The sequence below is a fragment of the Lynx canadensis genome, chromosome E2 (assembly GCF_007474595.2).
Source record: "Lynx canadensis isolate LIC74 chromosome E2, mLynCan4.pri.v2, whole genome shotgun sequence".
Taxonomy (NCBI): domain Eukaryota; kingdom Metazoa; phylum Chordata; class Mammalia; order Carnivora; family Felidae; genus Lynx; species Lynx canadensis.
Window position 1 is genome coordinate 61390596 of NC_044317.1, and position 68007 is coordinate 61458602.

The 68007-nt window shown below is 52.2% G+C and overlaps 5 protein-coding genes across 11 annotated transcripts; 2 read left to right on the top strand and 3 right to left on the bottom strand.

Annotated features, from left to right (window-relative positions):
- The first annotated feature begins 9541 nt into the window (after positions 1–9541).
- On the top strand, positions 9542–15616 carry TRIM28 (tripartite motif containing 28). The gene is made up of 17 exons (XM_030297464.1): positions 9542–9875; positions 10213–10325; positions 10522–10654; positions 12369–12504; positions 12582–12698; positions 12782–12896; positions 13050–13196; positions 13301–13415; positions 13498–13604; positions 13698–13734; positions 13811–13856; positions 13931–14183; positions 14263–14582; positions 14667–14790; positions 14874–14960; positions 15039–15176; positions 15269–15616. The coding sequence occupies exons 1-17, from the start codon at positions 9542–9544 to the stop codon at positions 15443–15445; spliced, it is 2499 nt and encodes an 832-aa protein (XP_030153324.1). The 3' UTR covers positions 15446–15616.
- Positions 15617–16318: 702 nt separating this feature from the next.
- CHMP2A (charged multivesicular body protein 2A) lies at positions 16319–19417 on the bottom strand. The gene is made up of 6 exons (XM_030297577.1): positions 19275–19417; positions 18281–18494; positions 17020–17199; positions 16802–16932; positions 16650–16711; positions 16319–16533 (listed from the first exon to the last, which is right to left on the bottom strand). Exons 2-6 carry the CDS (start codon positions 18446–18448, stop codon positions 16406–16408), a joined length of 669 nt encoding a protein of 222 aa, XP_030153437.1. The 5' UTR covers positions 18449–18494; positions 19275–19417; the 3' UTR covers positions 16319–16405.
- A 648-nt stretch (positions 19418–20065) lies between these two features.
- Positions 20066–22647, bottom strand: UBE2M (ubiquitin conjugating enzyme E2 M). Its single transcript, XM_030297580.1, has 6 exons — positions 22477–22647; positions 21319–21413; positions 21153–21191; positions 20939–21042; positions 20681–20744; positions 20066–20582 (listed from the first exon to the last, which is right to left on the bottom strand). Exons 1-6 carry the CDS (start codon positions 22583–22585, stop codon positions 20442–20444), a joined length of 552 nt encoding a protein of 183 aa, XP_030153440.1. The 5' UTR covers positions 22586–22647; the 3' UTR covers positions 20066–20441.
- A 29-nt stretch (positions 22648–22676) lies between these two features.
- LOC115502273 (tigger transposable element-derived protein 1-like) lies at positions 22677–44405 on the top strand. Of its 2 annotated transcripts, none has more exons than XM_030297500.2 (2): positions 22677–23493; positions 41003–44405. In XM_030297500.2, exon 2 carries the CDS (start codon positions 41121–41123, stop codon positions 42981–42983), a length of 1863 nt encoding a protein of 620 aa, XP_030153360.1. In that variant the 5' UTR covers positions 22677–23493; positions 41003–41120; the 3' UTR covers positions 42984–44405. The 2 variants fall into 2 exon arrangements, with proteins under 2 accessions (XP_030153360.1, XP_030153359.1); XM_030297499.1 differs by lacking the exon at positions 22677–23493 and adding an exon at positions 38163–38790.
- MZF1 (myeloid zinc finger 1) lies at positions 26497–37112 on the bottom strand. 6 transcript variants are annotated; one of them, XM_030297468.2, is made up of 6 exons: positions 36510–37112; positions 34779–35215; positions 34146–34344; positions 33381–33451; positions 33140–33260; positions 26497–28999 (listed from the first exon to the last, which is right to left on the bottom strand). In XM_030297468.2, exons 1-6 carry the CDS (start codon positions 36544–36546, stop codon positions 27567–27569), a joined length of 2298 nt encoding a protein of 765 aa, XP_030153328.1. In that variant the 5' UTR covers positions 36547–37112; the 3' UTR covers positions 26497–27566. The 6 variants fall into 6 exon arrangements, with proteins under 6 accessions (XP_030153328.1, XP_030153331.1, XP_032447139.1 ...); XM_030297471.2 differs by having other exon boundaries at positions 36916–37111; XM_032591248.1 differs by lacking the exon at positions 36510–37112 and adding an exon at positions 36226–36497 and having other exon boundaries at positions 34161–34344.
- Positions 44406–68007: the final 23602 nt, after the last annotated feature.

Sequence of the window (68007 nt, forward strand, 5' to 3'; positions counted from 1 at the left end):
ATGTGAACTGGTTCAATTTGCACTTCCCTTATGATGAATAATGTAGAATTTCTTTTCATGTTATTATTGTCCATGCCATTTGTATGAAAGTTGTATTAATGTATAGTTTAAACTATTTTTTAATAATTTTTTAATGTTTATTTATTTTTGAGAGAGAGAAAGAGACAGAGCACCAGCAGGGGAGAGGCAGAGAGAGAGAGAGAGAGAGAGAGAGAGACAGAATCTGAAGCAGGCTCTAGGCTCTGAGCCGTTTGTCAGCACAGAGCCCGGACATGGGGCTCAAACTCACAAACCGTGAGATCATGACCCAAGCCAAAGTCAGATGCTTAACCGATTGACCCACCCAGGAGCACCTAGTTTAAACTATTTTTTTTTATTAATTAATTCATTTTTTTTTTTAAGTAATCTCTACATCCAATGTGGGGCTTGAACTCACAACCCTAAGATCAAGAGTTGGATGCTTTTCTGACTGAGCCAGCCAGATGCCCATAAAGTATAGTTTATATGCCATAAAATACACCCATTGCAGGTAGCCTTCAAAGCTTCTGAGCAAATTAATATTCATCATGGTGCAGCTATCACCACAATCCAGTTTAATTTATTTTTATTTAAAAAGTTTTTTAAAAAATATTTTATCTTTATTTATTTTGAGAGAGAGAGTGTGTGCCTGCATGCACAAGCAGGGGAGGGGCACAGAGAGAGGGAGAGACAATCTCAAGTAGGCTCTGTGCTGCCGACACAGAGCTTGGTGTAAGGCTTGATCCCACGAACAGTGAGATCATGACCTGAGCCAAAATCAAGAGTTCAATGCTTAACCAACTGAGCCACCCAGGTGCCCCACACCAAAGTTATTTATTTATTTATTTATTTATTTATTTATTTATTTATATTTATTTGCTTATTTATTTATATAATTTATTTATTTTGAAAGAGAGAGAGCAGGAAAAGGGCAGAGAGAGAGAGAGGGAGAGAGAGAGAACCTCAAGCAGGCTCTGCACTGTCAGTATAGAGCCCGATGAGGGGCTCAAACTCACAAACTGTAAAATCATGAACCTACCTAAAACCAAGAGCCAGACGCCCAACGAACTGAGCCACTCAAGCACTCCAAGATTTTTCTTTTTAAGTAATCTGTACACCCACCGTGCAGCGTGAACTCAGAACCCTGAGATCAAGAGTCACATTCTCCACCAAGTGAGCCAGCCAGGCACACCACCACAGTCAGGTTTAGAACGTTATCCTTCACCTTAAAACTTCCTTTGTACAGTCTGCATCCATTTCTGTTCCACCCTGGAAGCCATTGATCTGGTGTCTGGCTAGAGATTTACAGCTCCCTCTGTGAAAACAAATAGAGGACAGTGGACCTCAGTTTCTGGTAGGACATCTCTTGCTTCTGGATGGGCCCACTGGCTACTTCTCTCCCTTCTTCCAGCATTTCATAGATGAGAAACTAGATCTAGAGATTTGGGTTTCAGGCCAAACATTACTGGCTACAACCTGTCAGAGCATGTTGGATGGGTCCCATTGCATCTCATGAAGGATCTTAGTGTTTCTGACCCTAATGTGGGGGTAGTGACAGCCTGACTGTCTACTTCCACTCATGTGTCCCCTCCCAGATGATCATATTCATACCACACCCTCTAGTCACCTCATATTGTATACAATTGATAATCTTGACCTGCTCAGGAATCTCACAATGGGTTGGAAAATGATATTTTATGAATTCCAGAATTTAATTATCTAAGCAAGAACTGGGGCCACGTGTTACCATCAAATACAGTTCCCCTTGGAAAGGCAGGATCAGTGTGGATTTCCCAGAGCAAGGGGCCAGTCAAAAGTGATATCATATGGTGACAGATGGGCTTACTTTCCTGGCTCTCTCCTTTTTGAGAACACTTAAGGACTCGTGTAGGGTGGATTCATTGTATGTCAGCCAAAGACCATCAGTATTTTTCTGATACTTGAGTTGTGACATCAGGTTTAGGTTTCTGTGTCCTTTTAATATATTCCTGTTATTCTTTGGGTGTTTATTTTGTGGCATAACAAGATGTTGCAGGCTCACCTGGGACTTTCTCTGTTTAGTTTTGGAATCAATCATTTCTCCCAGGAGCCGTGGTTCCTTTCTGCAGGAAAAGGGATGAAATTCTGGGCTGTGGAAGTCTCCTGTCCTTTCCCTCCTTGCCCTGCTTGGGAGTCGCAGATTCCCTTGGGAAGGAAGCAGATGGAAAGGGTGAGGGCACCCTGAGACCAAAGTGGGTTGGACTCCTGCAGCCCGTGGGGCTATGGACAGCTCCTATTCTCTGAAGATTGGTTTTCCCATCTGTGAAATGTGGACTGCAGGAGGCAGAAAAATGGTCCCTAAAAATATATACATCCTAATCCCTGGCCCCTTGAAGTGTTATATATTAAGAAAAGGAATCTTTGCAATTGTTGTGTTTTTTCCCCCAATTATTTCAAGATACTTTATTTTTATTTATTATTATTTATTATTAAAAAAAATTTAATGTTTATTTTTGAGAGCGAGAGACGGCGGGCGGGCGGGGGGGGGGCAGAGAGAGAGGGAGACAGAGAATCCAAAGCAGGCTCCAGGCTCTGAGCTGTCAGCACAGAGCCTCATGTGGGGCTCAAACCCACAAACCGTGAGATCATGACCTGAGCCATAGTTGGACGCTTAACCGACTGAGTCACTCAGGTGCCCCCAAGATACTTTATTTTTAAAACAAGTCACAGCACTAAGCTTTCGCCCATTCTGCTGACGCACAAGCTACAAATGCTTGCCCAGCAGCTGAGGGGCATTCTTTAGTGAAGTGAATAAAAATCCATATAAAACAAATATTCAAATAGTTTCCATAGGAACACAGGTAAGTGACCCCTCTCCTTCCGTATTGGTGCATCCGTGCCAACCCTACTCACAAAGACATTTCAAAACTAGTGGTAATTAAGTGAAACGGTCCCCCCAAATCCCATAATTCAAGCTAGACTCGAAGTTAACAGCTCCAGGAGCGGCACCTACACGTTAAATCCAGGCGGCCGGGGGCGCTTCATCTGCTCTCCCCAGCGCAGGACACCGGCAGCGAGCTGACGTCCTGCTCCTCCACTTCGGGCGGAAGTCGTGGTTCTGGATCTGCTGCATCCGTTGCCATGGAATCTTTGCAATTGTAATTAAAGATCTTGAAATGGGGAAATTATCCTGAGGTATTCGGGTGGGCTGTTAATGTAAAATCACACGCATCCTTATCAGAGTGAGGCAGAGGGAAATTTGACAACCAGTTTGCTCAAGCTACCATTACAAAGTACCATAGCTGGGTGGCTTAAACAACCCAAACTTACTTCTCACAGTTCTGGAGGCTGGGAAGTCCAAGATAAAGGTGCTGGCAAAGTAGATGTCATTCTTAGGCTTCTTCTCTTGGCTGGTAGGAGGCTGCTATATCACTGTGTGCTCACATAAGCTCTTCTTTGTCACCACAGCAAGCTCTCTAGTGTCTCATTTAAAAACATCAAAAAAAATTTTTTTTAATAGGCTCCATTCCCAATATGGGGCTTGAACTTACAACCCTGAGATCAAGAGTTGCATGCTCTACCAACTGAGCTACCCAGTTACCCCTCATTTAAAATTGGGCCTGGGGGGCTCAGTCGGTTAAGTATCCGACTTCAGCTCAGGTCATGATCTCATGGTTAGTGAGTTCTAGCCCCATGTCAGGTTCTGTGCTGAAAGCTCAGAGCCTGCTTCCGATTCTGTGTCTCCTTCTCTCTCTGCCCCTCCCCCACTTGTGCTCTCTGTCTCTCTCTCTCTCTCTCTCAAATAAATAAACATTAAAAAAAGTTACTTGTGTCATTGGCATACAATATTATATTTGTTTCAGGTATACAACATAGTGATTCAACAATTATATACGTGATGAAATGCTCACCATAGGGTGCCTGGGTGGCTCAGTCCATTAAGTAAACTTCAGCTCAGGTCATGATCTCATGGTTTGTGAGTTTGAGCCTCACATTGGGCTCTGCGCTGAAGAGCTCAGATTCTCTGTCTCTCTCTCTCTGTCCCTCCCCTGCTGCACTCTCAAAAATAAACCTTTTCTCTCCATATTATAAGCCTTTATCAAAAGATTAAAGAGTTCATAGAGACAGTGGATTAGTGGTTGCTAGGGTCTGATGGGAGAGGGAATGGGGAGTGAGTGCTGATGGATACAAGGTTTTCTTTTGAAGTGATGAACATATTTTAGAACTAGATAGAAGTAGTGATTGTACAACATTGTGAATGTATGAAATGCCATCGAATGTATACTTTAAAAGAGCTGAAATGAGGGGCACCCGCGTGGCTCAGTCGGTTAAGCATCTGACTTGGGCTCAGGTCATGATCTCGCAGTCTGTGGGTTTGAGCCTGGCATCGGGCCCTGTGCTGTCAGCTGAGAGCCTGGAGCCTGCTTGGGATTCTGTGTCTCCCTCTCTGCCCCTCCCCCGATTACACTCTGTCTGTCTCTCTCTCTCAAAAGTGAATAAGCATTAAAAAAAAAAGAAGCTAAAATGATAAATTTGATGTTATGTGAATTGTAACTCAATTAAAAAAAAAAAAGATTAAAAAGTAAGATAGCCCAGGGGTGACCGACTGGCTCAGTCAGTAGAGCATGTGACTCTTGATGTTGGTGTCATGAGTTCAAGCCTCACATAGGGCATAGAGCCTACTTAAAAAAACAAAAACAAAAACAAACAGTAAACCCTAACCTCATCTTGTAGCTCACAAAACTGGCAGGGTCAAGACAGTCATCATCTTCATGCATTAATTTGTCCTTTTTTTTTTTTTTTTTTTTTGTTCTTTTACACATTTACTGAGTGTCTACTATGGGGCAGGCCCTGGGTTCAGCATGGTAGATGCAGCAGTTTGATTTGCTCTAGTTGAAATGTGAAGGGAGAGAAGGAATCAGTGAGAAAGAGGTATGGAGGAATATTCTAGGTAGAATAAACAGAACCTGCAAAGGCACTGAGATGGGAACAACAGGTTGGCTAGTGTGGCTGGGGTCAAGTGGTGAGGTTGGAGATCAGCAGGGACAGTCTAGGGTTCTCACCAAAAAATGATTAAAAAATTTTTTTTTTAATGTTTATTTTTGAAGGAGAGAGAGAGAGACAGAGCATGAGTGGAGGAGGGGCGGAGAGAGGGAGACACAGAATCTGAAGCAGGTTTCAGGCTCTGAGCTGTCAGCACAGAGCCCGATGAGGGGTTTGAACCCACGAACCGTGAGATCTTGACCTGAGCCAAAGTCGGACACTTGACTGACTGAACTACACAGGTGCGCCCAAAAATGATTTTTATGTGTGTGGTAAAATACTGTGTGGGTAGGCCCATTTACATGTGATTTTTTTTTTTTATAAATACAGTATAGTACTGTAACTGTATTTTTTCTTGTTAAAAATTTTTAAAAAATATTTGTCCATTTTTGAGAGAGAGAGAGAGAGAGAGAGAGAGAGAGAGCACAAGCAGGGGAGGGGCAGAGAGAGAGAGAGAGGGAGACACAGAATCTGAAGCAGGTTCTAGGCTCTGAGCTGTCAGCACAGAGTCTGATGTGGGATTAGAACCCACAGACTGAGATCACGTCCTGAGCCGAAGTCGGATGCCCAATAGACTGAGCCACCCAGGCTCCCCTTTAAGATTTTATTTTTAAGTAATTTCTATATCCAATGTGGGGCTTGAACTCACAATCCCAAGATAAAGAATAGCATGCTCTATGGACAGCCAGCCAGGTGTCCCAAGGTTCAATTGCATTTTATTATTCATTTATTTATTTAAAAAAAAGTTTATTTATTTTGTGAGAGAGAGAGCGCGAGTGCACAAGTGAGCAGGGGGAGGGGCAGAGAGAGGAAAGAGAGAACCCTAAGCAGGCTCTGCGCTGTCAGTGTGGAGCCTGATGCGGGGCTTGATCCCATGACCATGGGCTGGTATCAAGAGTCGGAAGCTCAACCAACAGAGCCACCCAGGTGCTGTATTTTATGTATACAATTGTATTTTAAAGTATACAATTCAGGGGCGCCTGGGTGACTCAGTCGGTTGAGCGTTGGACTCTTGATTTCAGCTCTGGACATGATCCCAGGATCGTGGTATCGAGCCCTGCGTCAGGCTCCGTGTTGGGTGTGAAGCCTGCTTAAGATTCTCTCTCTTTCCCTCTGCCCCTGTCCCCTGCTCACACTTTCACATGTTCTGTTTCTTTCAAAAAAAGAAAAGAAAAGAAAAGAAAAGAATTCCAGTGGCATTAAGTACATTCATGATGTTGTACAACTGTCACAACTACCTAGTTCCCAGATGAGATCTGTAAGATGGAGAAAGAGATTGGAATGATGCAGCCAGAAGACCTCCCCAGGAAGTGGCTTTGGCAGTGACACCTGAAGTTTACAGGGCAAGCCAGGTGTAGGTGTGTAATTTGGGTAAGACAGAGAGTGGCTGTCTGCAAGTAGGTGCCCCAAAGAAGCAGTGGGCAGGCCATGTCTGGCATGGGTGCAGTCTGACTCTTACGCATTGTTTTATCCCTTGAGCTCTGTCTGCAAGGCCAGAATATAGACAGTTTCCAGTGGTCCAGGACTGGGAAGTGTGAAATGCTATAAAGGGTGAACAAACACAGAGGATGAGAGTATAAGGTGCCACTGACTACTTGATCTGGCCTACTGAGGGGTACGGAGCCAAGATGTACCCATGTCATGCCATGTACTTCTGGACTTCTGAGCAAAGGTTCTGTCTTGGCCTGGGGTGTCCCCTGGTGCTTCTCTCAGTCTGTCTGAGCCTAGTTTCCCGTTGATTTCCCCCTCCCCCAGTATGGTCCCAGCACTTACAGAAGACTTGGTTTATGCATTTGGACAATGGAGCTGGCAGTGGCCCAGTACCTGATATGGTGGTTATACTCTGATTGTGTGGCTGCCATGTATTGGGAAGGAAAGTACTAGGCCCAGGAGGAAGGAGGTACTGTTTAGAGAGAAAAGCAGGAATCACTGAAAGCACAGGGTCAGTTGCCATAGTCTATTGCAGGACCCAATCTAAACCTATCCCTAGGCAGCTGTTCAGCAACCTCTTGGATCCCCCAGAAATCTCCTACCATTCCTGACTTCACTGATCTCTCAGTGCCTGGTCAGCCTCAGGACCTCTGCACTTGTTTCTGCCCAGAATTGTCCTTCCCACAGGTGTTTGGGGTAGCGCTTAGGAAAGTCCACTCCTACACTCTTTACCATCACTTTCCTTTTTTCAATGTTTTTTATTGTTGGGAGAGAGAGAGCAATAGGGGGTTGGGGGCAGAGAGAGAGGGACACAGATCCAAAGGGGCTTTGTGCTGACAGCAGAGAGCTCGGTGCAGGGCTGGAACTCACAAACCGTGATATGATTACCTGAGCCAAAGTCAGACACACAACCAACTGAGCCACACAGGCGCTCCTACCATCACCTTTTTATTTTGACTGTCTGGCCCTGACACCCTGGTGTCTGCCCCAGAGGTTAGGGTAGGTATGAGTCACCCCCTCCCAGTGATTTTGGGGCACAGTGAGGGGTGGGGTTATGGAAAATGCTCAGCACGTATCACTATTCGCACCTCACCCAGCGTGCTAGTCAACTTTCCTTCCCTGTTATCTAAGTAAGTAAGAGTCTGAGGCAAGGGCCTTGGGTTAGCTGCATGGAGAGGGCGGGCCACTCAATCGTGGGGCGTGGCCCGCGGATACATCTAAGGGGGAGGGGCGGGGCCTGGATTTGGGGGCTGCGGCGAGGCTGGAACAAAGGCAGGCACAGAGACAAAGCCCCGCGGTCCCCCAACCCCCCCGGGAACAAAGGGTACACCCCTCCCGGTAGGGCCAGACTTGCCTGCACCGCCACCACGCGTGGGCGCCCGGTTCAGCCCGCAGCTTTTGCATTTGAACTCGGTGACGCCTAGTAGGGTCTTAGGGCTGGACTCACGGCCATCCGGCATGCTCTCTCCATCCTCTCAAAAGCTGAACCCCGCCCCCCCCCCCCCCCCCCCCTTTAGCCTCGTCCTGAAACTAGAGATCTCAGCACCAAGGAGCCCTGCAAAAGGGGTCAAGGGCCACCCCAAGGACCATCTCGGAGGCATCCATCCCTCGAGTTTTCTTCGTGCGTAATGTCCTCAGACAGGATCCCCTCCCAGACTCTGCTCCCACCTCAAACTGGATCAAACTGGAGCTCTCTGCCTCCGCCATAGGCCCAGCTTGGACAGGACTTCTTTCTCCCCAGGAGACCCTGCCTAGCTCCAGGATTCTCCACAGAATTTGCTTCCTCCTCAGGATCCACAGAAAGGCCGTGTTTCTCTCCAACAGGATTCCGCCCCCCCACCCCCGCCCCCAGGCCTTGTTCTCTCCATCTGATAGAATTCCCCCCAGACATTGTTTCCTCTCTCGGACAGGACTCCTCCACCCCTCCACCCCCACCCCCGCACAGATCCTGCTCCCAACTGAGGCAGGATTCCTTCCCCGATGAATCTTGCTTCCTCCCTTAGGTAGGATTCTCCCTAAACAGACTCTGTTTTCTTCTCAGACAGGATTCACCGTCCCCCCGCCCCGACCGTGCTTCCGTCCTTAGAATTCTCCCACTGTTGAGGTTCATTCAGTTCTCCCACCTGGAAAAGCATCCAAGTCAGCGCAGCGGCTGGCTAAAAGATGCGAAGGGGACGCTTGGGGGCTCAGGCGGGATTTCACAAGACTCGTTGCTCTGTAGCCCCTTGGAATCTATTTGCTTTAGGCAGGTTTCAGTGTTTGTCACGTTAAACAATAAAACAGTTAAAACGCAAAAGTCAGCCACTTGGCTCAGAAGGGGACTTCCTCCTGGCATGGGACCCACCGCCCCGCTCCCTGGACCCAATGTCTCCCTTCGCTTTTGGCCCCGCCTCTTTCCCCAACGCTTGTGGACGCAGCGACTGGAGACTTCTCCGCCCTGGCCTAAGGGGCGGGGATTGAGGTGGTGGCCTGGACTGCCAAATCTCCTGCGCAGTTTCGCGGCCAGGGGATAGAGCTAGAGGGGGAGCACCATCTAGTTAAAGGTGCGCGCGCCCCGCCCGCGTACTCTGTTGCGGCGGTGATGTCAATCGCCCCGCCCCCGCCGCGCAGGCGGCGCCGGGATAGTGTAGGCGGAGGTAGGAAGACCCGGCTCAGGCGCGTGCGTACTCGCGGCCTCGCCTCAGGCGGCCGACCCGGGCCCCGCCCCCGGGCGCAAGGCACCCAGCGCGCTTGCGCGACGGCGTCGGCGCCAGTTATTTCTGTCCCGCCCCCCGGCCGCGGCTCTTTCTGCGAGCGGGCGCGCGGGCGAGCGGTTGTTCGCGTGGCGTGTGGCTCGGTTTCTGGGCGGCCTGTGAAGAGGAAGCGCGGTCTTCGTCGGCGGAAGGCTAGCGGGCGGCGGCCGGTCGGGCTTCGGCAGCGCCCCGCGCGCAGCGGGCAGTAGCCCAGGCGGCGCGTGGCGGCGCTCGGCCTCGCGGCGGCGGCGGCCCAGCCGTTGGTGGCGAGCGCGTTTGCGCCTGCGCGGCGGGCCCCGCGCCCCTCCTCCCCCCTGGGCGCCCCCGGCGGCGTGTGAATGGCGGCCTCGGCGGCGGCGGCCTCGGCCGCGGCGGCGGCGGCGGCCTCGGCCAGCCCGGGTCCGGGCGAGGGTTCGGCGGGCGGCGAAAAGCGCGCCGCCGCCTCCTCGGCCGCGGCTGCGGCCTCGGCCTCGGCGTCGTCGCCCGCGGGGGGCGGTGGCGAGGCGCTGGAGCTCCTGGAGCATTGCGGTGTGTGCCGGGAGCGCCTGCGCCCCGAGAGGGAGCCGCGCCTGCTGCCCTGCCTGCACTCGGCCTGCAGTGCCTGCCTCGGGCCTCCGGCGCCCGCCGCCGCCAACAGTTCGGGGGATGGCGGTGCGGCGGGCGACGGCGCCGGTGAGTACGGTCCGACCGAAGTAGCCCATCCCCCACCGCATTCCCGACTCGGTGTGGGGATTGGGTTCTCAGCGTGGTGATGGCGGGGGATCATTTGGGTGAGAGGATAGGGACCTGGATAGTGCGTGTCGGAATTGGGTATGGGCATTGGAGTCTGGGCTGGGCGCTCACATGGGGTGTCTGCTTCAAGTTCGATGAAGGAAGGGTTTGGCCTCCTTCCTGAGGAGAGGATCCGGCCCTCCTTGGGATGGAGGTTGAGGCTCAGTGGGACCATGGGGTTATAGCTTGGAGGTGAATTTGCAGCAGTCTCAAAAAGGAATTTTTTTTTTCCCCCCAGTGGTTGACTGTCCTGTGTGCAAGCAGCAATGCTTCTCCAAAGACATTGTGGAGAATTATTTTATGCGTGACAGTGGCAGCAAGGCTGCCACAGACTCCCAGGATGCAAATCAGGTATGTCCTGCTCCAGCAAACCCTAGGAGGCCTGGGGACATGGTACTAGTTCCAGACTTTATTTTTCTCACACTGCAAGGCTCTAGGCAGACTGCATAGGCTAGGTAAAGACACTATTTCAGGTTGTATTACCTGGGGTGTATGTAAGGACCTATTTGGTGGTTCTGTCTCTGCTTACTTTGCCTTTGCCCAGCAGTGCTGCACTAGCTGTGAGGATAACGCCCCTGCCACCAGCTACTGTGTGGAGTGCTCTGAGCCGCTGTGTGAGACGTGTGTGGAGGCACACCAGCGGGTGAAGTACACCAAGGACCACACTGTACGCTCCACTGGTATGCAAGGCAGAGGGGAAAAGCCTTGGTTACCTTACATCTGTTCTCAGCTGTTTGTGGTGCTGGTTACAGATGGCGGATGGGTCCCAAGGAGCTTTTTGTTTTTTTCTTCTCTTTTCTTTTTTTTTTAGGGGGTACGACCTGAAGGGTTTTAGGGCACCAGTCAAAAATGGGGAGGCTGGGGCTCAGGTGTGCCAGTCTCTACCTGCTGGTCCAGGTGGGAGGGAAAAGGCCACAGGCAGGGAGTGGGCAGAGTCCCGGACAGCAGGGGGTTTGGAGGGGGGTGCTCTGTATGCCAGGGGGCCTTTTGCACTGAGGGTTCAAGGAAGCTCATCAGGGACCCACCCCCACCCCCTCCTCAGGGGAAAAGCTCCAGTGGGAGGGGCCAGCTTATTCGACCAGGGAAGCCCAGGGAGTTTGGAGAAAGGGTATGAGGCCTTTTGAAGAATCCACTGGCAACATGGTTAAGTCTCTGGGAAAGTGAGGCCTCTGAGCCACAGTGTGTTGATAAACTGCAAGAACCTTCAAGACCATTATGGACGGAGAGTGAGTTTTAGAAATCTTTCATCTTCGGATCATACGCATTTGAAAGTTCAGCTAAAGTATTTGTAGGCTTTTCTGTAAATGTTGGTAGTGGCACATAAAAGGACTTTTGGAGTCTAGCCTGGTTTTTGGTTCAGAACTCACTATGTGTGGCCTTCTGGTAGTTACACTGTGACTTCTCAGTCACAGGATAGCATAGCATTGGCCAGAAGATAAGGATGGAGGTGGTGGCTGTGGGGCATGAGGAATCAGGAGCAAAGGGCTCCTGGGTTTAGTCAGGCAGGGTGCAGGAGGGGGCAATATTGGAGGAACTGTGGTCTGTCTGGTTGACTTGTATCCCAGTGTTGTATGTCTTAGGCTGGAATAGTGTAGCCAAGATGTAATTGAGATTGGGTAGATGGTCTCAAGCAGCTTGCTGGTGGTGACAGGTTGGGAGTGGGGTAGCGGTGTATTGGCCTTTTTGCAGTATTACTTTAGTCACCAAGATTCTTCTCAGAGAGAGGAGACTTGATCTCTCAGTGAGGGGTTTGGTCTGGCATTTTCACTTTTTCTATCCTGACAAGGCTTTGTGAGGCCAGAACCATCCGTAGGCCTATGGGTTGTAAAAGGTTTGTGGACTTCTTAATTACTGAAGAGAGATCAACCAAGACATGACTTCTGAGGAAGCTGCACCTGAGCCGTGTCTCTAGTCCCTGATTGGCTTCTGTGTGTGCCAGCAAGCAAACATTCTGTGTGCTTGGATGCCACGGTAGCCATAATCTCTCCTCTGCTGGACAGAACCTGCTGTGAGAGAGGAGAAATGGAGCCCAGTGGAGGTTTTCAAGGTGGAGGGGCTCTCCTGAGTGTCTACCCAGGGAAGGTTCTAGTAAAGGGAATAGCAGATGGGAGGTCTCTCTCAAAGTCTTTAGAGTTTGTTGTCAGTGTCAGAAGCTGGAAGGAGCAGGGGTAGTTCTCTGGGTCAGGGTTGGGGCAGAGGGTTTTGAGAGGAAGGATCTAGGCTTACAGGCCTGTGCTTTTTTCCTGGCCACTGATGCAGGGCCTTTGGGTTTTCCCAGCAGACAGCCCATGGTTGCAGGACAGGCAGGAAGTGAGGCCTTAAGTTCTGTCTACCACTTGAGTTGGAGATAGCTAAAGGATGAGCTTCAGCCTCATGGTTTCTTCTGTTCCCCAGGGCCAGCCAAGTCCAGGGACGGTGAGCGCACAGTGTACTGCAACGTGCACAAGCACGAGCCCCTTGTGCTGTTCTGTGAGAGCTGTGACACCCTCACTTGTAGAGACTGCCAGCTCAACACCCACAAGGACCACCAGTGAGTACTGAAGCAGGATGGCTGGGTGCTGCCCGTTCCCATGTTCAGCACCCAGGCCCACTTCTGTTTGCCTTCAGATATCAGTTTCTGGAGGATGCAGTGAGGAACCAGCGCAAGCTCCTGGCCTCACTGGTAAAACGCCTTGGGGACAAGCATGCGACGCTGCAGAAGAACACCAAGGAGGTTCGCAGCTCGTAAGTGTGGAAGCCAGGGCCATAGTTGGGGGCAGTTCCTGCTGAGCACCTTCCTAACCTGGCTCACTCTGCTGCTCCCCCAGGATCCGCCAAGTGTCTGATGTACAGAAGCGTGTGCAGGTGGATGTTAAGATGGCCATTTTGCAGATCATGAAGGAACTGAACAAGCGGGGCCGTGTGCTGGTCAACGATGCCCAGGTATGCCCCGTTTGAGGGGGGAGGGTTTCTGGGTCCCATCTGCTGGCTGCCAACCCTATCTACAGTGGGAGGGTCTTGGGGACTAGCACTTTGTGCTGGCTGTTGATGCCATCCTTGGTGTTTTCTTTCCTTGGTCTTCTCCTCTACCTGCAGAAGGTGACAGAGGGGCAGCAGGAGCGCCTGGAGCGACAACACTGGACCATGACCAAGATCCAAAAGCACCAGGAACATATCCTGCGCTTTGCCTCATGGGCTCTGGAGAGTGACAACAACACAGCTCTGCTGCTCTCCAAGAAGCTGGTGTGTGCTGGTGGACACTCAGGTGATGGGATCCAGGCAGGTGCCGCTCAGCACCCTGGAGCCTTGTTTATTGTCTGTATGTTCATGCACTGCCCCTTTTTCAGATCTATTTCCAGCTGCATCGGGCCCTCAAGATGATTGTGGATCCTGTGGAGCCACATGGCGAGATGAAGTTCCAGTGGGACCTCAATGCCTGGACCAAGAGTGCAGAGGCTTTCGGTGTGTCCCTTTCTTTTCTGTGTTACGTATTGCAATCATTCCAGACGTTGTCTTCTTAATGCTGATTTTTTTCTTTATGCAGGCAAGATCGTGGCAGAGCGTCCAGGCACCAACTCAACAGGCCCTACGCCCATGGCCCCTCCTCGGGCTCCAGGGCCCTTGAGCAAGCAGGGTTCTGGCAGCAGCCAGGTGAGCAGGGGAGGGGGGACCCTGGCAGCGTAGGGTAGGGGCAACGGTCCTATGGGACACCTGCTCACTGAGGTCCACCTGCTTTGCCCACAGCCCCTGGAGGTGCAGGAAGGCTATGGCTTTGGCTCAGGTGAGTGCCTTGTAAGTGGGAGAGCTCCAGTGCTTTAGGTCTATCCCCAACCTTCTTTTTTCTATTTTCTGAGCAGACGATCCTTACTCGAGTGCAGAGCCCCATGTGTCAGGTGTGAAGCGGTGAGTTTGGCTATCCTTTGGTGGAGCCAGATGGGGATAGGGATGGGTGTGCTAACACCAAGCCGCACCCACAGGTCCCGCTCAGGTGAGGGCGAGGTGAGTGGCCTCATGCGCAAGGTGCCACGGGTGAGCCTTGAGCGCCTGGACCTGGATCTCACGGCTGATAGCCAGCCACCAGTTTTCAAAGTCTTCCCAGGCAGCACCACTGAAGATTACAATCTCATTGTTATTGAGCGTGGTGCTGCAGCTGCTGCTGCTGGACAGCCTGGGACTGCTCCACCTGGGGCTCCTGGTGCCCCTCCACTGCCTGGCATGGCCATTGTCAAGGTGAGTCTGCCCCAAGTGACTGGCTGGGAAATGAACGCCCACATCAGCATCCTGCTGAACACCTCTTATCTCTTTGCAGGAGGAAGAGACAGAGGCGGCCATCGGAGCCCCACCTGCTGCCACTGAAGGCCCTGAGACCAAGCCTGTGCTGATGGCCCTGGCGGAGGGCCCCGGCGCTGAGGGCCCCCGCCTGGCCTCACCCAGTGGCAGCACTAGTTCAGGTCTAGAGGTGGTGGCTCCAGAGGGCACTTCAGCCCCAGCAGGTGGCCCCGGTGCCCTGGATGACAGTGCCACCATCTGCCGCGTCTGCCAGAAGCCAGGCGATCTGGTCATGTGCAACCAGTGCGAGTTCTGCTTCCACCTGGACTGCCACCTGCCTGCCCTGCAGGATGTGCCAGGGTGCGAGGCTTGTGTAGGGTCTGTGCCGGGTGGAGGGCTGGGCTGGCTGGCTTCTGTGCAGCCCCTCATTCTCCTTCCATCCAGGGAGGAGTGGAGTTGCTCTCTCTGCCATGTGCTACCTGATCTGAAAGAGGAAGATGGCAGCCTGAGTCTGGATGGTGGTGATAGCACTGGTGTGGTGGCCAAGCTCTCGCCAGCCAACCAGCAGGTGAGGGTGAGGGCCTGCTCCTTTAAGAGTTGCTCAGCAGCCTTACCCCTCTTTGGCTCTGATGTCACTTGTCCTGTTCATAGAAGTGTGAGCGTGTCCTGCTGGCCCTGTTTTGTCACGAGCCCTGCCGTCCCCTGCACCAGCTGGCTACTGACTCCACTTTCTCCCTGGTGAGTCCTGGGACTTCAGCGGGGGAGGGGGGGGGTGGGGCTGCCTGGCCTCACTTTCAGCCTGGCCTCTGTCTACAGGATCAGCCTGGCGGCACCCTGGACTTAACCCTGATCCGCGCCCGTCTCCAGGAGAAGTTGTCACCTCCCTATAGCTCCCCCCAGGAGTTTGCCCAGGATGTGGGCCGCATGTTTAAGCAGTTCAACAAGCTGACAGAGGTGAGCTTGGGGAGAATGGGGCTGGTGGCAGGGGGAGGGTAGGTGGGAGGAGGGAGAGCTAGGACCCACCTACTGCAATATGCCTGGCTCAGGACAAGGCAGATGTGCAGTCCATCATCGGCCTGCAACGCTTCTTCGAGACTCGCATGAACGAGGCCTTTGGTGACACCAAGTTCTCAGCTGTGCTGGTGGAGCCCCCACCGCTGAGCCTGCCTGGTGCTGGCCTGAGTGCCCAGGAGCTATCCAGTGGTCCTGGTGATGGCCCCTGAGGCTGTGGCCTCTCAGGCCAACCCAACGTGGCTCTGTTCTCTGTCCTGTCAAATCCCCTCTCCCCCACGCCCCCCTCTGGTGGCCTGGCTCCTACTTCTTGGTGGCCCCATCCCCCAGTCCTTCACAATATGGTTTTTACTTATGTGGATTTAATAAAAACTTCACCAGTTCTTCAGGCCTCTTTTGGTGGGGGCCGTGGTCCTGGGGCCTTGTCTCAATTCCCTCACCATGCCCTGGTGGACAGAGTAGGTGTGGGGGCATTTGCCCTCAGCCACCTTGGTGTCCATGGGATAGGGAAGAGCATCTTTCTTGGGCCCTTTCCAGTGGAGAGAGTGTTTCAGATTGGGGGAAGGGTCGCATGGTGAACATGCTGGAGGTTGTTGGGTGCCCTCTAGGTGGGAAGGTCCAGGCTGATGTGTGGGGCAGGCAGGGTGAAGCCCCAGATACATCCTGCATGGTGGCCATTCTTCCTGAGTGCTTCCTAGACTTGGGTAGAACTATTTTTCATAATCAGATGGTACCATACTGAGCTGGGTGTTTGAGGATCCCTGGCAGATGAGCCCAGACTTCCAGGGTATGTGGGAAACCCACTGTCTTCAAGGTGATAGGCACTGGAGACCTTGGGAGGGGTGCTGAAGCAGGGCTCACAGCTGACCGTCCGCTCCCAAACTGAACATCCCCAGACACTTGACCTGCCAACCACTGCCACAAACAGGGAAGCAGTCCAGCCTTCTTTATCTCACACCCCCCCTAATGTGGCACTTGGCCTTCTGCCATGCATGCCAACCACCCCTTTACCAAGCCTGTATGTGACCTCTGTCCCCAGGGACCCCAGCCTGGCCCACATCAGGCCAGTCACACAGGCCTAGGAATTAGTGTCCAATCCTTTATTGCAGAAGGAGTACAGTAAAACTGCCGGGCATCTATTGCCTGCCTCCCACCAGGGTGGTACAGGGTGGTCAGTCCCTCCGCAGATTCTTGAGCCGCTCCTCCAGGTCTGCGTCGGCATCTACTAGGGCTGAGGCTGCAGCTTCTGCTTTCTTCCCACTGGCAGCCACACTGAGTGAGCCTCCGGTAGAGGGGAGGTCTACAGAGTGGGGGGAATAGGACAGCTCCTGTAGAAAGGAATAATGCTGGGAGGGGAGGGGTCGGGCTGTGGCTGGACCGTTGGGTGGGACAGGGCCCAAGGTTTGGTGCACTCACTTGACAGCTCATCTGTCAGGCTCAATCCTAGCTCATCCAGGACCTGGGACACGACGGCGTCACTTGGGAAGAGAGAAGAATTTTATGAGGGCCAGGCCTGTATGAGGACCACGCATCCATTCCCACCCTCCCCACACCTGGTGTCCCCTAACCTCTCCTCTTCATCTTCCTCATCACCCATGGCATCATCAATTGCATCATTCATCATCTCCTCCTTCATGTCCATGATCTCGGCCTGCCGCTCAAATTCCATCATGATCTTCTGGATTTGAGGCAGCTTCAGCTGGAAGTGGGGTGTGGGGAGGGTGAGTCTGAGTCTGGTCCCTGACGTTAGTTGGGGGAGGAGGGAAGGGGAATGGGAGAGGCGCACCTGTCTGTTCATGGTGCCCATGGCTTTGGTGACCCCCTTCATAGCTTGTGCCATTGAGTTGTTAGACTTCAGTGTCTGGATCTTCAGGGACACAGCCTGGATGTTGGCCCTCATCAACACAAATTTGCGCACATAACGCCGAGTGCGCACCAAGTCTTTTGCCATGATTCGCACGGCATCCTGAGGGAGTGGACAAAGGTGGCAGGGAGAGTGGGCTGAGGGAAGAGCCTCCAATTGCACCATTCCAATTGATGTTTTCAGCAATTTACATGTGGTTAAACCCAGTGGTCACTTCCCCCTCCCTCCTCCCAACCTCATTCTCCTGTCTCTTGGGTCACCACTCCATAGGCTCCTTTATAGCTTACTTCTCTGACCCACAAACGCTGGTAGGAAGGCTGAGCTCAACTGTATTCAGTCATCCTTTTCCCTCCATATCTAGAGTCACACTCCCTTGACTCAGGATGTCTATTCCTGGCTGATGAATTTGCCTCTCCCTCCACCTCACAGAGGCTCATACCTCAAGCTCTTTATCCCACATCACATGTAAATCTATCCATAGCTCCTGACTTCCTTAAATCTCTTCCTTGCCTTGCTTATTCTGGGAATTGGCACGTCTTCAACCCAACTGCTCAGGTTCAAGCTCTATCACCTGTCATGGGCTCTGCTCCCTAGTGCTTCAGGCTGTCTATTTTATTTTTTTAACTTAGTTTTGAGGGGTGGGGGGCAGAGGATATGAAGCAGGCTCTGCACTGACAGCAGTGAACCCTACGCAGGGCTAGAACTCATGACCTGTGAGATCGTGACCTGAGCCTAAGCTGGATGCTCAACCAACTAAGCCATCCAGGTGCCCCTCTGTCTCTTTTACTGAGCTCCAAGGCACAGTGTATTTCAGGCCACATCTCTTTGCATTAACACCTCTGACTCCACTCCCACTGTGGCCCTTGATTTCAACTGGTCTGGCCTATCCTCTCTCCTGAGCTCACCTATCACTCACTCATGGAACATTTGCTTCATCTGTTTCACGCACTGGTTGCTTGGATTTTCACAGGCTCACTCTCTGTTACTCAAGGTTTGTGGCCCTGATGTCACCTTCTGGGAGGCAGTCTTTCTGGATCCCCAAAATAGGGAAGCCCTGCTTGTCCTTTGTTTCACGCAAAGCACCTATCTATTGGTGTCCTGTCACACATGGTCTGTGGTTAGAGCAGTGTCAAACCAAACAGCACCTAGTCCTGTGTCCCAGCCTTTGCCCAACTGAGCTCACCATCTGGCCCTGCTTGGCCATCTTCTTGATGTCTGCAATGATTTTCTTCTCCTGGGTCTCTAGCTTCTGTCGTTCACGGTCCAACTCTCGCATGGCACGGTTCAGGGCCCGCTGGTTCTGCCTCAGCAGTTCCTCTGGTGTCTTCCGGCGCCCAAACAACAGGTCCATGGTAGCAGGAGCCCACCAGTGGGCCTGTGCCAAGTGTGAAGCCTAGCTGCAAGGTGGTGGGAGAGCCCAGAAAAAGGGCAAGAAGCAGAGCAGGGATCACAATGTGTATGGGGAGGGGTGATGGTTGGTCTTGCAAAAAGGGAAGGGGTGAGTAGGGAGAGGAAGCGATAACAGAAGGCCAAAACGTAGTCTGGAACACCACAGTAGCCCCGTGGATACAAGTGGGCCAGCAATATCTGAAAGTCCTCCACGGTATACCCACCCCAGCCTTTCATCATAGTGCCCCCAAGGAGGTTCAAGGCTTCAGCCTCTCTCCAGATCATGGTGAGGACCTGGATTGGGACGCTGAGCGCCTAAGACAGGGCAATTGTGGGGAACCGACTGGGGATGGAAGGATAAGTGGAGGGCCTGAGTGCCAATAACAAAGTGGATACAGGGAGTTCTGAAGCTGACAGCGTATGAATGGCATTCGGATTTGGAGGGTCCAAATGGAGAAGGAACCTGGGTGAGGAGAATATGGTTGTGGGGCGGTACGCTAAGGACGTGATGGACGCTGGAGAGCTTTGTAGACCTAGGAGAGTTAGGGGTCCTTGGGGATCCCTGTACACCCAGAGAGGGAAGACGGGCGTTAGGGCGCCCTGTTCACTTAGGACAGAATCGGGGGGGGGGGGGCGTGGGGAAGCCTGCACACCGAGAACAAGTTGGCCCGGTGATGAAGCCAGGGTCCCGGGGAGGGGCAAGGCAGTCGACGCCCAGGTGGAGAGGCCCTCGTATGTCGTCGCCCACGCACCCACCCGGGACCCTCGGCACGGCAGGGGCCACTCACCGGAGCTGGGACGGGAATCCGCTTCCGCTTCCGGGTCACACTCTCCTCACTCGGATTCCAGGCGCGCCCACCAACGACAGCCCCTCGGTTCTTTCTGCCGTCGTCGCCGTTTCCGGAAAAGATGATCTGACGTCACACGTTCCGCCGGCACCCGGAACGATGGGAGGGGACAAGAGCGCGCATGCGTACGTCTTCTGGAGGGGCCCGGCACCTAGGCGCATGCGCACCACCTTTCGTCTCTCTACGGCCTGCCTGAGGGTGTTCCATAGGTTCCAGCGGAGCCACGTCTGGGATCCCAGTTCCCGCCGGGTTGGTGCATCATCGGGCGCCTTCCGCCTGGCCACCCCAGAGGTCCCGCACCCCACCACTTCACCCACTAGAGGGCCCAGCTCATCCGACGGACCCTGACGTCTCCCTAATATTTCTGGACCTCAGGCACCTGGTAGCACCAGGGACAAGTTCTTAATAGGCCCAACCATAGCAGGAGGGGGCAGAGCTGGAGATGGCACAGACTTTCCTCTATGCTGGCTTACCAGCCAGGAAGCAAGTGGTTACTGGATCCTGCCCCTCGCTGGTCCCAGATTGGAATTCATTCCATCTAGCCTGAAGCTTGGGGTGTGGTCTCCCTACTACCCCTCCCTCCCCTAGGGCTGGTTCCAGGCACTGGATAGCGTACTGAGGGGTACCCTAGTGCCGCCTGTGACCATACATCTTCCACCACGCTTACTGCGAGAGCCCTGGTGGACATCACCTCCCCCTCCCACCCCCAGAGAAGGAAGAGACGGAGGCCATGCAGTAACATTCCCCTTTAATAGCCTGGTGGGACCTCCAGTGGTGGAGGGGTGGGGTTCCCAAGCCCCAGCCACCCGGTCCCCTTGGCCACCCACCCCAGAGCCCAGAGTGGGGGGCTGGACAGCACCCAGCTGGGGGCTAGACAAGCCAATTCATTTCCCATCGCTGAGCGGGTCGGGGGGAGGCAGCGCCGACCTTAATCACATGGTGGTTAAAAAAAAAAATAACTAGGAGCGGGTGGCAAGGAGGGGAGGCAAGGCCAGGGCATGGGATTCTCCCACCAGCCACCCCATGCCCCCCACCTGTGGCCCCCAATAAATATTTGCAGGGGACGCCGGGGCTGGTGGCCCTGGCAGGGGTGGGCGTGCGCCAGCCCTATTTCAGGCAGCGCTCAAAGTAGGTGGAGCCGATATAGCCACCTCGCATGGAGCGCTGCACATTCTGCTCAAACAGCCGCCGGTTGTTCTGCAGGACCTCGGCGGCCTCCTTGTTCAGTGGGTCTTCAGGGTTGGGCTCCTGTGGCCGGTATGGGTGGGGGTCAACAGGCCCTAAGAGCAGAGAGGGCCAACCTCCAACCCCCACCCCCCCCCCGCCTGACCCCCACCCCTACTCACCAAGAAGAGATACTGCAGGCCATAAATTATGGAGTTTATCGTAAGGACTGGTTTCCAGTCCTCTCTGTGGACAAAGAATCAGGGTCAGACACTGGTGAGTGGCCACCACAGAGCCTGCTGGGACTGAACAGGTCAGGCCCAGGAGAAAGCTAAGGGCAAGACTTGAAGAAAATGTGGAGATGAAGAGATAGAGTACCACAGAGCACAGGAGAGAGGGAAAGGGCAGACATCTGTGCAGTCCAAAGTCAGGGCCCTCACCTGAGGATGTTGAGGCAGACGTTGCCCTCGAGGTCAATGTTGGGGTGATAGACCATTGTCTCACACTTCACCTTGGGGGGGTCATGTGGGTAACCCTGGCCCACCTGGCTCCAAAAAGAGAGAGAAAATAGATAGGTGCCCCAGCAGTGCCTGGTTGGGTCCTCAGCTGTTGCCTCCTCAGCCAGGGAACCATCCCTGCCCACCTGGGACTCACCTTAAAACTGAACACAAACTTCCCACTCTTGTAGAAACCCTGTGAAAAGAAAGAGGAAGGTGTTAGGGCACCATCCTGCAGGGCTTGGCGGGTAAACCAGGTCTCCCAACACAAGGTGCCCCCGCCCCCCGGCCATGCCTGGGAGTCCAACTTAGTGTGCCCTTACCTCATCAGGACAAATAACCAGTTTGAAGTTGAGGAGATCGTCTGGATCTGAGAAACTGATGTCACACGTCTTGGGCAGGTTCAGCTCGTTTATGTCTGGGTTTGCACAGCAGAGAAAGGGAACAAAAAGAGGGAGAGATGAGGGCACTCAGAGCAGGTGTAGGTGCTAGATCCATGGCATACTTCAAACATGCATTTTCAACTGTGCTATGCAATAGTTCCTGGCCCAGGGTAAGTTCCAATTCTTCTGAATTTATAGCCTTATGTCTCAGCACTTGAGAGCGGGGTACCCCCAACCCAGCTCCCAAATGCTCCCACTCCCCTGTGGCCTCCAAGAGCCTCCAACTACCCCAAACCTCAGGATCCCCAAACATGACCTCCATTTTCTAGCGGACACTGTTGGTCCCCACCTATCCACCCAAACTCAAGGATGCTGCCCCCCATTGTCTCCTCACCAATCCTGTCCCCATGTCTCTCCTCTCTTCTGTTTGTCATCCCAAATTCAGGTACCCATCTAACCCTCAGACACATGCGTTCCCATTGCTGTACCCCTCTAAGATTCCCACCGCCTACAGCACGACAGTCTAATTGCAACCTTACTCCCATCTCCAGTTCCTAGCACACACTCTCGCCCCTCCATGTGTCATCCCAAGCCCCCAAATAGCCGTGTGACCCCCAGACCCACAAATCGGTCCCCAAAACTTACTGCACCCCATCTGATTCTCAGATTCCTAATGATCCCAACATACTTCCCTAAATTTTCTCCCACTCCTATCCCCAATCCTTGGCCCCCCACTATCCAATCTCCTCTTTGTCACCCATATTCCTGCTGACCCCTATATTCTGGAGTCCCCCGCCTCCTACCCGCCCTCCATTGACGGACTCTCTGATTCTCGGTCCCTAATGCAAGATGCCTGGCTTTGGCTTTCTAAATATCCTAAATGTTCTACATTTGGACCCCTGTCTCTGACCCCTCCGGTGACTACATTACTCACCCCTAATGCCCCATCACACCAAACTAAGGCCCTAACCTCCAACCCACCACTTCTGTGGCCACATCTCTGACCCCCACTGACTGCATAATTCCACTCCCGAAACCTATAACATCCCACCCCAGGCGCTGACCTCCGACCCCCACCCCCATCCCCCGAACCCCTACCCTTCTGGATCCGCAGCTGCGCAGCCGACGCCTTCTTGCTGCTGCCCTTGGTGCCGCCCGCCGACTCCTCCTCCTTCTTCTGCTGCTTCAGCGAGAACAGCTTGATCATCCTGCCGCCGCCGCCGCTGCCGCCGCTGCGGGGCCCGGGACCCCGGCCACCCGGCCCCCTGCCGCCACCCGCGCCGCCTCCGCCACTCGAACCCGCCGCCGCGGCCTCCTCCGCTGCTGCTGCCGCCGCCGCCCGCCCGGCCTGCCGCGCCGCTCCGCGCCCACCGCGCGGCCCGCGTCGGCTCCCGTAGTCCGGCTCCGGCCTGGCCCAGCGCCTCGGGCTCGCTCGGCGGCGCTCGGGCCGACTCGGCTGTTCTCGGGCCCGCTAGGCCCCGCCCCCACCCGGCCGCTCCCTCCTCCCCCTCGTCCGCTTAGGTCCCCTCAGGCCCAGCAGCGGCCGTGCCGCCTGTCCGTTCACTCGTTCCCACCGCGAGGGGGTGCGGCTCGAGGGGAAGGAGGAGGCGGCGGCCGCGGTGGCGGCGGCCGCGTACTGAGGGAGGCTCGGCTTCCGCGGCAGCAGCGGCTTCGGCGCGGAGGTCCGCAACGGCCTCGGGCGCCCCACCGCTTCGGATATTTCCGTCGCTCGCCGACTTCGGCTTTTCTTGCCCGGCCTGCGCTGTGCGCCTGCGCAGCCGCCGCCACCCCGCGTTGCTCAGCGATAGGTCTTGGTATTCGGACACTTTCGGCTAAGCTCGGTCATTTCCGGGGACGCTCGTGGGTCCAGGCATGGGCGGTGCCGCCGCCATCTTTAAGTGGGGCAGATTCAGGTCGCTTCGCTCGTAGTCCACCCGTGCAGACGGCTGAGTGGGTGGGTCACACGAGGTCCTTGCCCCTGGAGGTCACAGAGGCAGGGTGACCAGGGCGGGCCAGAGCCACGGCAAGGCCATAGGCGTTGCCCAAGGAGTGCGGGGTCGAGTACCCTCGATGTCCCACCGCAAACGCAACCCGCTCGCGGAGATCCTGGCTGAGGTAAACTAGCAAATAAAACGTGTATTGCGCTAGAGAGTGGTAAGCACTTTGGGAGTTCACATAGGTGGACACTTAGATGGGAATGTGGGGCAGGGGTGTTCTCGGAGCGGGTCCCGAGTTCCAGTGGGGACGCTTTGCGATCTTCAGCTCTCGGTATGGTCAGCCTCCACTCCAATCACGGCTCAGCGTTTCTCTGAGGGCGGGAGAAAGCGGCGCGGGGCGGTTCTGCGACTTCCGGTTGTCACCACGGAAACCGTCAGGCGGGTGAGCTGCGCGGCGAGGGTTGGATCGGGTTTGGGGCAGGGCAGATGGGTGCATCCGGAGCTCTGCAGCTTGGTCCTTTTGCGACCGAGTGCGGCTCCCGCTGTACGTCCCCTTGCGTCTCTAAGGCGACCTACCGTCATCGCCTGGGGCTTTGTGGAAGAGGTCTTGGCGGTCCAGTTGGGCCGGCACTGGGGTTGGATAGGGGTGTTTACGGGTTCCTCTCAGCCGTCTTCCCCGGAGCCAGGCCCGCAGTCCTGACTTAAGAGGAGTCGCCCTGACACCATCTCATCCCCAGCGCCTCCTCAGACCCGACCTGGCGTCCACTTCAGCCGTCCTCACCTCAGGGAGTCGCCTCCACCTCTTCGGATCTTGGGCTGGCGTCCATCTTGGCCCCAGCCTCCTTAGAGGCCCTGCTCTGTGGGTTCTCTGGTACCATTGACGTCCTCGGGCTCCATGGACTGATCCCAGTCGTGTCTTTGCAACTGCTTCCTCTCAGGCCCTTCCATTCTCAATGTCACCCTCCCAGACACCCCTTTCATTCCTCTGGTTGTGCCCTTATGCCAGCCTCACAGTTTCAGCATCCTTTCTTAATTCCTTTGTGCGTTGCGTGCTGGAGAGGTGCCAGGGTGAGGAAAGGGACTCAGGAGCGTCAAACAGTTCAAATCGGGGGCTGACATTGCAACCATCCCAGCGTTCTCAGGCTTCAGACATGGCTGGTCTCAGGACTCACATGGCCCCTCCAGACTCACTCTTCCTCTATCCCTTTCTCTCTGTTCGTCTCAGCCATTCTGCTCTCCCGATTTATTGTACAGGCTATCTCCAGCCGAAGGTTGATGACCATTCTTTTTGCAGCCAGTCTCAGGGGTGTTGCCTGTTGGTCACACTAAACCATGTGTCCATCCTCAGGCCAGTTTCTGAGGCCCATCAGCTGAAGGCCCATCTGAGGATGGGGTATGGTTCCCTGGAGAGGTGGCGCTGCACTAGCCAAAGCTAGACTCATGTGGTCTGTGACCTTATGGCTTCCTAACCATCCAGTGGGGAAGACTGAACCATGGAACAAAATGCTGGGTAAAGGGGGTCATGGGATCTGGACCAGGAAGGAGGGGATGGCTGTGCTGAGGCTGGGGGTTGAGTTGGAAGTGGTGCAGCTGTGTTTCCCTTGTTATTCTCATGGCCACACGGTGACAGAGGGGCACAGGTGGTTTGGGTGGTGAGGGTGCCTGTATCCTCTGGGCCTGGCATTTGGAGGGATTGGGCAGCACATGGCAGGTGAAGAGTGAGAGTGGAAGTGCACTTGGGGTGTTAGCACAGCTTCTGGGAGCTGTAGCTGGGAAGATAGGATTGGTTTTGGAAAGGAAGCGCAGGAGCGGGCAAGGAAGGGAGGCTGAGTATTGTGGGCCTCCAGGCTGGTGGTTGGGATCAGAGGAGTGGTTCTCTCCAATGGAGAGAATTGGACAGGTTTAGGAGGCTTGGGGTTGGGAATAAGAATAAATGGATGCATGCAGCATAGGGAGACTGTGCTTGGGAGTAAACAGTATAGGCTCAGGTACAGATGATCCAGGGACAGGCTGGTTGGGCACTGTTGTAGCTTCCCCAGATGCCAGTGCCTTAGGGGTTCCCCTCCTGGCTTCCCCCTGTGGCTCTGGCTGAGTGAGGCCAAGTGGTCATCCTGTCTAAGCCCTCAGCTCTGCTGACAGTATGGCAGCCGTTGGGTTCACAATCCGCAGCCTGGCTTGCAGAGGTGTCCCCAGCCAACTGTAGAAATAGCCTTTTGTGGGGTGGGGGGTGTTGGGGCTCTCACATCACTTTTCATGTGTGTTTCTTAGAGGACTGGTTCAGCAGGTTGGGTCCATGGACTTCTCATGACTTTGGGCATGGGGCCTTGGCCTGATGTCTGCATGCTTTTCGTGTGTGTTGTAATTTTTCTTGTGTGGAATTTCAAGTTGTTAAATAGTTATGTGTGCAGATTTCTCATCATGTTCTTCTTAAACCAAGATGATCAAAACATGAGAGCAGCCTTTTTCTCTTTGTTTCTGATTATAAAATTCACACAGGCTTTGAAAAAAAATCCATGTCACAGGATTTATGAAGTTGTGGCAGTACCCCTCACCCTCAGAGCACTAGGTATCTCAGTGTTTGTGTGCCTTCCTTAATCTGACTCCCAGCCTCCGCCTAGGGACCAGTGACTGCCCTCCTCCCCTCTGATTCATATATCCCAGATGAGAGTCCTTAGAGTTCCTTTTATAGTTGGAGAGGACAATGAGTGTTGGCATAGGGCCCAGGGGACTCCCCCCACCCCCAGCTGTGTCACATGGGAGTGTACCTACATGGGGACCTGTTGACTCTGCCAGATGTAGATTCCACAGTGGCCCTAGTCCTGGTTGGGGCTAGGCCAGGGGGAGATGGGGAGAGGGGCAGAGTAGGAGAGGGAAGGGAGCAGGAAACACACCATCTCTGGGATGGCTATTGGAAGCCTCTGGCCCAGGTGGCTTGTCTTCTTTCCCTGATTTCAGGACTCCAGTCTTGTAGCAGCAGAGGAAAGTCCAGGTGTATTTCTGGAAGAAACTTGGACATGAGCCTCAAGAAGTTGTTCCTGGGGGTGCCTGCATGGCTCATTGGGTTAGGTGTCCGACTCCTGAGTTTGGCTCAGGTCATCTCCTGGTTCATGAGTTTGAAACCCTCAGAACGAGAGCAAGATGACGCCTGCCCAGAGTGGGGTTTAAGTCCCAAGCCAGATCGTGATGCATGAATATTCTTTATTTGGCACTGCTTTTCATTCTGTTTTTGGCGCCCAGTATACCCACCGTTTGGGGGGCAGGGGTGCTAGGTCAAGGGCCTACAATCAGATGGAGGGGGCAGATAACTAGGGCAAGAGGAAAAGTAGAGGGTTCCAGAGATGCCAGCCTACAATCTGCAGGACGTTGAACCCGTAATGGCAGCAACTGTATTTTCATGTAAGCTGCTGCTGGCTGTGTTTCCTATGGCTTGCCACTGAACACATTCCTCATAGAGACCATCCAGTGTGGGGTAGCCTTTGGGGGTTGTGGACCTGGCCAGGGTTGGTGGAGACTGTGGCCCATGGAATGTGAATGATTACTAGAGGGCTGGGGAAGTGGCCTGGGGCTAGGTGACTTCAATTTCCAGACTGGCTGGGGTTCTATCCTAAAGGGAACCTAACCTGAGCACCTGCTGGTAGTTAACATGCATGAAAGAATCTAGATTTCTAGATAAAACCTTCCAGCTTTTATGCCTAAGAAATGGCTTCCTTGGTTTAAAGTTTTACAAACATATCCCTAGCTCTGGCCTGCTGGACACCAGTTTGCTACTTCTGTTGCACCTGATGATCTTGGCTGGCTGGGGAAAACTGGGCCAGTCCTCACTTGGTAGTTGACCTGACCCAAGGTTGTTCAGGTTGAAGGCATCACAGACAAATAGTACAGTAGGCATGGTACAAGGCAGCACCCACAAGATGCTGTTAGGAGTCACCCCTGCAGGGGGCCATGGCTCTCACAGAGACTGCGTGGTTGCAGAAGTAGTAGATGGGTGGGGTGGATGGAGGGACCCGCCCAACTACTGGGGAGGCATTGAGTGGGTGGATACCAGACCCAGGTTCTGTCTGTTGTTTATTGAGCACCTACTGGGGATCCAGGTCCTGGGTGGACCTGCCTGTACCTAAGCTTGATCACAGCCCTCACAACAACCCTGTGAGGTAAGTGTTCTGCGTGGGCGTGCGTGCACACGCACACACTCCTCCCCCCAACAAAAGGCCAAAAGAGAGGGACGCAGAGGAAGGGTACCGTGAGCGCTGGTTACTCGGCACTGTGGATGCGCTGGTGCTGGATAAGCTTAGTGCTCTGGTGGAAGCGGCGGCCACAGTCCTGGCAGGCAAAGGGCTTCTCACGCCGGTGGGTACGCAGGTGCTGTGTGAGCGTGGGCCTCTGGCGGAATGCCTTGCCGCACTCCGGGCACACGTAGGGCCGCTCGCCTGTGTGGATGCGCCGGTGTTGTGTGAGATTGGCGTGCTGCCGGAAGCTCTGGCCGCAATCAGGACAGGCAAAGGGCCGCTCACCCGTGTGGATGCGCTGGTGCTCGGTGAGCCGGGAAACCTGCGTGAAGCCCAGGCCGCACTCACTACAGTGGTAGGGTTTCTCCCCGGTGTGCGTCCGCTGGTGGCGCGTGAGCTTCAGACGCTGGCTGAAGCGCTGGCCACACTCGGGGCAGGCAAAGGGTTTCTCGCCTGTGTGCACGCGCAGGTGCTGTGTGAGCGTGGGCCGCTGGCGGAACGCCTTGCCACACTCGGCGCAGGCGAAAGGCCGCTCGCCGGTGTGGATACGGCGGTGTTGTGTAAGGTTGGAACGTTGTCGGAAGCTCTGGCCGCACTCGGCGCAGGCGAAGGGCCGCTCACCACTGTGTACTCGCCGGTGCTGCAGCAGCACTGAGCGGCGACCGAAGCGCTCACCACACTCCACGCAGCCAAAGGATTTGTCACCTGTGTGCACTGCCTGGTGTTCTAGTAGCACAGCGCGCCGCGCGAAGCTCTCGCGGCACTCGCTGCAGGGGAAAGGCCCTGGGGGCTCAGGCGCACCGGGAGGGGCAGCGGGTGCACCGCCAGGGCCGGGGGGGTCGCCGTGGATGCGCTGGTGCTGCAACAGGTTGGAGCGCTGTCGGAAGCTCTGGCCGCACTCAGCACAGCGGAAAGGCTGCTCGCCTGTGTGCACACGCCGGTGCTCCTCCAGGCGGGTGCTGCGCACGAAGCCCTGGCCGCAGTCGCTGCACACAAATGGCCGCTCCTCAGTGTGTGTGAGTTGATGGCGCAGAAGGTGCGAACTTCGGCTGAAGCTCCGGCCACACTCGTTGCACACGAATGGCCGCTCTCCCGTGTGTATTTTCTGGTGCCTCAGTAGGTTACTGCGTTGGCTGAACACCTTCCCGCACACGTCACAGTGGCCACCTCTCCCTGCCCCGGGGTCTGTGCTGGGCCGGCCCCGGCCCCGGCCCCTGGGAGCACGCCAGCGGGCTGTGCCTAGCATAGGGCTCATAAGCTGGCAGGAACCCTCATTCGTGGGGTTCTGCTCACCTCCTGGGCCACTGGGGAGCAGGAGCGCACGTGAGAAGCCACTTTCATGGGAGGGTGACCGGAGTTGGTCCGTGAGGCCAACCATGCGGAGGTCCCAGGGGATATGGAGGTGGGGGCTCACAGTGCCTGGGCCAGCAGAGACACTTTCCATCCGGAGTGCAAACCCTGCATTGCACAAAGGGATCCAGTCATGCATGCCAAGAGAACTGTTCCCGACCCACTCCGGCCGGTGGGAAAGAGTGTGAACTAGAGGTGCCTGAAACTAGCCAGTGAGGCAGACAGAGGTAACAAGGGCAGGGGCAAGGACTCTATCTGTGTTTCCCAAAGGAGGTGACAAGGGCACAGAACCTTGCATGAGGAGGAGGATTCAGAAGTTGGGGACATGCTTTCTAGGCCTGGCTTAAGTTTGCAAAAATCGCCTTTCTGGAAGGGCTCTAGGGCAAAAATGGGTCAGGTGGCCCTTGCACTAGGTGGTGATGGTTTCCACAAATACACAGAAGTGGGTGGGTCTGAGGGAGGTTGGAACTGGAGCCAACAGGAAGGTAACTTGGAGGGGAGTGGGCCAGGCTGCACGACTTTGGTCTGATGTGCCTTGCCTGAGATGTGCATGGGACATCTGAGGGGCAGAGACTACATGCAGCTGTGGAGTTCAGGAGTTGGGGCTCAGTCTGCAGGGAAATGTGACCATGGCAGCTGTGGCATATGCATGGCACACAGAGCCCTGGCCCTGTGTGTGATCAAATAAGAGTGGGTGTCTATGGAAAGAAGTAGCAGGTCCTAGCCACGCTGTGAGCACTCTAGCATTAGATGCTGTGTGAGGAAGGAGGTGTAAGCAAATGCAACTGAGAAGCAGGGACTAGAAAAAGAGGAAGGCTGCAAGGAGACTAAGAGAATAGCAAGGACTTCAGTGGGTGACAGAAAATCCAGTAAGTTGCCAAAGAAAAGTCATAAATTACACTGTGTCAAAGGAAATCGTTCATGCACAGCACTGATAACCTTAGAGCCAAAAAATGAATGACAGATTCTCCAGAAGCAAAAGGGTAATTAAGCTTCTAAGTAAAGAGCTCCAATTAATCAACAAAACCAATGACCTGACAAAACACGGGCAAAGGAGGTGAACAGGAAAGGAAATGTAACTAATACTAAATCCCATAATATATGCTCAATTCACTCCTGAGAAGAACACTGAATATTGGAGTTGCAGTCATCTCTCATTCTCACACCCTCCCTGGAGGGACCCAAGTGTTTGCATGCCTTGCTAGTAAGCGAAATGGGAAGCCAGTGTGGCAAAATACATTAAAATAGCAAATTTCTCACACTCTGATCAGCAATTTCACTTTTATGCACTTCAACAGTTGTGTTCCCCACTGTTCAAAATGACCTATGTATGAGATTTTTCAGTTCACCACTGGAAATCCACACAAAGGAATGTAAGTAGGAGCTGCGATGGATAAACAAGTGTGTCCACAGTGAGCCACAGGGGGGCTTCATGCAGCTGTCCAGAGAGGAGGGCACCTGCTGCTGTGTGCTGAAGTGGGAAGATGCAGGAAAAATGTCAGGTGTGAAACATGGTGATTAGGCATTCACATGTATTTTAAAGAGAAACAAGTATGTATCTGAATCTGTGTTTGCTCTTTTATGCACAAAATCTTTTTGGAAGAACACACAAGAAGATGGTAGTGCTGGCTGTTGAGGGACAAGACTGTATAACACAGGCAGGGGAGGGGCATTCCAGTGTACACTCCCTTGTGCCTTTTGAATTTTCTAACATGGGAATATATTAGCTATTTAAAATACTACGATGAAGGGGCGCCTGGGTGGCTCAGTCGGTTGAGCGTCCGACTTCGGCTCAGGTCATGATCTCGCGGTCCGTGAGTTCGAGCCCCGCGTCGGGCTCTGGGCTGACCGCTCAGAGCCTGGAGCCTGTTTCGGATTCTGTGTCTCCCTCTCTCTCTGACCCTCCCCCGTTCATGCTCTGTCTCTCTCTGTCTCAAAAATCAATAAACGTTAAAAAAAAAAAATTAAAAAAAAAATACTATGATGAAAACACTGGCTGCACAGGAGCAGCCAGGAGTCCTGAATGGAGACCAAGGTAGCTGAAGGAATCAGTTACTTGAAGATGCGAACTGTGGTTGTCTACAGAGAGAGTGTGGATACAGAGAAGGAACCCGCCAAAGTGTCTGAGGTGGTGGTGCCAGTGTGGATGGAGAAAGCTGAAAGACTGTGGGGTTCTGAACTGAGAGAGAAGCACGTCCAAGTTAGAGGTGGTGGTCAAACAAAGTACGAGGCCCAGCCTGGCCAGCCAGTTTAAGACTAAAACAGCAGATTAGGGATGTGCCAGATCCTACTCTCTCAGCTCCAACATGCAGAAATGACAACAGAACCTGAGAAAATATTTAAAAATGTTTTGGACAGCTCCAAAGGAAAGAAAGGACAGTTGGTGGGGCTTAGGAATCCAGAGCCTGCACAGTGAGCTCTGAAGCCCCTGTGACTTTAGTCCCCAGGTCTAAAGCCAGGCTCTGTCACGAAGCTGGGGGTTGAGGACATGGGCTGGGTTAGCTCAGCCCACCCACATACCTGACCAGGAAAAAGGTGCTTGCTTTTGGCTGGGCTCCAGAAGTATCTTCACTGAATGTCCTGGGGCCCAGATGATACTTCCACTTCAAGGTTATGAGTCTTCTCACGTAGCATGATGCTTAGGGCGGGGACAAATGAGAAGCTCCTACAGCTATGAAGGGCAGACTGTCAACAGTACAACCAGCTGGAGAATTCACACTTGAAGAAACTAAACTAGCTAAACAGCCTGGAAAGGACACTAAAGTATGTCTAAATCCTCAAAGGAGGAATCACCATCCATGAAACAAGGACATTATGGAAAAAGGATGAATTAGGATCCTTACTGACAAAAACATAGCAAATGGAGACTTACAAGTAATAAAGGTATCTATTTTAACTTTGTTCTACCCTGAAATAACAGTAAAAACCACAACAAAATTTTTTGTTTTTTAACGCATAAGATCCACAAAGGTGAGAGGAAAGGAAACAAACAAACCCTGTAACATTTTCTATTTCAGAAAGCTAAGGGGCAAATAGTAACTGTGTAGCAGATTGGAGAAAGTGCATATTAAACTAGTAGTAAAGAAAGTGGAAAAACAAACAACAACAACAACAACAAAACCAACCCCAAAAAACCCAAACCCTGTTTGACCCCAAAGAAGGCTTGAAAAGTTCAGGAGCTGGAGGTAGCAGGTAGCTCTGGCCATGGAGGTGAAGAGGCAGGGCCACCAAGCAGGATGGGGAGGCTGTTCAGCAGCAGCTGGGTTGGACTGCTGCAAGGAACAGACCTGGGATGTCTGCACAGAATTCTGAGCAAATAGTGGGCACTGCTGTAGCTCTGATTCCTGGATCTCTTCCCCCATCCTGGCAAAAGGCTGGGTCGAGGGTAGGAGACCATACTGAGGAAGCAATATAACCAAGAACCAGGTAACAGGCATACCAGAAACAAGGGAACAAAACAATGGAGAGAAAAAAAAAAACGAGAGAAACTATTCGAGGTAGTTTCCCACAATTGAGTGATATGGATTTCAAGTTGAAAGGGCTCACCAATGATGATGAAAAAGCTTTGAAACTAAATAAAAAGAATTCCTCAAGCAGCCAAACTAGCCTAATATAGAATGTTAGATCAGTGCGTTTTAGAGATGTAGCATGTCAAAACTTTTTATCTCCCATACCATAGTTTGCAGAAAGGTCCCCCAGAACAAGGGAGTAAACCAAGAAAAAGAAGGGGTCCAGGAAACAAGAAAGAAGACGCAGGGAGACTGGATGATGGCAGACCAAGAGTGGTAAAGCTGAGGTGGACAGCAGAAGGCCTTTAGTCTCCTGCTCTGTCCTGCCCGATCCTCAACCCGTGTCAAGGTCCCTCCTGCCCACTGTCTACTAACCTACTATCCTTGCCAGATCCAGACCCTCCCTCCCCGACTATCCAGACAGTGGGATGCAAACCCAGAATCCATCCAGGATGGGAGGGCTGGGAAAGGACGGCGGTGTGGGGAATACAGGCCCTGTTCTAAGGAGGTTTTACTATGGTGGGGAGCAGTAGCTGGAGGGAACATGAAGTTGGCTGAGGGCTTGACTTAGGAGGACAGGAGATGCTGAAAGTTACATGCTGCAAGGGATGGTCTGCGGAATGGAGAAGCTTGGAGATACTGGAATGAGAGGGCCACCTGAGCAGGGCCAGGAGTGGGATGGGTTGATGTGCCGCTACCATGCAGAGGGCCTTGCCCCACCATGTCCCATCTCACTCACCTGGAGGAAAGATGCCCCCAGCTTCCTCCTGCCACGGGGCCCCAGGATGCTCCCTCCACGAAGGCCCCTCAAGCCCAGTCTCGCTGTGGGGAGAGGCCTGGTCCAGCACTGTCTCACAATCCTGAAACCATAGTGGTCACTGTTCATCTGTGCCCAGCTAGGTCCAGGGAGGGACCTATCTGACCCCCACCCACTGAGGCTCCCCAGACAGGGTGGGGAGCATGGTCTGTATGGGGCTCACCTGGGCCTCTTTAGGCAGGAGAGTGGAAGTGGCTTCCTGGGGATTGGCTAGAGGCCCAGAATCCAGAAGCTCTGTAGAGGAAGGTTGGGGTCAGGTGGCCCAAGGGTGTCCCCACCCCACTGCCCTCCTCAGTGGTATGCCAAATGCTGGAATCCAAGTTTGGAGCTGGACATGGCTGGGCATCTCTAAGGGCTCAGCCTGGGGGTGGAGTAAAGCAAAGCCCCCTTGAAGACCACAGGAGAAGTTACAGCAGGATGAGACAAGCTCAGGTCTGTGCTCTGTACCCCTGCATGAGTCCTGGGTAGGATGGCCAGTGAGGGTGGAGAGAAGCACTGCACTAGGGTCCACACAGGAATGATGGATGGTGTGGGAAGCCAACTTTGGCATCTGCCTGGAAGGAGTAAAATGGGGAGGGGTATGCCTTCCAGCACCCTGGGGTCCTCCCTCAGTCACACCAACCCATATTCAAGCCTGCTGCCTGCTCTCCAGAGGATTGCTATTATCTCCTAATGGATCCCCTTGGGGAGTGAATCCCACGTGCCTCACACACAGAACCCCAATAGCTTACTACTCCGTGCTAGGGGAGAGCAGAGAAACATAGTTGTTGACAGTCAGACTTGGCATGTGAGGAGTAGTGATGGCCACTAGCTAGGCAGGTTGTGGGGGCTACTAGGGCATATGAACAGTTCCATCCAGCGGGGGACCTTTAGGCTGTTGAGGCCAGGCCCCTCTGGTCCACCCAATCAGGCCTTGGGCCATGCATACCTTGCGTGCCCTCACCTGGGTCCTCTGTAACCATGGGCTCCTCTTTCACCTGAAGGCCCAGCGGTGACTTGTGTGTGGCTTCAGATGGTGTCCCGGGTCCACGTTCTGGAGTCCGTGGCTTGGTTTGATGGAGGGGCTGGAAGTTGGAGGGTTCCATCTTCTCTGATAGCACCTCCTGACCCTGTACTTGGACTGTGACCTGGGGAGGTGCCCCCAAACATCAAGGGCCCAGGCAGAGAGTTGGGTTTTACACAAGCAGGGGGGTTTATGGGCAACCACCCCATCACAGGACCCCAGGGGTCCTGACCTGCTCTGTTCTCCAGGGACCCACTTCCCTCCAGGACTGAGCCAGGAGTGAAGGGACCACCTGCAGTTGCTCTCCTGCCGCAGGCACCCAGGAATGCCCGGTGGTCTCCCTCTCTCCCCACCGTGCATCCCTTCCCATGCCCATGATGTAGGGATAGACCAATGAGGCTGGCCCTGGAAACGCGTCTATGCTCACACAAGGTCTGCTGCAAGTGACCACTTCTAAACCACAAGGAATAGGTGTCTGGCTAAGCGTGGCACTCCCCAGGGTGGGGCAGAGCTGGATACTGTTCCAGCCTGGACCCTGGCTCAGGGCCACAGACTCACCCATCTTCGGGGCCCTCCTGGCTCCTGGCGAAGCCCCTCGACCAGGGCGGCTGCTTCCTCAGGGCTGCCTGGTCGCTGTCCCTCCACGCGGGCCTGGATCTCAGGGGGCAGTGCACCCAGGAACTGCTCTAGGACCAGGAGCTCCAGCATCTGCTCTTTGGAGTGAACCTCTGGCTGCAGCCACTGGCGGCATAGCTCCCGGAGCTGGGCCAGGGCCTCTTGGGGACCCACTGCCTCTTCATAGTGGAAGTGTCGAAAACGCTGGCGTGCAGTCTCTGGGCCCGGATCCCACAGGGCAGCGTCACCCTCCTCATCTGAGTCCTCCAGCTTCACCATGACGGGTCGCTCATCTTCCAAGGATGTGTGACCTGGGGAGCCTAGTGCTGCAGGCCTCATTGTAAAGACTGGGCTGGGGGCTCCGAGGACAGTGTCTTCCCCTGGGGGAGGAATAGGATGAGGCTGCTGGGAGGAGGACAAACGGCAAATGCTTACTAAGCACCTACTGTATGCTGTGGTGTTCCATATTCAGACCTGCACCGAGTGGAAGGCAGATAAGAAAACGGGCACAGAGAGATGGTCACAAGCCAGGCACCTGAGTCTCTGGTCTCTAGCTGGGACCTAGTCTCTGGTATTCCCTGCTCCAAACACAAGGTGCTTCTTAGGAATAGAAGGCACCCCTTTCCTCTAAATCCTGTCTTTCTATGTGCACCACCTCATCCTTGCCCTGTGGCTGTCAGGTAAATGACATTTACAACATCCACTACCCTCCACCCCCCCCATTCAGCCTCCAACACCAGTCCATCACTGCACCACCCACACTCCCATCTAGTCTCTCAGACCATTCCCTTCTCAACTTGTTTCTACAGAGCAGCCTCCCTCCACCTCTACCCTCCCCCCCTCCTGCCGCCCCCGGGGCAAAGTCAACTGTGTGGCCAAGCCTCCAGACAGCATCCCCCCCCCCCCAATTCAGCCCCATTCTGAACCAGCCGAACTTATTATCACACCACGTAATGCCCCATCATCTCTTCAGTTTCCTGATTTAGGCAGGGTTAGGAGGTGATGGGGGAGCTCCAGGGGGCCCACAAAGGCCCCGAGACCACTGGACCGGGTGCCTGCAAGCAAGGTTGGAGATTCTGATCTGGCCTGTTTGCTACATAACCTTGGCAATTGTCTGTGAACCTCAGTTTCCCCATCCTTACCGATCCCCTGTAAGTGGGGGCGCTCCCCCCTCCCTGCCATTGCTGCTCCTTTTGCAGCTGGTGTTAATGTGCAGGCTTTGTGAAGAAATCTGAGTTTATTACGTGAGTAAGAATCGATTTCCAGGGTCGCCTGATCCCGTGAGTCAAATTCCGTTCCTGAAGGTTCCAGGTCAACCCGAAACCCTGGGAAAAGGTTGGACCATTTTTAAGCCGGCCAGCCCCTGCGAAGGTTTCTGCACTACATTTACCAGAAATCTTGGAGGGCAACTTCCACTTGGGAGAGCGCCCTCTTCCCACTCCCAGGGTTGGTCTAGTGCCGCCAGGGCAACCGGGAAGGGGGGGCGGGGCTCCGAGAGCTTGTCGCTGTGGCATTTCAGTGATAGATGAGCGTCGCCGACAGCACCGGGCTCACCGAGAGGGAGTGCTTAGGTCCCTGTTCCACACTCCCGCAGGGTAGCCGCAATCCAAGAGTTCCCGGTCGCCGCCCGGGTCCCCGCCCAAGCCTTCCTCTTTGAGAGGTCCCCGCCCTCACCTCCAAGCTCAGCGGGCCGCTCCGCGCTCCTAAGCATGCGCAATCGCCGGCTTCCCCCTCCCCGGACGGACTAGGTCTCCCAGAATGCTCCGCGCATTCAGCCCGAGTGCCACCTGGCTCTTCCCCCACCCTCGCCTCGTTTTCCACCCTCCTCCCCTGTTCCCCGGTGTAGCATTCGCAACGATCAGATCACACGCCCGGCCGCCTCTTCCGCGCTCCCCGCCTCAGATCCAGGCGTCCATGCCCCGTCGACGTGCGTAAGCTTCTCTGGGGGCTTCGAACAGCAGCACCGCCTTCCCAACCGCGCATGCCCCCCACCACGTTTTCCTCAATTCTTTACGGGTGTTCCTGGGATTAGCAGGGTTCTGCACCAATCACCGTCCTCGCTAGGGCGCCGGCAACCTACGTCTCCATGGCAACCTTCTGCCTCGAAAGGGGCACCTCCTTCATCGCCCGCCCGGACGGCAGATTCGGAGAGGCTTGGCCGCGTGCTTTCTGGGAAGTGTAGTTGGCTGAGACCTCCGTGCGCGTACGCGCAGCCAGGCGACGTCCCATTGTGTACGTGGCGGGCCCGGGCGTTTCCATGGTAACCGGATGGGCTGACTAGTAGGTCTCCAGCTCAACCCAGGGGAGCCGCTGGCCGTCTGAGAGGCGATGGGGGACGTGGGGTAAGGGCTTGGGGAGCGGGCCGGAGCAGAGAAACCGAGCGAGACAGTAAGGAAAGACAGACGCGAAGACTTCCGGGCAGGGAGAGACCCAAAGCCTATGAGGGCCCACTCGGGGGCAGAGAGATTCAAGGAGAGACCGTGAAAGTAATCGAACAGATACAGAGACCGAGACACCGGTAGGAAAGAAAGTCAACGGGGAGGTATTTCTCCTTTCAGAGACCTAGAGAATGTGATAAGAAGCCAGAGGATCAGAGAGTCAGGGCCAGGTAGACAGGAGTGTCAGTAAAGTTAGCAAGAGGGAGGGAGATCAAGAAGGGGTGGATATGAAAGGTGAGACAAAGTGGGAGAGTGAGAATAGATTCACAAAGACAAGAAGTGCAGATATTGAGATTCAAGAGACAGATAAGGAATACAGACATACAGAGGCAAGAGGAGAGGAAGGGACAGAAATTAGAGATGGATTGAGAGTTTTCAAAGACCTAGAGAAGGGTGACAGACGGCAAGTAGAGACAGTTGGAGGGAGACTTGTTAGGGAAACTTATCCAAAAATTGACAATAGGACAAAAAAGGATGACTGGGGACCCTCTCTGCGTTTCCTAGCATTGTCTACCAAGCCCACTTCAGCTTATCTGATTCCCTATAAGAAGTAACTCTTCACAGGCCAGATTGCAAACGCTTGGCGTTAAGAGTTGTATCAACCTTACAACACTGAGACACCCAGGCCTGCTCGCTTGTAGGGCACCAATTCGACTTTGGGCTTTTATTTCAGTGTTCCTTATTTCTTTCTTTTCTATTAAAGAATTTTCTTTTTTAATGTTTATTTTTGAGAGACAGAGTGAGACAGTGCCAGCTGGGGAGGAGCAGAGACAGGAGACACAGAATCCAAAGCAGGCTCCAGGCTCTGAGCAAGCGTTCAGCACAGAGCCAGGCGCCGGCCTTGAACCCACAAAGTAAGATCATGACCTGAGCTGAAGTCAGACACTTAACCGACTGAGCCACCCAGTCACCCCTCAGTGTCCTTTATTTCTTTCACCCTTTCTGTTCTTTCTCATCTTCCCGGAACTACCTATGTCATCCTGCTAGTTCCCTCCATGAGGTAAATAACTGTTTGCCATGTACTCCTTGAGTTTATTTTTAACTTAAAAAAAAAAAAAAAAGGATTTGACAGTCTGAGCGGAATTAATTCTCCAGGATGGGGAACAAACTGGGAGAAAGAGGTGACAAAGCTAGGAATGGAAGGAGGTAGGGAGGATAATGGAAAGAAAGCAGGCGGCGGGAAAAATTCGAGAGAAATTAAACAGAAAGCAAGTCAGCTTTGGGTAGAGACAGCCAACGGCGCCCCCGCCTGGGCTCTGCGCGCAGCATCCTCGTCGTCGAACTACATTTCCCGGCTGGCCTGCGAGCGCGGGGCGCAGGGCCTAGAGCGCCGTCGGGGACTGGCCCCGCGCGGACTAGTCCAATCTCGATAGTCGCCGGCAATCTTCCGCCTCCGCCGACAACACGGAGGCTGAGCTCGGCCGCCCCTGGGAAGAGGCGCTGTAAGGCAGGAGATGGGGAAGAGCCGCAGCCCCAGACGCCCAGCTGAAGCAGCCGGCCCGCGTCGCGGTCCGGAGGTGAGGGCAGTCAGCCGCGCGGGGGCCCGGGCTCCGGTGGCGGGGGCTTGGGCTCCGTTTCTCTCGGTCCGAAACGGCGAGAAGGAAGAGAGGCCGCTGCGCGCGCAGGCCGGGACGAGCGCGAATGGGCCAATCGAAGATTCCGGCGGTCCCGAGGCTTTGTGGGAAATGTAGTCTCAAGGGGACGAGCCCTTGGCTCCACCGAGACATTGGGCAGCGAGCCTCCACCGGCGGCGGGTTTGGAGGCTTTCTCACGAGGGTGGGAGGGAGGGAGGGAATGAATGAATGAGCATGTGGGTGAATTAATTTAAAATTGTGGGTGAGCAGAGGAAGGCATGGATGTTGAAAGAACAATGGCGCAGCGCGTGAGTGGTTCAGTAAGCAAGAGGAGCCTTTCTCCTGTCCACCTACATTTCCCTGCCTCCCAGGCATGGGGGACCTGTGGCATGTGCCACCTTATTTTAAGCCATGTGTAGTCCATGGATCCTTGAAGGTATCGATACCATAGCCACGGCAGAAACAAACCTGCCAGTCATTTGTCCCTTGTATTTCGCACGCACTACACACACACACACACACACACACACACATACACATATATACACACATACATACACATATACATATATGTATGTGTGTATATATGTGTGTGTGTATACTCCTTGATCCAGTGCTACTTTCACATGATTCAAAATGCAAAACGGACAAGGTGAAAAGCATGCCTTCCACCCCTGTACTTAATTTAATAATTTCATCAGCTAGCGACTACTGGATTCACTATTCTTGGGTCTGAGGACACAAGGGAGAGCTCAGCCAACACAGCTCCTGCCTTCAGGCAGCGTGTGACAGATACATAATAAAATGTAGGTGGAGAGGGCCTCTTTGATTAGGTTACATTTGAGCAGAGATCTGTAGGAGAGGGAACAAGCTATGCAGATAAGGGAAGTGCCCAGGCCCTGCATGGGCTGAAGGAAACAGGAGCAAAGGCCCTGAGTCAGGAGCACTCTTAGTCTGCCCCAAGGATGTGGGCAGGAGTGAGCAAAATAAAAGAAGAGGCTCTAAGACACTTGAAGAATCTGGTGAGGATTGTGGCTTTTACTCAGAGCTGGGAGGGCTTGAACAGAGGGGAGATAGGATCTTAGTTCTTATTGGATCTTTGTGGCTGCCGTGTGGAGAACCACCATCCTCTTCTGTTCTCAGGTGCTCCATAGTTTGTGGCATAAATTAGGTTGGTTCTCTTCTGTGTTAGTTTCCTATGATTGCTGTAACATATTACTGAAAAATGAGTGGTTTAAAACGACACAGATGTATTATCTTAGAGTCTTGGAGGTCAGAAATCTGAAATGTTTCTCAGTGGGCTAAAATCAAGGTATCAGCAGGGCTGGTTCCTTTTTTGTTTTTTTTTTTTTTGTTTAATGTTTGTTTATTTTTGAGAGAGAGAGCATGAGCGGAGGAGGAGCAGAGAGAGAGGGAGACACAGAATCCGAAGCAGGCTCCAGGCTCTGAGCTGTCGGCACAGAGCCCGACGCGGGGCTCGAACTCACAAACTGAGATCATGACCTGAGCTGAAGCTGGATGCTCAACCGACTGAGCCACGCAGGCGCCCCTGGTTCCTTCTGTATCCTCTATGCTTCAGTGGTTGCATTGCCTTTTTCTGAGTGAAATCTTTTGCCTTCTCTGATTACATTTAGGGCCCATTCGGATAACCCAGGATAATCTTTCCATCTCAAGATTATTAACTTAATTATACCCACAATGTCCCTTTTTCCAGGTAAGGTAATTTATTCACAGGGATTAGGACGTGAATGTCTTTGGGAACCATTATTCAGCAACCCACACTGATGTTTGAAGCATGAAAAGGGTGAGAAGCATGGAAGTGGGTACCTCATTTGCTCATTAGTGTCTGGGAGGTGGGCCAGGGTTTCTAGACTACCTTGTTGCAAGAGGTTTGCTAGGGGAAGAGAGCAGAGTCTCCTAGCAGATATCTCTTGATCTCATAAGCTAAAACTAAGTGACATGCTCCTTTAGATGCAAAGGATACTTGGAAGTGAGTGTGCAGTGTTTTTAGCAGTACGGAAAGAAGGGACTGGGCATGCCTCTGAGGCAGTGGTCAGCAGAGCTGGGTGCTCTGTGTCAGAGCACGGAAAGGCCAGCTGATGGTCGGGACTTCCATATGCTTACACATTAACGCCCATGTGTCCTTGTCTTCCAGGCAGAAGCAGGTGTGGCAGGAGAGGCCAAGAGGCTGCCCTTGTGGGCACACTGGTAGCTACTGTGGAAACTGGCAGTGCGGAGAGGCTTCATCAAGGTGTGTGGCTCAGGGAGGCGGAATGAAGACAACTTCCCGCCTGCAGGTGTCGGGGAAGGCACCCCTTGGTGGGATTGGCCTCCGCCACAGTGCCAAGCGGGACCGAAAGTCCATCACCCTGCATATGAAGTTAGAGGTGCTTCGGAGGTTTGAGGAAGGTGAGAAGTTGACTCAGATTGCCCGGGCCTTGGGGCTGGCCACCTCTACCGTCGCCTCAATCCGTGTCAACAAGGACAAGATCCGGGCCAATTCCCAGGCAGCCACACCTGTCAGTGCCACGCAGCTGACCCGCTGCCGGGGTGTGGTGATGGGCCATATGGAACGCTTGCTGAGCCTATGGATTGAGGAGCAAAAGCGGCAGAACCTGCCCATCAGCACACTGCTCATCCAGGACAAGGCACGACGGCTCTTTGTGCAGCTGCAGCATGAGCAGGGCAGTGGCACTCAGGCTGAGACCTTCGGGGCCAGTAACGGCTGGTTTGCCCGATTCAAGGCTCGCAACAATGTGCTTTTGACAGATGAGCCGGCTGTGGCTGACACCCAGGCTGCTGCCCACTATCCCCCAGTGCTGCGCACCATTCTGGAGGAGGGCTGTTACTCACCACACCAAGTTTTCAACGTGGATGAGACAGGCCTGTTCTGGAAGCGGCTGCCAGAGCGCATGTTGCTGGCACTGGAGGGGGCAGCCGGGCCTGGCCTCAAGGCCTCCAAGGACCACTTGACCCTGCTGCTTGGTGGCAACGCAGCTGGTGACTTCAAACTGAAGCCTCTGCTAGTGTACCCCTCGGAGAATCCACGTGCCCTCAAGGGCTGCTCCAAGGCCAGCCTTCCTGTGGTCTGGCGCTCCAACCGCAATGACTGGCTGACACCCAGCATCTTCCAGGAGTGGTTTACTGGCTGCTTCTGTCCTGCTGTAGAGAGCTACTGTGCCAGCCATGGCCTCCCACACCGTGCCCTATTGCTCCTGGATGGTGCACCCTGCCACCCTGCTCACCTGGGTGGCCTCTCAGCCCACGTGAGGGTTGAGTTCCTGCCCAAGAACACATCGGCCCTGATCCAGCCCATGAACCAGGGTGTCATTGCCACATTCAAGGCCTATTACCTGCGCCGCACGCTCAGCCAGCTGGTCCAGGAGACGACTGGTGAAGACCGACCCTCTGTGCAGGAGTTCTGGCGCAGCTATACTGTCGTGACTGCTGTGGACAATATAGCTGAAGCCTGGGCAGAGCTGCAGCCTGCCACCATGAACGGCGCCTGGAGGAAGCTCTGGCCTGAGTGTGTCCCTGCTGGCACCCCTGAGCCTGACACTGTGCCTCAGCTCCGCCGCAGCATTGTGGCACTAGCTCGGCATGTGGGCCTTGGAGATGCGGCTGAGGCTGATGTTGCCAGCCTGCTGCAGGCCCATGGGGAGCCCCCACCCCACAGCATCCCCCAGGATGCAAAGGATGGGGACATGAGTGGTTCTGGGCTGCCCTGGGAGACAGGGAATGGCCTGGTCTCTAGAAAACAAGAGCCAGATTTCACAGAGGCTGTGGTGGGTGCAGGCACTGAGGAAGCTGGTGTGGGTGCTCTGAGCCCTGAGCATCTCGCCCAGGCTCTGTCTCACTTTGCTGCTGGTTTACAGGTCCTCATAGAGAATGATCCAAACCGGGAGCGCAGCCTGCGGGTCTCCCGGGGTGTCCACCGTGCCCTTGCTCGCCTCCGGGAGCTACACCGGGAAAGGAGGCGACAGTCTCGGGCGGCTGCATCCTCAGGAGGCCCTGTGGTGGTGGCAGCAAGGGAGTCGGCAGGAAGCCTGCCATTGCTCCAAGTGGGTCCCATAGAGGGTGGGCAAGTGGCTAAGGGCACAGGTCCTGAAGGTCAGACCTCTGGCTGTCCTATATGATTTGGGGCTTGGACTTGACCTCACATGAGTTCTGTCTAATGGTGTTTTGTTTCTGGAGGTCAGATACTGCTCTTCTTCCCCATGGTTCTCATATCTCATGCTCTGTGGTCTTTGTATAGTGACCCACGACTCTAGGCTTGGGGAACAGAAGGGTGGTGTCTTCTGATTGGCAGATGAGATGCAGGGCCCAGGAGTGCTCACCCATGACAGAGATACACCCTGTAGTATGGTAGTTGCCCTGCACAGTCTGCCAGGGTGGTTTTCCTTGTGAGGGGCCAGAACTGAGACCAGCCTCTTCCATTTTCCAAACCTGACCTCTCCCTGCACCATTGTTACCCTTCCTAGCCAACTTTAGATGAGGGTTTCCTGCTCTCGGCATGTCCTTTCTCACTTTCCATGCCATCCTTACCTCTTCTGGCTTCCACGGCCTCTGTCGTCTCAGTGCCAGAGCACTTTGGCTCACCGTGACTGTTGATACCAGGGATCACTTGCTTGGTTTGGAAATGTTTTCTTCTCTGAATTTCTGTGGCATGGTGTCTTGGTTTCCCTCCAGCCTCTGAGCTTTTTGTGATTCTGACAGTCTCCTGGTTCTGGTGCTCTTTGGAAAATACCGTCCACTCCTAAGAGCTCAGTGGTCACCTCAGAGTTAGCTCCCAGTGCATTGGTTATAGCCTAGCCTCTCAGATGTTAGACCCAAAGCTCTAATTCTGATGGACACTGCCCCACCTCCTGACAGTCTTGTTGTCTCCCTTCATTACAGTTTGTTTTCCTGTCCCCCCAAACTGTAATCACAGGCATCATGGGGTGTCCATCTGATTGCCGAAACACCGCTTGGGCCAGCAAACCACAGTCAGTCAGCAAGGGAAGGTGTTCTTGTGCTCTAGCTGGATGAGCCACAGGTGGTGGGACAGGGATGTCTGGGCTCCTGGACTCCTTTCAACACAGGTATCTGCATATGTCTGCATACATGCGCACGCACGCGCGCGCACACATACACACACACACACACGTGCCAAGAAATAAAGATGGGAGAAAGGATTCTTGCTACCTCTGTCTCAGCTAACATTGCATTGTTGGGCTTGCTGTGAACTCATCACATGGGTCGGGACCAGTGGCTTGAAGGATCAGCCTTACTGGAAGAAAGATGAGATGAGGTCCCTTGCTTGCTTTCCTGGGGAGAATGGTAAGGGGGGTGAGAAGGAGAAGGGAAGCTTTTCTTAGGATTCTGGTGGCAGACTGGATTGGTTGCACAATGTATGAGCACTTATAATGTGCTAGGTGTGGATTCCAGGGTGAGTGAGACTGACTTCAGGAGCTGCCAGTCCAGAGGTTGTTACATTCTATGTGACAAGGCTATGACAGGTCACTCAGGAGGGACCCCACCAAGCTGGGGACATGGACATGATAGGGTAGGCTTTCTGGGGAAGTGGTGTCTCAGTCTTCATCTTCAGGGACCTCGTTGACAATCAGGAAACCCATCATTTCAAAATGCCACGTTACAGAAGGGCTTGACAGACACAGCCCAGTGTGGTAGGGTGGTTTGTAAGGGCCTAAGGAATGGGAGGAAGGAATATCCTCAACGGAGGCTGAATGCGGTGCAGCAGCTGAAGGAGGCAGGTGACCAGGCAGGAGTCGTTGAGGCCAAAGCCCAGTGGGTGGAAGATGTAGTTGCATCCACTCCAGCCACTGGAGATCTTGCAGACATTGCATAGCGGAGACTAGGCATGCGTGTGCCCGTCTGGCTCCAGGGCTCGTTTGTTCAGAGCCGGGGACAGCGCCTGGCCCGCAACAAATGAGTGGAGAGCCCTGGATTCGTTCAACTAGCAACCTTTAGCAGGTCCCTGAACATTTCCGGGGGGCCCTGGTGGTGCGACAGGGAAGCCCCGTGTCTCCTGTGAAATGCACTGTCTGCAACTCTACAGGTTGGATCTCTGACGCGTTGGGGACTACGTTTCCTAGAGAACCTAGCCGACAGAGGCGGCCTCCTACGCCTTTCAACTCCGGCAGCGGCGGGCCGTTGCCATAGACCTGCAGGAGCAACACACCCGTGTCCCTCACCTCTTGGCCTGCTTGCGTGGGTTGTCGAGTAGATTTGGGGGGTGTTGGGGGGATACAAGGCGCCGGAAGCAGTCAGTAGAGGGCCCGGAAGCTCCCGGTTCTTGTCCCCAGGGTGGTTGGTCATTGTTCAAGCGCGGTGGGACTGGTCCGTGTGGCTGCTTGGGGCGGTGAGTCCTGGCGCAGTCCGGCCAGGAGTGTCGGAAAGGCCTGAGGTAGGGTGCGCAGCCGGTGGAGGACAGCAGGGGAGGTGGTGCAGAGAAGCACCACCCGTTTCCCTGGGAGCCCAGCTAGTCCTCCGGGAGAGGCGGCTCAGGGGCCCCTTGGCCCTAGAGTCTTGTGTGTGAGGGTCCTGGCCCGGAAGTGGTTCCGGGCTGAGGTCAGCTCTCGCCACCCTTCGCGGTTCCATCAGCCGGTTGGCGCTGTTATCCTACACGAGCCAATTTTCTGGGCTTCCCTCGGGTACTTCCTTTTTAGATTCACACCCAACCTGCACCCTCAAAACTTCTCACTTCCTCTGGGGAGTCTCTGGATTTCCTCAGTTCAGACCTGAGTTCCTTTTTGCTCCCACTACTTGTGCGTTCATCTGTGAGAGTGATGGGGAGGGGTGCTCCCCGCACATGGCGATTAAAATCCAGACCCTTATACTGCCAAACTCTCTGTAGGATCGCCCTGGCCACATGGCTCTTGCCTGTGCTGATCCTGCTGGCCAGAATGTTCTCTAGCCACCGCCTCTGGGCACCTGGTGGTTAGGTGGGTGTGCGGGGGGGCGGGGTGGTGGTGGTGGTGGTGGTGGTGGTGGTGGTGGTGGTGGAGGAGGAGGAGGAGGATGGAGGTTCCCCAGTCTGGGAACCCTGACCAACCCATATAACAACATGTGCTGGCACTGAAATTATGTGTTAAAGTTGCAATGGTAACAAATGGTCGTTGCCAAAAAAATTGAGACGGTGTGTAGAGATTTATGAAAGAAAAAGTGGACTCCTCCTCCAGTTACTTTCCCCAGATTTGCTTGCTGGGAGTTTGTTTTTCAGGACCTGTTTCTGAACATTTATTATACAACAGTAGCTTCTGCATACATGCACACACACATACACCTCAGAATTTTGTTGCTTTAAAATATGTTAACATTAGTGGGATCACATTGTGTGAGGACCACCACAGATTAGTTTCTTGTTGAACATTGTAGAGTGGACATCTCTACTTGACATTTGTTGATCTTGGCTAATTGGTATGAGCTGAGCCTCTCGGGCTCTGTAGGAATCTGCCATGGGGGAAAGGAAGGCCTTCCAACGTAGGTGTCAGCTGTTGCTATCCCTGCACCTGACCCATGCTGGCTGCCCTGCAATTGTTTTTAGTTTCCATCTTTCTCTTCTAGTCTGTCCTCTATGATGAAGTTTTGGGGTGATGGCGGGGGGGGGGGGGTTCGTGGGGTCAGAGCCAATGACCAAGAAAGGATTCTTGAGGATGTCTCTGGTGCAAAAAGATGATTTTATTAAAGCTTGGGGACAGGACCTGTGGGCAGGAAGAGCTACACTGAGGTTGTGACAGGTAACTCATTATATACCCTCAGGTTGGGAGGGGGTCAGGGATAGAGTATGTCTTTAAGGAATTTTGGAAACAAGGTTTCCAGGACCTTGAGGGGCTAGCTGTTGCTAGGGAAACACCATTTATCACCGTTTAATAAAGCCTCAGTGACGAGACTCTTTAGATGCATATCGGGGAACCATAAGCTTGGAGTATGATTGCCAGCATATTATCTTGAAGCAGTTGAAATAAAGGAAGTTGACTTATAGGATCCTTGAGGTTGGGATAATGTGAAGCCAAGGTTCTCTTTTGCTCCCAGCAAAGTGTCATCCTTGAGGTAGCTGAACTCCTAGAGGGAGGTCACTCTGCCGGTCTCAAGGACCTGTCAATGGGCTATAGGCAGTAAGGGAATTTAATTTTTCATTTGCCTTAGTTTCCCACATCACCATGGCAAGCACTTAAGCCCCTTTCCTTTGTTCTTGGGCAGCCAGGAGTGTCCCCAGCCCAGGAATATTACACATATTCCACCTGGGGGCAGGGGGCAGTATGCCAGCCTGTATTTTGCCCTTAGCTTGCCCGATGTGCCCCCATCACCCTACATCACTCTTCCTAGTGTCTGGAAGATTGTATCCTTCACTTGCTCTGACCCTCCCTGGGCACAGACCCTCTGCTAGTTCCCACCAGCACTTCTGCTTGGCTGTTGGTGGAGTTCTCTCAGTTCACTGAGATATGGCATATCCATGCCCTGTATCTCCAGGAACAACTCTTGTACCTTTACCTAGCCTGATATGAGCTACTGTAAACTCCCCCTGCAGGGGTGGGTTCACTCTTCTCTTGACCAGATTCCCAGTGCCAGGTGTTCTCTTGAAGGCACAGATGGGGAAGTTCAGGCTGGAGATATCCCCTACCAGGTTGCCAGCTAGCCAGACTTAGGGACAGTTTCTGCAACAGGAAGTGACCTTGAGGGTATGGGTGGCTGGAAGGGCGTGCATGGTCTGTGGCCCTGATTGGGTGGGCATTTGTCCCAGGAAGACAATGTGTGGCCTGAGTGAGTGCAGGTGAGACCAGCTTCCCAAGGTCTTGCCATGGCAGTAGACCCAGCACCCCTCAGTCAAGAAGAGCTTGTGGTCATCAAGAGGGAGGATGATGAGGCCACCTCATGGGATCCTGAACCTCTCTCTAACCCTCAGCCCTCCACCCTGCTGTCCAGGCTTTGTAGGGACCCCTGACAGTGCTTCTGCAGCTTCTGCTATGAAGAGGCAGTAGGGCCCTGAGAGGCCCTGGCCAGGCTATGAGACCTTTGCTGCTGGTGAATGAGGCCTGAGTCACACTCCAAGGAGCAAATGATGGAGCTGTTAGTGCTGGAGCAGTTCTTGGGTGTGTTGCCACCTGACACCCAGGTCTGGGTGGAGTCCCAGTGCCCTGAGAGTGCTGAGGAGGCTGCGGTGCTGGTGGAGAGCCTTGCTCAGATGATGCAGGAAACTGGTGAGCCACAGGGGCTCAGGGGCCTGGTTGGGAGGCCCAGGGGCTGGGGAATGCAGAAGGGGACACAACCTACCACCCTGACCCAGTGTTCTTATCACTGGGAAGAAGACTCAAAAGCTGCAACATGTTTGGAGCGTTTTGTAGCCTGTGAGCCTCCCAGAGATGTGAGCTTGACATTGGTATGACATTTCACCCTCTCAGGGTGCACCAGGCCTCCTTTCTCGTCCTTCTTTCCTTACTCAAAATGTCACTGGATGCATGCCATGTTCCAGGCATCTAAGTCAATCAAGGAAGGAAACAAGCAAGGTTTCTGCCCTATTGGAACTTGGTCTGTTTAGAGAGTTGGTTGGTGAGACCACCAGTCGTAATTAGGGTATCCTGTTTTCTCTGGAGGGGGTGGGGCACGAGGAGGTGAACAGAGATTGGCCTCGCCAGGGATGGCTTTGCAGTTCATGCCATGTGACATCTTCACTTTGGGCAACATGTGTCTGTATGCCTGTGGGGAGGGGATAATCATGAAACCGGCTGGAGAGATGGTTGGATAGGATGCCATCATTCATCCTGGCATTTGTTCACTCATTTGCTCACAGATACCTATGCAGTGTCTTTTGTCTTCTTGATCCTCCATATCAAGAGTTAGAAAACCTAGTGATGAAAAACAAAAACAGGTTTACTAAGTTATAATTTGCATACAAAAAAAGTATACAGTCCCTGGGTTTAGTATATTTGCGAGATTATATAACCATTACCATTGCCTCATACCATAATTTAAACATCTCAGAGAAACTGCCCATGAGGAGTCACTCCCCATTTTACTCCTAATGCCTTGGCAAACACTAATATTTGTGTCTCTATGGATTTGCTTATTCTGGACATTTCATTAAAGGGAATCATATGATATGTAGCTTTTTATGACTTGCCTCATTCATCGAGTGTAATGTTTTCAGTGTACATTTATGTTGTGGCATGTAATTATCTCATTTTTATGGTTAAATAATATCTACTATGAGTATATCACATTTTGTTTATTCATTTATCTATTAATGGACATTTGGGATGTTTGTGCCTTTTGGCTATTATGTATAATGATGCTGTGAATGTATGTCTATGTGTTTTTATGTGGACAAATGTTTTCTTGGTTATATACCTGGGGGTGGAATGACTGGTGAGGCTGTTTGACCTTTTGAGGAATGCTAACATAGCACTCGTTTTAACAGAGAGGATTTTAATGCAAATAATTTAACCTAGGTATTGAAGGAAGAGAAAAGTATAGAAAAAATAAGGTGTCATGGCTGTAGGGACTGCAGGGAATAGTACCCTCCTACAGATGTAGGAACAAAGGGAAGAGATTGGAATTGAGACAATTAGAGACTGAAAAGAGGGCCAGTGCTGGGTGGTGCTGGGCTCTTTGAAGGGGACATGATGAAGCTAGTTCTGTACATGCTGGAAAGGCTGCAAACTGGATTCACTTACTGTTAAGGAAAACCTTGATAATGCAGGTTTTCACCTAGGCATGAACGTGAGGTGCAGGCGAGACATTTTGGATGAATGTGTCTGTAGTTTTTGTGGGGTGTTTGCTTGTGGAACTGTGCTCTTTTCTAAGCCTGTTGCTGGTGTTTTGAGGCGGGCTGTCTCCTGACTGTTTGCCTCCTCGTTAGAGGTCTCTTAGTTTCAGTTCCAAGCTTCTCACTGAATAGATGCTTAGGTGATTACACACTATAAAAAGAGATTTTGCAGGGCACCTGGCTGGCTCAGTCAGAAGAGCATGTGACTCTTGATCTTGGGGTCATGAGTTTGAGCCCCACATTGGGTGTAGAGATTACTAAGAAAAAAAACTTAAAAAGAAGAAAGATTTTGCATCATAACATTGTGGATGTTGGAATAGCAGCCTACTAGTAGGTCACTAAATGGACTCAGGCCTGGTACTCATGTGGATCTTGTGGGATGTGCATGGTTACATCCATTCATCCTTGAAATAACACAGTTTCAAGTTTGCCATAGTTCACATTTACATGAAGTCTCCTGCCTTTGCTCCATGCCCTTACCTGGTCTCGGCCTATTGCTGGCCCCTCCAATGCCCCCACGTGAGAGAGGGTAGAGGGGCTGGCCCTTGCTTTCTCTGGGTGGCCTTGGAGATGATTGTTGTGATGCTGTCAGGGATTCCAGAAGCCAAATGTCTCAAACTATTTCCTTGGCTGTCAATGTCAAGGTATGTGTGTGGGTCCCCAAGACCACTTTTAGTCTTAATGATATGCTGGAAGGAGTCTCAGAATTCAACAAGGCTGTTATACTCGTGATTATAGTTTATTATAGCGAAAAGATACATATTAAACTCAGCAATGGAAAAAGGTGCATAGTCTGGGAGATAGTGGGCATAAGTTTCCACATGACCTTTCCCAGGGTAGTCATGTGGACAATGCTTAATTCTCACAGCAATGATATGTGACAGTGTAGCAGCCAGGGATGCTTACCCGAGTTGTGGCATCCAGGGTTTTTATTGAGGGTTCAGTTACATAGGTATGGAGTATACTAACCATAGTTACTCAGTCTCAACTCCTCCCAGAGATCAGGTTGGTACAATGTGGACCAGGGTCACCACTGTAAGTCACCTTGTTAGCATGAACTATCTGGTTTGGCCTAAGTCCTTAGGTAAACAGAGATACCTTTAAGAGGCAGAATATTCCAAGGGCTTAAGAGGTTACCTTTCAGGAGCAGGTCAAGGGCCAAACTTTTGGAATGTGCAAGGTTTGGACAACCCAGGCCTGCTGAGTCAACCCTTTCCTGAACATCTGGCTGCAGCCAAAGGAAGGCTCTCATGACTGTTTCCTTGGTGTTTCAGTGATTTGGGTTTCAGGGGCCTTGGATGTACTCTTAAGGTATGTATGTGTATGTGGACCAAAGGAGGAGGTGCATGTTGGCCAGGGCAGGGTGTTCTGTGTGATTTGGATTGCAGTCCTTGTTCTCATTCAGCTCAGAGTCCCGGGCCAGCATCTGGGTACATGTTAACTGCCTGGGTGCCTGACCTCTGTGTCCTTAGGGTGGGGCTGAGGGCACTAACACTTTCCTCTCCCCTCAGTGCTGGCCCAGTCTCATCCCGAGGACCAGTGGTCTGGAGACCTGGCAGAGTCAGCCAAACTCTTCACAGATGGAGCTCAGGTGAGCTGTGAAGCTGTGAGTCTTCCAAAGTCAAAGATGCCACATCTTGGTGACCACTCCCCAACCCCACAACCTTCCCTTACCCCAGACCATGGAGGGTCACTTCAGCAGCTGTGCTCAGCCTCCCCCCACCTCCCCTCACCCCCAGGCTTGGCCCTGGAGCCTGCCCTGCAGCCTCCTTCAGCTTCTGGTTGTGAGTGTGGAGTCTCCCCAGGCTTATACTGTCTGAATAGTGGAGTAGGTGCTTGTCTTGAAGTCTCAGGTCCCCAGTGCCCAAACCCAAAGACACAGGAGTAAGTCTGGGACCAGATGGGGTTGCCTGGTCTCTGCTGCTTTTGGGTATGGCTAAACATTGCCATCAGGAAAGCCCAAATCTAGGTTTTTATTGTTGGCGCCAGTTCGTAATTTATTTTTTATTTATTTTATTTTTTTATTTTTTAAAATTTACATCCAAATTAGTTAGCATATAGTGCAACAATGATTTCAAGAGTAGATTCCTTAGTGCCCCTTACCCATTTAGCCCATCCTCCCTCCCAGAATCCCTCCTGTAACCCTCAGTTTGTTCTCCATATTTATGAGTCTCTTCTGTTTTGTCCCCCTCCCTGTTTTTATATTATTTTTGTTTCCCTGCCCTTATGTTCATCTGTTTTGCCTCTTAAAGTCCTCATATGAGTGAAGTCATGTGATTTTTGTCTTTCTCTGACTAATTTCACTTAGCATAATACCCTCCAGTTCCATCCACGTAGTTGCAAATGGCAAGATTTCATTCTTTTTGATTGCTGAGTAATACTTCATTGTGTGTATATATATATATATGTATATATATACACACACATACATACATATATATACATATGTACATATATATACATATATATATGTATATATATACATGTGTATATATATATATATACATACATACACCACATCTTCTTTATCCATTCATCCATCGATGGACATTTGGACTCTTTCCATACTTTGGCTATTATTGATAGTGTTGCTATAAACATGGGGGTGCATGTGTCCCTTCGAAACAGCACACCTGTATCTCGTAGATAAATGCCTAGTAGTGCAATTGCTGGGTCGTAGGGTAGTTCTATTTTTAGTTTTTTGAGGAACTTCCATACTGTTTTCCAGAGTGGCCGCACCAGCTTGCATTCCCACATAATTTATTTTTTATTAAAAAATTTTTGTTTTAATATTTTATTTTCAAGTTATCTCTACCCCCCACATGGGGCTCGAACTCACCACCCTGAGATCAAGAGTTGCATGCTCCTCCCACTGAGCCAGCTATGTGCCCCACCAGTTTCTGGTTTAAAACAGCATTTGGTAGGTCCAGAGGACATATCTTTGGGCAGGACTGACTGCATCGGCCTGTAATGGGGGTTGAGATTCTTCTCCTGTGTCTGGGGTGCCTTGGCTGTGCCTCCTAGGTTGGCTTTGATCTTGGCTTTGCTTCTCTTGGGTCCCCACCCTAGCAGGCTTCTCCTCTCCATTTCACTGTCCACCACTTGTCTTTGCCTGACTTCCCCAAAGTGAGTTTTCTCTTATTAATTTAGTCATAGTTTTTGTTGCAAAGAGATAGAAGGCAATACGCTGATCGTTATCAGTTTATCCTCCCATTATGTTTTAAATCTAACAATGTAACATATATGCATTATAAAGTAATTTAAATCTTAACAAAATATATAAAGGTCAAGCCTCACACCTGATCTGCCTCTTTGGAGATGGCCACTGTTAACCTTTGTGTGTCCTTCCTCCCTTGTTTTAAATACACATATGCAGCATACACACACACACGTGTGTGTGTGTGTGTGTGTGTGTGTGTGTGTGTGTGTGTGTAGGTATATAGACACTTCTAAAGAAAGCCCCATTAATGCTCTGCACCTGCTTTTTCACTCCATCTCCCATTGGGGACCCTTCCAGTGTCAGAAGCAGCTTGACCCTTTCCTTTTAGTGGCTTTTTAGGAGTCATTTATCTTGCCCACCCCAGGACACCCACACCTGTCCTAGCTGCCACTCCTCTTTGCCTTATCTGCCCTTATGGCTTTTCAGCACATGGATGTCCTTGGATCCCCTGCTTTGGTGCTGAGCACTGTGGAGGGCTGTTTCACCTTCAGTCCTCATGGTAGCCCTGCATGGTTGTCTCTTTTGGGCAGGAAAGGGAGCTGAGGTGTTTTGTGACAAATAGCTGGCCTTCCATTCCTTGGTCAGGCTTGCCTTGAAGTGGAGGGACCTTCTGGTCCTTGGGCATTGTACAGTCTCCCCAGGGATGGCTCTGCCCCATGAGATAGGGACCAAAGCTTGCTTCTGTGTCACAGGGTACTTGTGTGTTTGTGGTCCTAGCGGTAACCCAGGGGCTTCTCCAGGAGGAGAGAGGGTGTTGCTCACAGACATGGACTGAGCCCACATGGGAAGGAGAGCAGATCAGCCAAGGAGCATGCCCAGGGTCTCCTGCCAGGTGAGTGGGCCACACCCTGGCCCTCCCCACCCCTGACTGTCATTCCTGGAGCTTCCTGAGAGACTGCAAAACCTGAGAACTCCTACAGTTGCCCTGTCCACATGTACCCAAGCTGGGCTCAACAGACTTTCTGTGAGTCACTGACATGCTGGTAGCTCTTGGGAATAGCCAGGATGCCTCACTGTGAAACTCCAGTCCAAGTCAGTAGTGCAAAGCTCAACTGTGAGAGATGCTGTTCCTGAAAGAAACTGGTCAGCCTTGTTGTGGAAGGCTATTAGGGAAATGAGTTTCCCTACTGCCTCTAGGCCCCTTGCCTGATTCTACAGTAGCCTGTCTGGGTCATTTTACCATGCCCATGTATAGTTGACCCTTAAATAGAATGGGCTTGAACTGCCTGAGTCCACTTATATGTGGGTTTTATTTTATAAATAGAGTATACTACAGTAAATATTTTCTTTGTGTTTTTAATAACATTTTTTCTAGCTTTATTGTAAGAATACAGTGTCTAATACATATACAAAATATGTGTTAATTGACTGCTTGTGCTGTTGGTAAAACTTCCCGTCAACAGTAGTTAATTAGTGATCAAGTTTTTGGGGAGTCAGAAGTTATAAGTGGATTTTCAACTGCTTGGAGGGGGGTTGGTGCCCCAAACCTGTTTGTTGTTCAAAGGTTAGCTATTCCCTCTAGCAAAACAAAACAACAACAGAACAAAAACCATGCATTTTGATATCCTTAATTACGTTGTTCACGGTCTCTGCAAGCTCAGAGCCATGAAATGTGTTTATTCTAGCAGGACAGCTTTTTGTTTTCCTCCTTGGATGCCTGGAAGCTCAGAGTTCAGTTTTATGTACAGTTGTTGTAAATTTTTGTGCCCTGCTACAATGTGCTGAGCGCCCCCCCACCACTTTCTGATTTCTGTGTTTGGTCTGACATCAGTGTGTTATGTATTGTGTCACACTGGATCCTTCAGGAGGTGGGTTGAAGTGGGTGATTTGGAACAGTGTGCCCATTGGGAGGCATTGTTGTAAAGTGGTAATGGGTTTTCAGAAGCTTGCTCCATTACTGAGGGTAAGTTAATTTAGTCTATGGGACCAGAGTTCATCCATTGCTCTGTGGCCAAATGAAAGAGATTTATCAATGGTCTTTAGCAGGTTTTATCCAAACTTGTCTGCACTTCCCACTAGTAAAATTTTCTTCCCATTTTACAGAGGGTCAGGGCCAGGGTGGCAGTGGCACTGAAATCAGCAGTCACAGGGTGGGAACACACTTATTCTTTAGCTGTGTCTGGAGAGAGTGATGCAGACAGAGCCTCCTCTACCATTTCTGGGCTGAAGATCTCTTTGAAGAGGCCACCCAGCACAAGCCAGTGCCCATGCACCAAGTGGGACCACAGGGCTATCAACCTGCAGGATAAGCTTGAGGTGTTGTGGCCCTTTGAAGCCGGAGAGGAGCTCAGCAGAATCAGGAATGCGCTGGGGCTCTCCACCTCCACCATGGCCACCATTCGTGACAACAAGGAGAAGATCCGAGCCAGTTCCCAGGTGGCCACACTGCAGGCGGCCACCAAATTGACGCACAGCTGCAGCCTGGTGATGGAGAATATGGAGTGGAAGCTAAGCGTGTGGATCAATGACCAGAATGAGCTCAGTGTGCCCATCAACATCATGCTTGTCCAGGAGAAGGCTTGCAGCCTGTTCGAGGACCTCAAGTGGGAGCAGGGCGCGGGTGCCCAACTGGAGACCTTCGGGGCAGTTGTGGGTGGTTCGCGTGTTTTAAGGCATGCCAAAGCCTGCATGCCTTGGGGTGGGTGGTGAGGCTGGGGGCTGCGAGGCCATGGGCACAATGGCTGCAGCTGTGTGCAGGTACCCTGCCCTGCTTCAGAGAGTGATCCAGGAGGGTGGCTACACACCATGGTAGGTGTTCAACGTGGATGAGACTGGGCTTTTCTGGAAGCGACTGCCTGACAGGACGTTCCTTTCCCTGGAGGAGAAATCAGCCCCTGGCTGCAAAGCTGCCTGAGATATCCTGACGCTGCTACTCAGTGGCAGTGCGGCTGGCGATCTCATTGAAGTTGCTGCTGGTGTATCCCTCAGAGAACTCTCACAGCCTCAAGGGCTTCTCCACGCCCAACCTGCCTGTGGTGTGGCGTTCACACAAGAAAGCCTGGGTGACCATGAGCATCTTCCAGGAGTGGTTTGTGCACTTCTTCTGCCCAGTTGTGGAGAGGTTCTGTGCCCATCACTGCTTGTCTTGGACAGTGTCCCTGGCCACCCTGGGAACCTGGACAACCTCTCCGACCATGTGTGTGTGGAGTACTTGCCCAAGAACACGACGGCCCTCATCCAGCCCAAGAACCAGGGCATTGTTGCCACCTTCAAGGCCTGCTGCTTATGGAGGGTCTTCTGCCTGTTGGCGTTGAGGGTGGGAGGCAGGGACCAGCAGTCTGTGGTCTTTGACTTCTGGCGAGTATACAGCATCCTTGATGCTGTCTACAACATCTCTGAGTCCTGGGAGGAGGTCCCACCAGCGACGCTGAGTAGGGGGTGGAGAAAGCTGTGGCCTCAGTGCGTCAAGCGGGAGGCCAGCAGGCTGCATGTGGAAACTCTACTACAGATCCGGCAGGACATCATGGCACTGACACATGTTGCAGGTTTCAGAGAGGTGGCAGAGGCAGCTGTGGTTGAGTTGCTTTAGAGCCCTGGGGCAGACCTGTCCAACGAGGAACTGATTAGCAATTGGATGCTAATTGTCACCCTGTCCTGTTCTCTGAAATGATGCTGTGCCCCATCTGATTGGTTGGGGAGAGAGAGGAGAGACTGGTGGGTGAGCTAGAGAGGTAGAATACTCACCAGATCTCCAAGCACCCAGCAAGGGGCATCCTCATGGCTGCAGGCGTCCCTTGGCCAGAACTGGATGCTGATTCTTCCTTTCTTCTTGTCTCCTCCCCTGGTCTCTCTGTCTTGCACTCCTCTCTTTACCGGTTTCCATTTGATACCTGCCATGCCCTTTTGACTTTCTTCTCCCCTGTGGACATGGCTCATTCCAGACAGTGGTGGCATTTGGAGAAAAGGCCGTGGATCCCACAAGGGAATGCTGGGGGCCACCCATTGCTCTGCAGAAGGTGACCTTTGGGGATGTGACCTGTTTGGGTAAGGATGCGGATTTTGGGGAGTCGGTTGGCCTTATTGCTGGACATACAGGCCCTCAGGTGAGTGGTCTGTCTCCAGCTATGGGTTCCTGCTGCAGAAGGTCTTTACTCAAGACTACCTTCTTTCCACAGGAGTAGGGAGATGGAGGGCTGCTCTAGAGGACTGGTTATTGTTTAAATTTGGCCTGAAGGTTTTGCTGTCAAGCCTAGATGCCCACACATCTCCCATCTGCCTTCTGTACACACCTGTGCACACCTGGCGGGCATATGTCCAGACTCCAGCTCATATTACATACATGAAATGAGTACTACCTGCTGGCTGGACCTATCACACCTGAGCAGGAAATTCTTCTATCCCAAAACTTGGGCCATCTTGGACACCCAGAGCTCTGGCTTCTCCTGGGAGTGGCTACTGTGGGTGTATCTTGAGATCCCAGGGTTGCCGGTCAGCTACTCCCATTTGGGTGTCTGCACCACTCAATGTAGAATCAGAGTCAGATGAACAACAACAACAACAACAATCAGAGTCAGATGAAAGATTGATTTTAAACACCATTTTTGGATATGTTAATCAGATAAGGGAAGAGTCACTTGCTGTTAGTTTGCCATGGGGTGTGGGCCATGTGGCCCATTTCCATTTAGGAGTCCAAGCCTGCTGGTCAGTGAGTGCCCAACTGCCCAGGCAGGGAGACCTGGCTGAGCGTTTTTGGTAAACTGTGCCTGCATTACTTTCCACCTGGTATTGCTCCCCACTGTTATCACAGCTCCCAACTGCATCCAGGGAGGATCTTGGGTGTGATGCCAAACAGTGTTATCATTGTTTTGACCTTTTGCTGTCTAAAAAGAGAGAAGATAATTCCATGTATTTCACAAGTGACAAGTACAGTGAGATCATTGAACAAGTGAAACATACCAAACTACAAAAGAGGAAGTCTACCCTCTTGCTCCGCTGCCTGAAGTGATTTGTTATCTGTATTGGGAACGAGGAAATGCCAGTTATCCCCCTGTCAGAGGCAACATGAGCTTTTGCTACTGTATTAAAAACAAGAACATGTATGATGTGCTACATGAGGCCCATGTTAGCATTGGGCATGGAGGGAAGCCTAGGATGCTGGCAGAGCTAAAGAGATATAAGAATGTGACACGGGAAGCCATACTCCTATACTTGAAGCTATATGCAAATCCTGTCAGCAGGAGTTGCATCCTCTGAAGAAAGGTATGTTGAAGACTGATGTTTATGGAGACCAGGAGCCAGTGCCAGGTGGACCTTATTGACATGCAGTCGCAGGCCAACGGACAATTCAAATTCATCATGGTCTACCAGGGACACACAACCAAATTTGTCCAGTTGAGGCCTCTGACCAGCAGTAGTGGTGCGGACGTGGCCAGATGTCTGCCAGACATCTTCTGCATCTATGGGGCCCCTGCTGTTCTCCAGTTTGGGAATGGAAGATACTTTGCAAATGAGGTGAATGGTGTATTTAAAGGCACATGGAGTGGCTTAACAATTCTGACCAGAAAGCACCATCTGAGCCAGAGCCCAGGCAGCCTAGAGAAGGGCCACCGACACATGGAGAGCATGCTTGTGCCTGGTTCACACAGAGGGGACCAGCACTTGGATCCTGGGGCTGCACTCTGTCCAAGTGATGAAGAACAGAATGTTTTTTGTTGTTCTGTTTTATTTTTCATTTTTAGAGATTTTATTTTAAGTAATGTGTATACCCAGTGTGTGGCTCGAACCCACAACCCTGAGATCAAGAGTCGCATGTTCCACTGACTAAGCCACCAGGTGGCCCAAAGAACAGATTGTTTAACTGGAGCATCTGGAGCTCACCTTATGAGGTGATATTTGTTTGTGACATCAAAGTAGATCTATCAGTGTCCTCACTGTCCAGTGGAGCACTCGGCAGGCTGGAGACAGAAGAGGATCTGGAGGAGCTGCTGCAGAGTGTAAGAATAGGTACTCAGAGGTCTGAGAATGAACACGGTGGCCTCACTGTCCCCTTGCTGGAGGTGCCAAGAGTGGTGTATGCCCTCTGGGCTGTGGGGACGCCCATGTACGTGAATCCTGCATGACGCATGTGTACGTGTCTGTGGCAAAGACTCTGGGTTTTGGGAATGTGGAGACTCAGGCGTCCAGGAGAGCCTTGTTGCTTCCCTCAAGACTCTGTCACTCCCATTTAAGAAAGTGAAGTTGGACTCTGTCAAAGCACTTTCTGGTCCTGGTATTGGCGACACTGGCAGAATTTCCGTCCTGGATTTAGACAGGGAAGGCTGAGCTCAGAAACATCCTGTGTGTGATCCTTTCCATCAAAGATGGGCAGTTTTATTGATTAGGCAACAAACTGGGAACGATTGGGCAGTTTTTCATGAGGAGACAGTTCACGATGTTTTCAGAGGCTTCGGTTTCCATCAAGGAGGTCTCACCTGAGGAATGGTCCCTGAGGGAACTCTCAAGGGTCCTGTCTGTCACTGGCAGGCAGGGACAACAGGTAGTGCGTATGTAAAAGTCAAGTGTGGGACCAACAAATGTCCCTGCAGAGCCTCCCAGTTTCCTCTGTTCCTCCAAGTGTCATCTCAGTTTCTGCTGTAATTAATGACCAGATGCTGATGAAGTTCTCTGCAGCCCTCCTCTCTGTGAATCAGAAACTTCTCACATGAGGAACCTGGAACCTGAGCCTCTGCCTCGCTTTCTTTGCATTGTTGTACTGATCACCAAATGGGCTTTATCTGCGGTCAGGGGTTGGTTGACTTCAGCGTAAATATGTTCAATAAAGAACTGTTTTTATTTGACTGTGTATATTAGGTTCTGTCTAGAGTTTGTTTCATCAGGACATATCTGTGGGTTAGAGCTAGGAGGGACAGGAGGAGAGTGGCCATAGCCAGTATCTGGGAGGAGACACATGGGTAATAGGACCAGGCAAGGGATGAATATGGTGTTGGGACAGGCAGGAGAGGCTCAACTCCTAGCTTCAGTGAGGAGGAGCCTGTCCCTGGAATGTGGCATCCAGCTAGAGATGGAGCATGGCTTTCCGGGAGGAGACTCAGATGGCTAGAGGTACAATGAATAGGGCAGGTGGCTCATGGAAAGGGTGAGCAGATCTTGGCTAGCAGGGATCCCTGGACTTGGCTTTTGCTATGAGCTCCCACTCCCCCAGTGTCCTTTCTTCTTTCCTTCAGATATCCAGCCAGAAGAGAGAACTCTGTGGAACTTGTGAGCCTATAGGAAGGTAGTGTGGGCCTCGGAGGAGGGCCTGAAGATAGAGGAAGTTCCCATAAAGTCCATCAAAGTGAGGATGTCCATCTTCAGCCAGATCTGGAGGCAAGTGAGTAGGTGCCTGCCCAACCCTTCTTTCAGCTGCTCATGTTGGGCTCTTGGACCATGCCATGAATCAGCAGGCATCCTTGCCTAGAGGAATGCAGGGAAACATCAATGTTTGAGGGAGTGCAGGTATTCAGGAGGCATGGAAAGGCATCTACCACAGAAGGCTTCCTGCAAGAGGGTGAGTGAGGCAGTGAGAGTTGAAAATGGGTACAGGAGAAGACATTGTGAAGAGAGAAATTTCCCACATTCATTGCATTAGAAAAACTTCCTTCTGGTACCAACTATGTTCTTGAATAAAGAATGTTTTCTGATGAGGGACTTTCCCACATTTATTAGGATCTTTTTGAGCATGAATTATGTCATGTTTCAAAAGGAGAATGGTTCCCTGGCTAAAGGCTTTTCCATGTTTACTGCATATACATGGTTTCTTTCCATTTTGAGTTCTGCAGTGTCCAAAAAAAAAAAAAAAAAAAAAAAAAAAGGGGGTGGGGGTGGGGGCTGAGCAGGCACTTCATTTGTTGCCACATTTACTGTATTCCCCAAATTTCTTCCCTGAGCTGGCTGGGCATCCCATGTCAGAAATCTCTTTCCTGTAGGTATGGTAGTCTTATCTACACAGGAGTGACTCTGAATGCTGGCAGCCTTTCTGTCTGTCACTAATATCCAAGAGGTATTTGTCACTTGACCCAGATCTCTATCCTTGTTTGCCTTCTGCACCGCTCCCCGGTGCCCCCTCACCCTGACACTCTCAGGCCTCATTCACCTAGATGTCTGGGAGATAGTTCTTGCTGAGTAAGGATGAGTTCTTACCCTAAGTGTCCTCTTTGTGAAGCCTCCAGTCTGGGAGATACAAACCATTAAAAAGTCTCTTGAGTACTGTGCTGGGAATTAATATGGCAATCATGAGATTGGGGTAATAAATCAGAACTTAATGCCTGCTGATGTTCATTATTATGTTATTAAAATCCACACTTAGAATAGTTTATATTAGTTAAATGCTTTCTATGGGCTAGACACATTTTCTAGCACATAATGTGTAATTAATTCACACCACTACCTTCAGAGGTAGGTCACACCATTATCTCCCTCCTATAGATGATGATATTGATGTAATTGCCAAAGGTTATATCACTGATAAAGTACAAACCAAAAGCAGACTGGCTGCACAGATGTTGCTTTAAAGTACTTCATTTCACAGAGAAAACCCAGAAATAACCCAAATGTCCAATGGTTGTAACATTCTATTTCATAGAAATGTTGAAAATAATGTGGCCTAATTAGATGTCCACTTTTATGTTAGGTTAAAGTAACAGACCACAGGCCACAGGGACGCTTGGGTGGCTCAGTTGGTAAAGCATCCGACTTTGGCTCATGATCTCGTGGTCTGTGGATTCATGCCCCGCATTGGGCTCTGTGCTGACAGCTCAGAGCCTGGAGCCTGCTTTGGATTCTGTGTCTCCCTCTTTCCCTGCCCCTCCCCTGCTCATGCTCTCTCTCTCTCTCTCTCAAATAAATATTAAAAAAATTAAAGTAGCGGACCACAAATTACTTATATGTACACTTTTGTTTTTATTTTTGTTTAAAGTTTATTATTTCGAGAGAGAGTGAGAGCGGGGGGAGGGGCAGAGAAGGATGGAGAGAGAGAATCCCAAGCAGGTACCACACTGTCAGACCAGAGCCTGAAGCAGGGCTCGATGTCACGAACTGTGAAATCATGACCGAAGCTGAAATCAAGAGTCGGATGCTTAACCGACTGAGCCACCCAGATGCTCCTGTAGGTACACTTTTAAAAGTCCTTTATAAAAATGACAATAGCTCAACCTCTGGGGAAGATGGTGGAGTAGGAGGATTCTAAGCTCACCTCATCCCATGGATGCAACAGCTAACACCCACATCAGTGTAAATAACCCAGAAAATGACCCAAATACTGGCAGGACAGGCTCTCCACAGCTAAGTGTAGAGAAGAGGCCACACTGAAGAGGGTAAGAGGGGTGGAGATGTGGTTGGGAGCCAAACTGACCTGTGAGACTGTCTGCAGGAGGAAGGGACACTGTGGGCAGGCACAGAGAAGGGAGAGAAACTGACCCTCACAATAGGCACCCTAGGCTTGGGGAACCCACACAGGAGAGTTGAATTCCCATAACATTTGGTTTTGAAAACCAGAGGGTCCTAATTTCGTGAGTTCTTACAATCAGTTGGGCTTAACATCTGGGACTTTAAAAAACAGTGGTTTTGGGGGCGCCTGGGTGGCGCAGTCGGTTAAGCGTCCGACTTCAGCCAGGTCACGATCTCGCGGTCCGTGAGTTCGAGCCCCGCGTCGGGCTCTGGGCTGATGGCTCAGAGCCTGGAGCCTGTTTCCGATTCTGTGTCTCCCTCTCTCTCTGCCCCTCCCCCGTTCATGCTCTGTCTCTCTCTGTCCCAAAAAAATAAATAAACATTGAAAAACAAACAAACAAACAAACAAACAAACAAAAAAACAGTGGTTTTGTCTCTAGGAAAGGTGGAGGGTGAGAGGAAACTGAGTACTTGCCCTTAAAGAGAGAGTGCAACAAACAGGTCCACTGAGATACAGCATAGAAACAGCAGTTTGAAAAATGCCTAGTTTATTAGGGAGGGAGGTTTGCTTACCAATCACAGAGATATGCTGGAGGGGCCGAGATCTTTGGGAGACTTCAACAACAAAAGAACTGTCAAGCACCATTTCCTTCCCCTGCCCCCCAGCCTAGATACACGGACACCTGAGGGAACCAGCATAGCATGAACCCTCTCCACCTAGCTTGTCAACAGTGTGCCCTATCCCCTATGCTCTTCTGTGGATCCACCCCCTCTATCTCAGCCTAGGCAGTTTTCCCGGATAGCTGCAGGTCCCCTCCTGCAGCAGCACTGTGTGGACTTTGCTCGCACTGTGCACCCCACCTCCATGCAGACCTGTCCCCTCCAGCCTGATGGCAGGAATTTTCAAAAGTGTCTCCAGCAGACAGGCATAGACCTTGCTAACACTGTGCACCCCACCCCCATGTTCTACTGTGGACCTGCCCTCATCAGGAGTCCATTCAAAGTAGTGCCACAAGCCTGGCAGTGTGCAAATGGCCCTGACAGGAGCCAGCACCACTCCAAAGTGACTTCTGAACTGGGGAGAGGGGAAGATAACCACACAGACTAGTCAGATTGCAGCCCCAGCAGTGGGCTGGGGGCAGACATCCGACCTGACAGTAGGCAATGTCCCCTTCTCAGGGAACAGGACAGATAGCATGCCCTGCAGTTTTGTGCTACTGCAGCTCTAGCAAGTGCCTGGTCTGACTCAAGTCTAGCCTAAGGTGGCTCCAGACTGGCTCACTAACAACACAGAGACCAAACCCTGCCCACAACAGGCAAAGGGAGCCCTTGCAGATGACCAGACTGAAGGAAAAAGTGGCTCAGCCACAACAGTAGGACACATGCAACACACAGATACCCCTGAAGCACCAGGTTCTGGTGAACAGGGATAATTGCACTGCAGGGCCCCACAGGACCTCTTCTTCATAAGGCCAATACTTTTAAGAGCAGGGCACATGCCTAACTTTCCTAACACATAGAAACAGACACAGAGAGTTAGTAAAAATGAGGGGACAGAGGAATATGTCTCAAATAAAAGAACAGGACAAAATCCCAGCAGGAGAGCTAGGTGAAATAGAGATAAGTAATATGCCCAATAGAGAAATTAAAGTAATGCTCATAAAGATGGACGCCTGGGTGGCTCAGTTGGTTGAGCGTCTGACTTTGGCATAGGTCATGATCTTGCAGTTTGTGGGTTTGAGCCCTGCATCGGGCTTTGTGGTGATAGCTCAGAGCCAGGAGCCTACTTCGGATTCTGTGTCTCCCTCTCTCTCACTGCCCCTCCCCTGCTCACGCTGTCTCTCTCTCTCTCTCAAAAATAAACATTAAAAAAAAAAGTAATGGCCATAAAGATACTGGACTGGAGAAGAGAGTAGAGGACCTCAATGAGACCCTCAACAAAGAGATAGAAAAAAAGAACCAATCAGAGATGAAGAGCTCAATAACTGAAATTAAAAATATACTAGAGGGAATAAATAGTAGACTAGAGGAAGCAGAAGAATGGATCAGCAACCTGGAGGGCAGAGTAGTGGAAAGTAATCAAGCTGAACAGGAGAGAGAAAAAAGAATAATGAAGAATGAAAATGGATTAAGGGAACTCAGTGACACCATCAAGCATCATAACATGTACATTATAGGGATCCCAGAAGAAGAGATAAAAGAGGGCAGAAAATATATTTGAAGAAATAATAGCTGAAAACTTCCTGAATCTGGGGAAGGAAACAGAAATCCAGATCCAAGACATACAGAGGGCCTCCAACAAAATCAACCCAAGGAGGTCCACACCAAGACACATAGTATTAAAATGGCAAAAAATGATAGAGAATTCTAAAGGCAGCAAGAGAAAAGAAAACAGTTGTCTGCAAGGGAAATCAATAAGGCTATCAGCTGATTTTTCAGCAGAAACTTTGCAGGCCAGAAGGGAGTGGCATGATGTATTCAAGATGCTGAAGAACCCCCGTCCCCCCCCTGCCCCCCCACTACCCTGCAACCAAGAGTACTCTATCCAGCAAGGTTATCGGTTAAGTGTCTGACTTCTCGCCATTCCCGAGTTCAAGGCTTATGTCGGGCTCTGTGCTGACAGTTCAGAGCCTGGAGCCTGCTTCAGATTCTGTGTCTTCCTTTCTCTCTGCCTCTCCTCTGCTCAGTCTCTCTCAAATATGAATAAATTTGAAAATTAAAAAAAAAATGTAATCAATATGCCAAAGTGGCACATTTGGGGTGACCTACCCTTGGCCCCTACACCATCCTGTGACACTCCCACATCCTAAATAACTTTATTTTAGAGGATTATGATTTACTCTTTTGGATGTAAAAATGCTTGGGTTTTGACAAATGCATAGTGGCAGTTATAAATCACTCAAATACCATGGAATACTTCAAACCCCTACCACTTGATCCTTTTATCATCTCTAGTTTTGCCTTTTCTAGAATCCCCTATGAATGGGATCACATAGTATGTAGCCTTTTCAGACAGGAGTCTTTCACTTAGAAGGATACAGGTAAGGTTCATCCATGTCTTTGTATGGGGTGATGGTTCATTTACTTTTATTGCTGAATAGACTAACAGGAGAAAAACAAACAGAAGTTAACTTGCATATGTCCTGTATATGGCAGATACCCAGGAAAACGGAGTAACTCCCCGATGTGGCCCAGTCCTCACCTTAAATGCTATCTTCAGCTAAAGACCAAAACATTTTGGGTGGTGGGAAGGCCAGTTTAGTGTTGTTATCAGGAAAGCATAGTAAGTGAGGGTATGGTTGTTATGAGGATTTAAGTGTGTGTCTTCTCTTTTGGTAAGAGTTTCTTGAGATTCAGTCGTTCTTCTGTTCTAAAAGGGCGACACCCTTATTGTAGCAGGATTCTCACAGGGAGTCATGACACCGAGGCTTTTCTTTCCAGGAAGCACTTTATTCCTGCTGGCACCATTCAGTTGGGTTTGTACCGGAAGAACTGAGCCCCGAACACCACGTGGCCCCCTGCACCCCACCCACCTGCATGCATCCACCCCCATGCATGCATCCACCTGGCCCCCTGCATGTACCCACCTGCACCCTGCATGCACCCACCTGCCCCTCTACACACACCCACCTGCCCCCTGCCCCACTGCACGCACTCATCTGCCTTCACTCCACCTGCATGTACCCACTCACCCACCTGCCCCCCTGAGCACATCCACCCCTCTTCCTGTACATCTGCACACAGATATTTGCCCCCCTGCCCCCCTGCACAGTTGTGTGCCCAGGACCACCCAGCATACACCCACCTGCCCCACTGCCTCCCTTCACACATTCACCAGCCCCTGTGCCTGCACCCACCTGCCAAAAATACATGCACCCACCTGACCCCCAGCCCTTCTGCATGCACCCGTGTGTCCCCTGCGTGTATCCATTCACCCCGATGCCCCATTCCTGTACCCATCTTCCCCCCTGCACCCACTCACCCACCTTCACTCCCCCCGCACGCACCCACCTGCCCTCTTACATGCACCCAACCACTTTCACCTCCCTGTGCACACCCACATGGTCCCCACATGCACCCACCTACCTCTCTCATGCACAGCCCTACCCCGCTGCCCCTCTCTCCACACCCACATGTCCCTGCATGCACCTCTGCCCCCCTGAACCCACCCATCTGTTGCCCCACATGCTCCCTCCCACTCCCTGCATGCACCCACCTGCCCCTGCCTCCTTGAACACATCCACTGGCCCCCCTGCACGTACTCACTTTTCCCCTTCACGCACACACCTGCCCCCCTGCGTGCACCCATCCATCTTCAGTTCCCCTGCATGCAGCCGGGGGCCTCTGTCTAACATTTTCCTAACACAAGCCAGGATGTATTTTCAGCTCCTGGGATATAGTCTCTGAGATGTTGGTCTCTTGTCTTCCTGCTGTCATCACTGAAATGAATTACTTCCTTGTGTCATTTCCACTCACATCTCTGCCTTTGGATTCTGTCGGCATCAAGTGCCCCCACCCGGTCTGTTGGTGACCCTGGATTGGAGATCTTGCACCCCCTTGCCCCTGTCACAGGACACTGCAAGTTGCAAGGAAGAGATGAGGCTGAGCCCTCCTGGGGAGACCCGGTGCACTGGCACCACCTCCCAGGAAGGAAGAACGGGTGTCTAGGCCTACAGCAGGTGCAGCTGAGCCACTGACACCCTGAGAGGCTGCACGACAAGACTGGAGCCAGGGAAGCTCTAATCCAACTTGGAACATGAAGAGGAGAGTTTCCCTCAGGATCTTTCTGGATTCGGATCCTACATTGCTGGAGGTTTACCTCAGAAGAAAGCCCAAGAATGGAACTTCTGACTTGTTGTCCTGTAATGCCCTCCCTGGAGGGAAGGTCTGCATGAGTGACAAGATGGTTCTTCCACGCGGCTGTGTGCGGCTGTGGGACCTCCAGGCAGGTGCTGCTCTGCCCTCAGCGGTGCCCCTGCTCCGCGCCCGTCCTCCCTTCTCCTGGTGTCTGTGAAACAACCAGAGAAATGGAAGAGCCGGTGAAACGTGGAAGAAGCCGCGTCCCTTTACGTGCTTGGGACCGTCAGACCTGATGCTCACGGGATTGCTACTGTGAGTGTGGACAGAGGAAACACCTATGGACACTAAAAGGCTGTGGGCACGAATCATTACAAACAGTCACAGAATCTGCAGTTTCAGGGCCTCGATCAGGTTAGGGTTAGCCCTCCTGAGACACACCAACATGTCTAACGGCCCCTCTGCCCATAAAGGTTCACGGTGGCTGGGAAGCCATCGCTTCCACCTGACGGGCGGTGACAGTACCTCTTGAACCCGCCTGCTCAGAGCAGCACAGGTGGCAGGGACCCGTTTCCAGCCTGGCCTCCCTACCCCACACAGCACCTGCTCTCCAGCATCTTCCCTGTTTCCGAGCCTCTCATCTCTTTCTGTCTGCCTTCCGTCCCCTGTCCCTAACTTCCTGCCAAGTATTCCTATAAGCCAGCAGTTCAGCTCGGGGGTGGCGGTGGGGGAAGTGGGTGGCCAGGAGAGCCTCGCCACACTCAATGAATTTCAGGACATTCTGGCTGTTTCCTCCCAGGCCAAAAGACTGCCCGGCTCCCTGGAAGCATCCTGGCTGTTTACTGGCAATGAGGGCACTGTCGAAATCATCATTATTTTCAAATAACAAGTATTGACGAGGATGTGGACAGGAAGGAACCCTCCTGGTGGGAATGCAAACTGGTGTAGTCACTGTGGAGAACAGTATGAGGAGTCCTCAAAAAGTTAAAAATAGAACCACCCCATGGTTCATAAT

Bases quoted from the DNA above. Each gene is read 5' to 3' on its own strand.
- UBE2M (XM_030297580.1), bottom strand. From the start codon at position 22,585: ATGATCAAGCTGTTCTCGCTGAAGCAGCAGAAGAAGGAGGAGGAGTCG. The intron at 21,192-21,318 runs GTAAGGGCACAC...TTCTTTTCACAG, and splicing joins TGGTTATTTGTCCTGATGAG to GGTTTCTACAAGAGTGGGAA. The intron at 21,043-21,152 runs GTGAGTCCCAGG...TTTTGGAGCCAG, and splicing joins AGTTTGTGTTCAGTTTTAAG to GTGGGCCAGGGTTACCCACA.
- LOC115502273 (XM_030297500.2), top strand. From the start codon at position 41,121: ATGAAGACAACTTCCCGCCTGCAGGTGTCGGGGAAGGCACCCCTTGGT.
- MZF1 (XM_030297466.1), bottom strand. From the start codon at position 36,349: ATGCCACAGCGACAAGCTCTCGGAGCCCCGCCCCCCCTTCCCGGTTGC. The intron at 34,345-34,778 runs GTGAGTCTGTGG...GCACCTCCCCAG, and splicing joins CAGGAGGGCCCCGAAGATGG to GTCACAGTCCAAGTACAGGG. The intron at 33,261-33,380 runs GTGAGCCCCATA...CTATGGTTTCAG, and splicing joins TCCTGCCTAAAGAGGCCCAG to GATTGTGAGACAGTGCTGGA.
- CHMP2A (XM_030297577.1), bottom strand. From the start codon at position 18,448: ATGGACCTGTTGTTTGGGCGCCGGAAGACACCAGAGGAACTGCTGAGG. The intron at 17,200-18,280 runs GTGAGCTCAGTT...CCACTCCCTCAG, and splicing joins TGGCCAAGCAGGGCCAGATG to GATGCCGTGCGAATCATGGC. The intron at 16,712-16,801 runs GTTAGGGGACAC...TCTCTTCCCAAG, and splicing joins GAGGAAGATGAAGAGGAGAG to TGACGCCGTCGTGTCCCAGG.
- TRIM28 (XM_030297464.1), top strand. From the start codon at position 9,542: ATGGCGGCCTCGGCGGCGGCGGCCTCGGCCGCGGCGGCGGCGGCGGCC. The intron at 10,655-12,368 runs GTATGCAAGGCA...TCTGTTCCCCAG, and splicing joins CCACACTGTACGCTCCACTG to GGCCAGCCAAGTCCAGGGAC. The intron at 12,699-12,781 runs GTAAGTGTGGAA...CTGCTCCCCCAG, and splicing joins ACCAAGGAGGTTCGCAGCTC to GATCCGCCAAGTGTCTGATG.